Genomic DNA, 72,089 nt, shown 5'->3' on the forward strand with positions numbered 1-72,089 from the left:
ACTGATGGACTAACTACTACTAAACCATGTAGAATATAAAAGTGAGATTGATTATCTCGACAAATAAACTTTGGTTCAAGAAAACGAAAGCAGTGTATGTTTTAGTGTCTAAGGTTTTCAATCCATTACATATGTATTGTAGATGATCTCTGTGGAAGGCTAAGAAGATCATCAAGAACCTCAGCCACCCGAGCCACGGCCTGTTCACCCTGCTACCATCAGGCGGAGACAGTACAGGTGCATCAAAGCTGGGACAGAGAAAATGAAACCGCTTCTATCTTCCGGCCATAAGACTGTTAAACAGTCATCACTGATTTGATTTAGAGAATATTGTTGACTAGCAAATTGGCTTGTCCCAATGTGTAGAGATGTCATGACATGTATTGTGTAGATAAATACAAATATATATTCTTTTGAATTCCAATAATTAAACAAAAGCATTATATTTACTGTAAAGTTACCCCCAAAACTACGATGATTCAGTAGATCAATAAAGTTGCAGTACTCTAGCAGGTCTCACAGCTGCTTATGCTGACATAACATGTTAGTGAATAGGTTTAGCTTTGTGATGCTCCTTTCAACTTCCTGTCTTGTTCAGCTTCAGAAAAACAGTAAATATTTCACTTGAAACACTTTTTTTGTAATTCATTAGACAAAAGAGAAGAGTTCATTCAGAATAAATTCATATACAAACTTGATTTTTCATTGGCAGATCAATTTATTAGGCTTGAATGTGATTTTCCAAACACATTTATTATTAATGACTAAAATAACACATCTAGTTTTGATAAGACAATATATAAAGTCGTTTCATAGCTGTTTATCATTAAAGAAATAGTCATTTAGTAGAAAAAAATTATCCCAAACAAGTGGTGAAAACTGATCACACCATCTCTATCTGATACATGTTGTGTCTACCAACTCATTCCCACAGAGAACTGACCATCACACCATCTCTATCTGATACATGTTGTGTCTACCAACTCATTCCCACAGAGAACTGACCATCACACCATCTCTATCTGATACATGTTGTATCTACTAACTCATTCCCACAGAAAACTGCAGAGGGAAGCAGTACCACCCAGTCCACTGTCAGATTACATTGTTTTAATGTAGTCTGACAGGCAACAACATGGAAAACAAAACTCCATAACATTAGGATTTTTTCAAACTGATATCGATACCAAACTCAGGAGGTTGGTGGCACTTTAATTGGGGAGGCCAGGCTGATGGTAATGGTTGGAATGGTATCAAATACATCAAACACATGGTTTCCAGGTGTTTGATGCTGTTCCATTCGCTCCGTTCCAGCCATTATTATGAACCGTCCTCGTCTCAGCAGCCTCCACTGAGATCATATCTATTTCAATGAATAACAATGCAACTGTCTACACTTCACTTCCATGGCTTTGTGAAGTCCAGAAAACTGATGCTGGATGCTGGTTGGGCCAAGTGTGATTGTTCTGGGTGTCTAACATACCTCAACAGTTTGAACACAATAGGAATCAATTGAATGCCCGTGGTCAAGTGGTTGTTGCTACATTGAGAAGGTTTTGAGCGAAGGCTGTTCTACTATACATAAAAGTGTAGGTTAACAGCAAGGATAAACCGATATCACAATATGCCTTGCTCATATCTATATTAAACTAAATCAATATCATATCTAATTATCTATATTGGTTCTCACTACAAATAGTTTCAATGTGAGAAGCCAGAGGGTATTCAACCCTAAGGGCTTATCCAAGGTCATCTCAATATCTTTTCAGTAGAAGCTAACAAAAATGGGTTGAATCAACGTTGTTTCAACATAATTTGTCAACGTATTGTGACTTGTAGAATACTGTACATTGAATTTGCAAAAACAGTTGTTTTGAGATTACAACTACAGGATTAACCAATTTTCAACATAGTTAAACCTTGTATAAATAGGTTGAATATATGTTGAATTTGTACCTTTGAAACAACATTAGATCTTCAACCTTCTGTCCACTATCTCCAGCAACCCTCGTCATAGACTGTTCTCTCTGCTACCTCACTGCAAGCAGTACCAGAGTTCTGAGTCCAAGAGGCTTCTTAACAGCTTCTACCCCCAAGCCATAAGACTCCTGAATACCTAATCAAATGGCGACCCAGACTATTTGCATTGCACCCCCCCCCCCTCCTCCCTATTTTACACTGCTGCTACTCTCTGTTGTTATCATCTATGCAGTCATTTTAACTCCACCTTGTCCATATTACCTCAACTAACCGGTTCCCCTGCACATGTTATTTTACTGCTGCTCTTTAATTACTTGTTACTTTTATTTCTTATTCTGATCCGTATTTCTTGCTGATGTCACCTCACCTGAGGCGAAGCAATACACATGATTGGCTGTTCAGATACAGCTCAACAGACCGTAATATTGATTGATTTAATTAGTGATTTTTCAGACTTTGGTGATTACATCTGCCTTAGTTCCAAATAAATACAATATAAATGTAGTTTTCACTGTGCATTCCCTTCATCCTAGACCTGCTTAGCAGGTCACTGTCACTGACTATTATAAATGTTCTATCTTGAGATGAATTATTAAGGCACAATGTTCCCTCTAATCTGTGCGACTGCTCGGGCACTCTGCTCCCCTCAGGCAGCCCTGCAGAAGAAATGTCAGCCAGCGCAGAGAAGCACAAGATTGAACTTCACTCAACTTTCCAGAGTTTTCCCCCCTTTAGTTGACACTATCAACGTTTCACTCTACTGTGGGAATTGTGCTCGAATCAACGCAATATTAGCCATTTCAATGTAACATACCCAATCAAAACAAACTATGCAAAGACTTTTAGTATGATAAACTGTGTAATAAATGTTCTTGAAGACAGAACGCATTGGAGTAGGGTTCTATTGCATTGACAGACAAGATTCAGGTCATTACTCTACACAGACCGTTGCGCCATCACCAATCAGAGCTGCTGTAGCCCTAAATGCAAATAGCCCATTGTCATATATGGATCTGCCATTCACTTTGAACTGGACTGTGTTTACAGTATGAGTGGTCACAAGTAGATGTGCTTGTTTTGAGATCAAAGCGAGAGCTGCATGTAGCCAGCTGTGCACCTTTGTTCATAATCTTTAGTAGTTAGTGAGTTATTATCCCAGTTATAGATCATTTCTAGTCAACAATGGGGGACTGGTTGCTTCTTACAAGAGCACAAAATGTCTGCATTTCTAGCCATCTTTGAAAAGCCAGTAAGGTAAAAAGCTTCTTTTTTTTTTTAAACCTCTTAAAGGGGCACTGTTGTATTTGGAGAAGGTCTTGAATAAGCCAAGTAGCCAATAGGCAGAGGGTAGCATAATTAATCCCATTCTTTATGATAATGATATGGGAATAATAACGTATTTTGTTTTCTAAAGTGATTTCTTGCACCAAACAACACATGTTTAGTCACCTCCTTGTCTGAAGGACAAGTGGATAAACCAGGAAGATCGCCAGGAAGAGGGTCGGACTGAACACCTACAGGACAGTAGATTTCCAGGAAGAGGGTGGGACTGAACACCTACAGGACAGTAGATCTCCAGGAAGAGGGTCGGACTGAACACCTACAGGACAGTAGATCTCCAGGACGAGGGTCGGACTGAACACCTACAGGACAGTAGATCTCCAGGAAGAGGGTCGGAGTGAAAACCTACAGGACAGTAGATCGCCAGGAAGAGGGTCGGACTGAACACCTACAGGACAGTAGATTTCCAGGAAGAGGGTGGGACTGAACACCTACAGGACAGTAGATCTCCAGGAAGAGGGTTGGACAGGGTGTGGAACATCGTCCTTTAGAATTAGGCTGCTCTAAATTATTTTAACCAGCAGTTGCCACTAGCGTACACTGTGTTGATCAAAGACTTGAATAATGAATCTATTTGACACAATTGGCAGGAACACCTCAATGATTCAGGAAGCTTTGATTCTCCATCACTAGAGACAAACCAAAATCTGACATCGGTGTTAAATTAAAAGTACTAAGAACTAAACTAAAGTTTAATTGTGTGCAGACACTGAATGCACATAAATTGTTTTCCTGCATGGGGAGGTGGTGAGGTCACTAAGTATGCAGTCTTCTTTTATGGTCTTTATTTGTAGTGCGCAAACCAACATTAACTGTGCATCGCTGCCACCTTCTGGGCTGGAGTGTGATAGAGACATGTGGTTCAATCCTTGAGATCGCCTATCTGTAGTCATACCAAAACACTCCAGGCACTCAGCCCATAAGAACCATTCATACTGTCAGATCTAATATGAAGAACTGAATACAACCATAAGAACCATTCATACTGTCAGATCTAATATGAAGAACTGAATACAACCATAAGAACCATTCATACTGTCAGATCTAATATGAAGAACTGAATACAACCATAAGAACCATTCATACTGTCAGATCTAATATGAAGAACTAACTATAAAAGAAGAGTTTGACCAGTACAAATTCATTTACAAATTCATTTACTTTTTATTGGCATGTCAATTAAGTTGGCTTTCAATAGAGTAACCTAAACATATCCATCATCAATGATGAAAATAACTCATCTAGTTTTTAAATACAATTGAATAAAACACATGTAGTTGTTTCATAAACTGTATATAATTAAACAAATAGTCCTTTAATAGCTAAAACAATCCCCCCAAAATTATGGTGAAAAATGATCATCACATCATCTCTATCTGATACATGTTGTCTACTAACTCATTCCCACAGAAAACTGATCATCACAATCTGATACATGTTGTGTCTACTAACTCATTCCCACAGAAAACTGATCATCACACCATCTCTATCTGACATGTTGTATCTCTTTCCTCACAGAAAAATGCAGAGGAAAGCAGTACCACCCAGTCAACCAACCTCACAGAGGATATTCAACCCTAAGGGCAAATCCAAAGTCCTCTCAATATATGTAAAGTAGAAGCTAACATTCTAGAACGCTCCCTTTTCTCGGCACAGTTCTCTCACAATGAGAAACAATAGGATTACAATAGTGTGCTATGCTTTCTTGAGAATTAAGTGATGCAATGACTTTAATCTTAGTTGGTCTGAGAGAACTGATTTTGCTTCTCCACTTTATGTATACATTGATGTGTTTTTAAGGTATACAATCTGGCAAAACTCTTACCACAGTCAGAGCAGTAGTAAGGCTTCTCTCCTGTGTGTGCTCTTTTATGAACTTTTACATCAGTTGATGTTGTGAAGCACTTACCACAGTCAGAGCAGGAGTAAGGCTTCTCTCCTTTATGTATAAGTTGGTGTGTTTTTAAGTTGCCCAGTTGTGAGAAACTCTTCCCACAGTCAGAGCAGCAGTAAGGCTTCTCTCCTGTATGTATTCGCTGGTGGCATTTTAATATTTCCAATCGGATGAAACTCTTCCCACATTCAGAGCAGCAGTAAGGCTTCTCTCCTGTATGTATTCGCTGGTGAGATCTGAAGTGGTTCTGTTGAGAGAAACTCTTCCCACAGTCAGAGCAGCAGTAAGGCTTCTCTCCTGTATGTAGACGTTTGTGTTTTTGTAAGTGGATATGTTGAGAGAACCTCTTCTCACAGCCAGAGCAGGAGTAAGGTTTCTCTCCAGTGTGCACTCTCTGATGAATTATCAGCGTCCCTGACGTTGTGAAGCTCTTCCCGCAGTCAGTACAGGAATACGGATTCTCTCCTGTATGTATACGTTCATGTATTTTAAAGGTATCCAATCGGGAGAAAGTCTTCCCACAGTCAGTACAGGAATACGGATTATTTCCTGTATGGATACGTTCATGTGTTTTTAAGGTATCCAATCGGGAGAAAGTTTTCCCACAGTCAGAGCAGGAGTATGGCTTCACTCCTGTATGCACATGTTGGTGTATTTGTAAGTGGAACTGTTGAGAGAACCTCTTCCCACACTCAGAGCAGGAGTATGGCTTCACTCCTGTATGCACATGTTGGTGTGTTTGTAAGTGGATCTGTTGAGAGAACCTCTTCCCACATAAAGAGCAAGAGTAAGGCTTCTCTCCAGTGTGCACTCTCTGATGAACTGTCAGAGATTGTGATGTTGTGAATCTCTTTCCACAGTTAGTGCAGGAGTAAGGCTTCTCTCCTGTGTGTGTTCTCTGATGAACCTTTACCTCAGTTGATGTTTTGAAGCATTTGCCACAGTCAGAGCAGGAGAATGGCTTCTCTCTGTGTATTAGTTGGTGACTTTTTAACCTATCCAATTGGGAGAAACTCTTCCCACAGTCAGAGCAGGAGTAAGGCTTCTGTCCAATGTGCACTTTCTGATGAATAGTCAGAGATTGTGATGTTGTGAATCTCTTCCCACAGTCAGTACAAGAATTCAGATTCTCTCCTGTGTGTATTTTTAGGTGTATTTTCAGCTTTGATAGAAATGGGAAAGTCTCCTCACAATGTGGGCAGTGGTGAGACCTCTTAGCTCTGTGATCTTCCTGCTGTTGCTCTCTGGATGTAGAGAATGTCTCAACATGGTCTCCTGTGTGAACAACATCAGAAGAACCAGTCAGTGAGACATACATATGACTTCATATACAGTGTGTTCAGAAAGTATTCACACCCCTTGACCTTTTCTACGTTTTGTTGTGTTTCAGCCTGAATTTTAAAAGGATTACATTTGAGGATTTATGTCATTGGCCTACACACAATACCACACACATGGATACATGACTAGATATTGGATATCGTTGTACCAACATGAATTCTACTACGACTATATAGCATCTGAATATGAATACCACATCTGTAGATTCTAAACCACCAGTTGGAGGAGGAGTACCCCATAACGCCAGTGGAGTACCCCATAACGCCAGTGGAGTACCCCATAACGCCAGTGGAGTACCCCATAACGCCAGTGGAGTACCCCATAACGCCAGTGGAGTACCCCATAACGCCAGTGGAGTACCCCATAACGCCAGTGGAATACCCCATAACGTCAGTGGAATACTCCATAACACCAGTGGAGTACCCCATAACGCCAGTGGAGTACCCCATAACGCCAGTGGAATTAAGTTTTTCAGAATAATAGTGTTTAAAATTCATTTTGAATGACTACTGTGGTAGCAGGATTACAAGATTGTTACATTTAAGCACCAAATGGTCGTTTTATTAAATAAATCCTAATGGCGCAGAGTGATGATGTCAGAGAGGGATGTGGTGAGAATGGGATGGTCTGAGTAAGGTTCTTAGGACTCTCTCTCTCTCCCTTTCTGTGTTAACTGAGAGGAGTCATTTTGAAGCTTGGGCTGGCAACTAATAAAGAGATGGTTTCCAGTCTAGCTTCCTGCAGTTAGTCTGGGCGTAGGGTCAAGGAAATGGGTTTTTGCTAGATAGCTTGGGCTGACAATGACTTGGTGATGATAATTACCTAAAGCTGTCATTCCATAGACAATATGTGGTGTGTGTAACCCGAGATAGAGCCTGGAAGAGTTCAGAACAATGCCTCATTGTCTCATCTTCCTGGCATCTGGGAAACTAAGCCGGGTTGGGGGTAGAACACCATCCTGTGTAAATAACCAAGGTTGCTTATGGGAGTTGGAACCAGCCTGACTTAGCATTTTTAAGTCCTATAAAAGGTCTCGGTTTTATCATTATCGGTTAGGCTGCTCAGCTCAACAGTCAAGACTGTTGGGCTGACTGGTGTCATTATGGCAATAATGAATAAATATAAAAAAATAAGATTTTTTAAAAGAAATGACCAAGTCTAATACTTGAATAGAATATTCCACCACACTACCTCATCTCTGTAACCCACACATACAATTGTCTGTAAGGTTCCTCAGTCAAGCAGTATATTTCAAACATAGATTCAACCACAAAGACCAGGGAGTTTTTCTAATGCCTCACAAAGAAGGGCACCTATTGGTAGAAGGGTAAATGTTTTAATAAAAGACATTGAATATCCCCTTGAGCATTTCACTTTCGATGATGTATCAATACACCCAGTTACTCCAAAGATACAGGCGTCCTTCCCAACTCAGTTCCCGGAGAAGAGGCCAATCCAACACAACACATCACGGAGTACCACTCTTCACTCTTCACATGGTGGTAGCTGCATCATGTTATGGGTATGCTTGTCATCGGCAAGGACTTGGATGTTAATTTGGGGATATAAAATTAAACTAAATAGAGCTAAGCACTGGAAAACTCCTAGAGGAAAACCTGGTTCAGTCTGCTTTCCAACAGACACTGGAAGACCAATTCACCTTTCAGCAGGACGATAACCAATAACCTAAAACATAAGGCCAAATATACACTGGAGTTGCTTACCAAGACAACATTGAATGTTCCAGAGTGGCCTAGTCACAGTTTTGACTTAAATCGGCTTGAAAATCTATGGCAAGACTTGAAAATGTCTGTCTAGCAATGATCAACCAACTTAAGAGAGCTTTAAATTTTTAAAACAATAAATGTGCAAATATTGTATCATCCAGGTGTGCTAAGCTCTTAGAGATTTACCCAGAAAGACTCAAAGCTGTAATCACTGCCAATGGTGCTTCTATAAAGTATTGACCCAGGGGTGTGAATACTTACGTAAATTAGATATTTCTCTATTTACATTTAAAAAAACATGTTTTGTCTGTCATTTCCCTAGGGTATTGTGTGTGCAGATGGCTCAGAAAAAATATAAATTTAATCCATTTTGAATTTGGGATGTAACATAACAAAATGTGGAATAAGTCAAGGGGTATGAATACTTTCTGAAGGCACTGTAAGTAAGTATACTGTACAATACAAAGGGGGAATACAACTACTCTAAAATAATGAGCCATATCATCCTCCACTCACTATCACAAGGGTTAGTAACTACAGACTCATTTCATATCATCCTCCACTCACTATCACAAGGGTTAGTAACTACACAGACTCATTTCATATCATCCTCCACTCACTATCACAAGGGTTAGTAACTACAGACTCATTTCATATCATCCTCCTCTCACTATCACAAGGGTTAGTAACTACAGACTCATTTCATATCATCCTCCACTCACTATCACAAGGGTTAGTAACTACAGACTCATTTCATATGATCCTCCACTCACTATCACAAGGGTTAGTAACTACAGACTCATTTCATATCATCCTCCACTCACTATCACAAGGGTTAGTAACTACAGACTCATTTCATATCATCCTCCACTCACTATCACAAGGGTTAGTAACTACACAGACTCATTTCATATCATCCTCCACTCACTATCACAAGGGTTAGTAACTACAGACTCATTTCATATCATCCTCCACTCACTATCACAAGGGTTAGTAACTACACAGACTCATTTCATATCATCCTCCACTCACTATCACAAGGGTTAGTAACTACAGACTCATTTCATATCATCCTCCACTCACTATCACAAGGGTTAGTAACTACACAGACTCATTTCATATCATCCTCCACTCACTATCACAAGGGTTAGTAACTACACAGACTCATTTCATATCATCCTCCACTCACTATCACAAGGGTTAGTAACTACAGACTCATTTCATATCATCCTCCACTCACTATCACAAGGGTTAGTAACTACACAGACTCATTTCATATCATCCTCCACTCACTATCACAAGGGTTAGTAACTACACAGACTCATTTCATATCATCCTCCACTCACTATCACAAGGGTTAGTAACTACAGACTCATTTCATATCATCCTCCACTCACTATCACAAGGGTTAGTAACTACACAGACTCATTTCATATCATCCTCCACTCACTATCACAAGGGTTAGTAACTACAGACTCATTTCATATCATCCTCCACTCACTATCACAAGGGTTAGTAACTACACAGACTCATTTCATATCATCCTCCACTCACTATCACAAGGGTTAGTAACTACACAGACTCATTTCATATCATCCTCCACTCACTATCACAAGGGTTAGTAACTACAGACTCATTTCATATCATCCTCCACTCACTATCACAAGGGTTAGTAACTACACAGACTCATTTCATATCATCCTCCACTCACTATCACAAGGGTTAGTAACTACAGACTCATTTCATATCATCCTCCACTCACTATCACAAGGGTTAGTAACTACACAGACTCATTTCATATCATCCTCCACTCACTATCACAAGGGTTAGTAACTACACAGACTCATTTCATATCATCCTCCACTCACTATCACAAGGGTTAGTAACTACAGACTCATTTCATATCATCCTCCACTCACTATCACAAGGGTTAGTAACTACACAGACTCATTTCATATCATCCTCCACTCACTATCACAAGGGTTAGTAACTACAGACTCATTTCATATCATCCTCCACTCACTATCACAAGGGTTAGTAACTACAGACTCATTTCATATCATCCTCCACTCACTATCACAAGGGTTAGTAACTACAGACTCATTTCATATCATCCTCCACTCACTATCACAAGGGTTAGTAACTACAGACTCATTTCATATCATCCTCCACTCACTATCACAAGGGTTAGTAACTACACAGACTCATTTCATATCATCCTCCACTCACTATCACAAGGGTTAGTAACTACAGACTCATTTCATATCATCCTCCACTTACTATCACAAGGGTTAGTAACTACAGACTCATTTCATATCATCCTCCACTCACTATCACAAGGGTTAGTAACTACACAGACTCATTTCATATCATCCTCCACTTACTATCACAAGGGTTAGTAACTACAGACTCATTTCATATCATCCTCCACTCACTATCACAAGGGTTAGTAACTACAGACTCATTTCATATCATCCTCCACTCACTATCACAATAGTTAGTAACTACAGACTCATTTCATATCATCCTCCACTCACTATCACAATAGTTAGTAACTACATAGACTCATTTCATAGAACTTTAAAACACGGTGAATAAAACCAATCCTGGTGTCAAACCATGCAAGTGTCAATAGCATGAAATAACATCTACCTTCTCACTGAAACAGTTCATCATGAAACAGTTCTACTGCAACTTTTCATGCACAGTGGGAAGTTGGAATGAACAACACACTTAGATAGATAGAACCTGCTCTTACCATGAGAAACAGATTTCCCAATCTTCTCCTCCTCTTCTTCATCTTTAATGTTGGCATTCAGCTCCAGTGTTTGACTGCAGTCTTCCAGCTTCACTGATGTCATCTCTGGATCCTGCAGTGCAAAATGGGCTCCTCTGTCACAATCAGGACCCAGTGACTGTAGGTTTGGACTCAGTGTGGAAGGAGAGAGGCAGGCTGGGTTTGTCCTCACTGTTGATGTTTCTGGCCTTAGACTTGATCTGAGTCGGCCTGTAGTTATAAAGAGAAACGGACAAAAGTTATTGTCTTGACAGTTAAGGCACTTCCTTTAAAAAATATATATATATTCTATTTTTTCTTGTTCCAAGTATGTCATTACAATAGATCAGGTAGCTAAACATTGATAACAAAACATTCATTCACATTAAACAAGTGCAAACTTTAAATGACACAATGTAAAGTGCACTTAAAGTGGAACTGACAGCGTTTTCACTACTTTGCAGATATAAAACAAACAGACAATCACTATATCAGTCAAAAATATACAAAAAAAATCACAGTTTATGCTACAAAACCCACTTCATAAGACGTTTTAAAAACAGATTCCATTTGACTCAACATTCCATGATGTACAGTAAGACATTGTTGGCAGAATAGATGGATGCAGTTCAATGTGTCATGATTTTCCCTTCTGGGTGACAATCAGAGAGAGCCCCCCCCCACACCAGAGAGGAAGGGGGGAATGGGGTGAAGTTGGCCAGTTTGATGACGGTCGTAAATACCTTACAGAAACTATCTCTTCCTTGTCATGCAATAATGAGGGAGAGAACCTCTGTGGAACAACGGGAGTCCTCCCTCAAACTCCCAACATCAACAGACTGGATAATGAAACAATGTTTCTGTAATCCAATCATTTGGAATGGTCCTGTGGGTCCTTAAAGAACAATCCTGTTCAATTCATTACGCATTTGTGATGTCACTAAGGACAGTAGAACAACATAACTGTATCTCTGAAAGTGTACATTTCCCAGTTATCAGATTCACATCTAAATGTTGGGGAGACTTATATGATTAAATATGAAACTATTTGTGAGGAGATGAAATGTGATGTTAGCCTTCTAAATGAGAATAGTTTTTCATATGAAAGTTCTACCCAGTCAGTGACCACACCCGCGAGAGCACAGACATTATTTTGGCGTCATGGAACACCCCCTTTTGTGAGTGCATAAAACCACTCGTTAACTAAATGTACATTAGACCAAGCACGCAGACGTAAGCCGGACGTCGGGTAATGGTTAAAACTATTAGACCAGTACATTGCCGGGTTGCTACTGGCATTTAAAATGGTCGGGAGCTGAACCCTGAATAATCAACCATTGAGACCAGCGTGACCGACTGCGTGAGCTGAACCCTGAATAATCAACCTTTGAGACCAGCGTGACCGACAGCGTGAGCTGAACCCTGAATAATCAACCTTTGAGACCAGCGTGACCGACAGCGTGAGCTGAACCCTGAATAATCAACCATTGAGACCAGCGTGACCGACAGCGTGACCGACAGCGTGAGCTGAACCCTGAATAATCAACCTTTGAGACCAGCGTGACCGACAGCGTGAGCTGAACCCTGAATAATCAACCATTGAGACCAGCGTGACCGACAGCGTGACCGACAGGGTGACCGACAGCGTGACCGACAGCGTGAGCTGAACCGTACGAAATGGTTAGAAACTCTGAAACGTTCAACAAAGAAGAAGACTAGACTACACATTCACAGTCTGCAGCTGTATATGTAAAGTAGTCTAGTAAACTCAACCCGAAGACGAGAGGAGAAGAACATATTCCTCTCATCAAGACGAGAGGAAAAGAACATATTCCTCTCATCAAGACGAGAGGAGAAGAACATATTCCTCTCATCAAGACGAGAGGAGAAGAACATATTCCTCTCATCAAGACGAGAGGAGAAGAACATATTCCTCTCATCAAGACGAGAGGAGAAGAACATATTCCTCTCATCAAGACGAGAGGAGAAGAACATATTCCTCTCATCAAGACGAGAGGAGAAGAACATATTCCTCTCATCATTGTGGTACTCCTGTAGTATCAATTCTAACGAACACTCCAGAACAAAAGCCTAATACAACTACAAAAGACATTGTGACCTCTGGGTTCCAAACCAGAGTCTTCTGTTGAACTACTCTCCACAGAAGGACCGGCGATTTCAACAGAGAGACAACAAAGACATACAAGCGTAAATACGTACGTAGCAATTATTTTCGAATGAGCGGCCGTTCATATGCAAAGTATTATATTTTCCATGAGCGTAGTTATCAACTGTATGTAGAGGGTCCATTCTGTCTTTCCCGCTCTTTATCTGTCCCCACCTCTTTCCATTGTCTACAAAGCCGTCATATCGGGTTAGTCCACTAGGGACCTTTCATTGCATTATGTTAGTATTCTATAATCATCCTGTGTGTGTGTGTTTATTTATTTATGTGTGATTATTTCATTAGTTAGTAAATAAATAATAATTAATTGAAACATTCATTATGAGACTGATGAGGTAATAATTAATAATTGATTAATATGATGACGGGTAGGATATCGAGATATTCTGATCTACATTTGAGTTAATTTGGGAAACGGTAACTCGCTAAATAAACTTTTCCCGTGGTGCCCCAGGTTACTACTTAATCAATTGTTATATGGTTAATTTAACTGCGTAATAATTGACCGTGGTATGTAATTATTACATTAATAGCCATCATCGCATTAATGGTAGCAACAACACGACAAATGCATGATTAATATAATTCACCAACACATTCTAAAAGTTTTATTTCATTGAATATTACAACATACAATCTACCTGCAGTGAACAGTAGGTAACAATATGGTGATGTCATGACCATGCCTTCCTATTGATGGGGCATCAAATCAACAATATGGTGATGTCATTACCTTGCCTTCCTATTGATGGGGCATCAAATCAACAATACACAGGTTATGTTACCGACGTTATGAGTTTAGAAAAGAGGTTATAGCAGAGGGCCATTTCTGAGCCTTCGGCAAATTAGATTACTGTTCTACTGTAATGGTTCCGGTCAATGCACGTGATTGGATGTGTGGTCAGGGAAATGAATGTGATTGGCTTAGAGGAAAGTGAATGTGATTGGCTTAGATCTCAGGTGAGAACACGGGTAATTGTGTTAGTATTGGATGAAGCATTAGGATGACAGGAACCTCTCCAAAAGGGACAAAGTGTGCCATGGAGGTACTGCTCGGCCTCCTGGGTATCAGTGACTGTACCTGGATCTTTCTAGGTTAGTCATTTATTTAACAGGTCTGGTGTCATGTATTTGGTTGGATCACCATGTCTTCCTCTACAACTCACTGTATACTGGATCCATTGTAGGTTACAGCGGAACTGTAATACTGGATCCATTGTAGGTTAAAGAGGAACTGTATACTGGATCCATTGTAGGTTACACAGGAACTGTAATACTGGATCCATTGTAGGTTACACAGGAACTGTATACTGGATCCATTGTAGGTTACACAGAAACTATATACTGGATCCATTGTAGGTTACAAAGGAACTGTATACTGGATCCATTGTAGGTTACAAAGGAACTGTAATACTGGATCCATTGTAAGTTACACAGGAACTGTATACTGGATCCATTGTAGGTTACACAGGAACTGTATACTGGATCCATTGTAGGTTACACAGGAACTGTATACTGGATCCAAAGCTACCTTTCACTGGTGACTGTCAGCAGCATTACTTTGAAAGACATACTACTGGGCTTATTGTCTGTGTCTCTCTCTCTGTGTCTCTCTCTCCTCTCTCAAATTGGACCTCTGGGAGATAACACTGACAGGAGATTTATGATGTCTTCTGGGTGATAAAACCTAAAGAGCATTCCAGAGCATGAGTTAATGTTTCTGTTCTATACCATACCAGGGAGAGATGGTTCCAGTAGGGCCAGACACTGGTCTCTACCATACCAGGGAGAGATGGTTCCAGTAGGGCCAGACACTGGTCTCTACCATACCAGGGAGAGATGGTTCCAGTAGGGCCAGACACTGGTCTTTACCATACCAGGGAGAGATGGCTCCAGTAGGGCCAGACACTGGTCTCTACCATACCAGGGAGAGATGGTTCCAGTAGGGCCAGACACTGGTCTTTACCATACCAGGGAGAGATGGCTCCAGTAGGGCCAGACACTGGTCTCTACCATACCAGGGAGAGATGGTTCCAGTAGGGCCAGACACTGGTCTCTACCATACCAGGGAGAGATGGTTCCAGTAGGCTAACTAGTTAGGGGGTTGCGCGCTAATAGCGTTTCAAACGTCCCGCGCTCTGAGACTTGGAGTAGTTGTTCCCCTTGCTCTGCATGGGTAATGCTGCTTTGAGGGTGGCTGTTGTCGATGTGTTCCTGGTTCGAGCCCAGGTAGGAGCGAGGAGAGGGACGGAAGCTATACTGTTACACTGGCAATACTAAATTGCCTATTAAGAACATCCAATAGTCAACGATATATGAAATACAAATCGTACAGAGAGAAATAGTCCTATAATTCCTATATTAACTACAACCTAAAACCTCTTACCTGGGAATATTGAAGACTCATGTTAAAAGGAACCACCAGCTTTCATATGTTCTCATGTTATGAGCAAGGAATTTAAACATTAGCTTTGGGGCGGCAGGGTAGCCTAGTGGTTAGAGCGTTGGACTAGGTTGTAAGTTCAAATCCCCGAGCTGACAAGGTACAAATCTGTCATTCTTCCCCTGAACAGGCAGTTAACCCACTGTTCCTAGTCCGTCATTGAAAATAAGAATTTGTTCTTAACTGACTTGCCTAGTTAAATAAAGCTAAAAATAAACATGGCACATATTTCACTTTTACTTTCTTCTCCAACACTTTGTTTTTGCATTATTTACACCAAATTGAACATGTTTCAATATTTATTTGAGGCTAAATTGATTTTATTGATGTATTACATTAAGTTAAAATAAGTGTTCATTCAGTATTGTTGTAATTGTCATTATTACAAATAAATAAATAAAAATATTGTCAGATTAATCGGTATCAGCCCTTTTTTGGTCCTTCAATAATCGGTATCGGTATCTGTGTTGAAAAATCATAATCGGTGACCTCTAGGCTTGATCACCAACAAGTAAAAATAGCCTCTTCTCGGGTTGCAACACTCACTACCGAGTTACAAACTGCCTCTGGAAGCAAAGTCAGCACAAGAACTGTTACTCGGGAGCTTCACGAAATGGGTTTCCATGGCCGAGGAGCCGCACACAAGCCTAAGATCACCATGCACAATACCAAGCGTCGGCTGAGTAATGTAAAACTCGCCTCTATTGGACTCTGGAGCAGTGGAAACACATTCTCTGGAGTGATAAATCATGCTTCACCATCTGGCAGTCTGACGGACAAATCTGGGTGTGGCGGATGCCAGGAGAACGCTACTTGCCCCAATGCGTAGTGCCAACTGTAAAGCTTGGTGTAGGAGGAATAATGGTATGGGGCTGTTTTTCATAGTTCAGCCTAAGCCTCGTAGCTCCAGTCAAGGGAAATCTTAACACTACAGCATAGTGACATTCTAGACGATTCTGTGCTTCCAAATTTTTGGCAACAGTTTGGGGAAGGCCCTTTCCTGTTTCAGTATCACAATGCCCCCGTGCAGGGGTCCATAAAGAAATGGTTTGTCAAATTCGATGTGGAAGAACTTGACTGGCCTGCAGAGCCCTGACCTCAACCCCATGTAACACCTTAGGGATGGATTGGAACACAGACTGCGAGCAAGGCCTAATCGCCCAACATCAGTGCCCAACCTCCCTAATGCTCATGGCTGAACGGAAGCAAGTCCCCTCAGCAATGTTCCAACATCTAGTGGAAAGCCTCTGTTGTGGAAAATGACATAATTAGTCATGTTATCCCATGTTTACCTGCTTAAAGAATAGTCTCTTGTTATATGCTAGTGTTATTTCTAACCTGATACAAACGTGTCTTTGTGGGACTCAGCCATAAACTATAACTAAGGTCCGTTTGGGTGAAACCGCAGCATGTGACATCCCGTGGGTTTACTATCTACAGGAAGTCACATGTATGGAAACTTGCAGAAAGAAGCACATTATAGTGTTTACTGTTGGGAATACAGTTAGACGGTGGAGACCTCGGGCTATCAACCTCGTGCTATCTTAAATCTGCACAGACAACTAATGACCTTATACATACTATCTGCTCACTGCCACGTATACAGAAAGGATGTACTTCTCCATAAAAAGCAGAGACCCGACTATGTTTGTTAAGCTTTCAACTCTGAACCTTTCTTGGTGATGGTTGATTGCTTCATTTTTGCAAATCTTATAATAAAGCTGTTACAAAGAATCTAGTCTCGCTCTTCCTATAGTATTGCTACGACACCTTCCCAATACAGTGGAGGCTGTGATAGCAGCAAAGGGGGGGGACCAACTCCATATTACTGCCTATGATTTTGGAATGAGAGGTTCGACGAACAGGTGTCCACATACTTTTGGTCATGTAGTGTAGTTATGGGATAGCTAGGCTAATATTCTCCTTTGCTTGCTAGCTAGTAAACTAAAGCTAACACACAATCACATCAAACAGCTGAAATGACAGCAAACTATGTGAATTTTCATTTGTTTTAGCTACTACCTTTGCTTCTATTGCCAATTCTATGGATATATCATTAGAATGATCCTGATAAATGAATTGTCTTCGTCACATTCATATGCATGGCACAGTGGAGATGCAACATGTTGCAGAGGTCAGATAGGCTAGTAGCATGGAGAAATATTACCCAGAGGTGCTTTTTTCCAAGGGAGGTTTATAAATTGACTGGCTGGGCTGTGGGACAGTGGATGTGGTAAAACTAATGGAACTGCTAACAGGCATTATGCATGAATATTGGTGATAACTCCTTGCTATCAACCAATCAGCATCCAGGATCCAAACAACCCATTTTATAATGTGACAAAGAGATTGGTCAATTATATAACACCCGTTATAACATCTGGTATGTAGACACTTATGTAGCATGTAATAGAATAGAACATAAATTGTCATGCAGACCGTGTAATACCAGTTGTTATTAACAGTAGACATTAGCGCATATGACAACAGAATAAACAGTCATCTATAAACACCCATTATGAACTAGTTTCATAAGTTTGTATGCCGTTACTCATTACTGTTGTTATATAGGTGTTATAAAAGGCTTTATTAACACATGACTAAGGACACCTACAGTAAAGTGTTACCCCAACTTCTCCTGATCATTTCATAGAACTTCAGAACACTGGCAGTTTGTCTATTTCAATTCTTTAGTCTGCACCAGGTCACAGTTGTAAATGAGAACTTGTTCTCAACTAGCCTACCTGGTTAAATAAAGGTGAAATAAAAAAAAAGAGTAAAAAGTCTACTCTGAACACTCCAGATAGCCAAGTGAATAAAACACAGTTCTACAGCAACTTTCAACGCAGTTTGAAGTTGAAATGAACAACAGTCTGGAGCTCTTCAGGGATGTGTGAGTCAGAATTATAGAATCAACCTGAAGATAGAATCTGCTCTTACCATCATAAACAGATTTCCCAATCTTCTCCTCCTCTTCTTCATCTTTAATGTTGACATTCAGCTCCAGTGTTTGACTGCAGTCTTCCAGCTTCACTGATGCCATCTCTGGACCCTGCAGTGCAAAATGAGCTCCACTGTCACAATCAGGACCCAGTGACTGTAGGTTTGGACTCAGTGTGGAAGGAGAGAGGCAGGCTGGGTTTGTCCTCACTGTTGATGTTACCTACCTCAGACTTGACCTAAGTCAAAAAAAATGTTTTTAATAATTTTCACAGAACAGTAGTTCACCTGCCTCACAATTAATGCTTGGGTTGTTTGCTTAAGAATCTTTCCTGGTAAATATTTAGCTATCCTTCTGATAAAGCATGCAGTTTATGCAGCACTATTTACTATGTTCCTGAATAACCATGTCTTCACTGTATTATTTCACCTCACAAAAAAATCTAATGTATTTCCCATTTTCACACTATAGAAACAATTACAGACAAAGATAGAAACACCTGAATGTCTGAATATTGTTACACATGTAATAATAATAATAAGTGAACCCGCGCTGCCTGCACTGAATTCAGGTGACGTAGACAGAAGGGGAGCCGCCATTTTACCATCTCGTGAATTTTACACAAAACAAATAACGAACTCAAAAATCGCAAATAATTAGATTTTTTAAATGAAATTAGCAAACCCAAAGTCTCTAACTATTTGACTTATAAAATAGTTATGCTCACTCGGCTTGACACAAAAGTAACACGTAAAACCTTTACCAAACGTGATAATACAATAAAGGATGTGTTGCCCAGCACGTTATGACATGTTCTTTCGATATTACAAAGTGTAAACGTGCTAATACATACATACCTGTAGTAATACATGTGAAACGGACACAAAATATATCGTTTTCACCACACAGTTCTGGCGCCTTCCCGGAATGTCCTGTTCCACCACTGCAACGGAGCAAATGCGACAGATATTTCATTGGATGTATAAATATGGTAGTGAGAGGAAAGCCCACTGGCAGAGAGTGGGAGAAGATGGGGTTTGGCCGAAATTCGGCAAATTTTCACAAGGATTAAACATTTTATCTCAATTATAGTTTTCTGTTCCTCAAACTAAAATCTGTTATGAACAGAGTGGACAACGTTTGCTTAGGAATCCAAAGGCAAATTGAGTAGGCTTCACCGAGTAGGCGTTGCCTAAAGGAAATAATCAGAGGTTTGCTAGAACACGCCAACAGGATATCAAAATCAAATCAAATTTATTTATATAGCCCTTCTTACATCAGCTGATATCTCAAAGTGCTGTACAGAAACCCAGCCTAAAACCCCAAACAGCAAGCAATGCAAGTGTAGAAGCACATTGGCTAGGAAAAACTCCCTAGAAAGGCCAAAACCTAGGAAGAAACCTAGAGAGGAACCAGGCTATGAGGGGTGGCCAGTCCTCTTCTGGCTGTGCCGGGTGTAGATTATAACAGAACATGGCCAAGATGTTCAAATGTTCATAAATGACCAGCATGGTCAAATAATAATAATCCCAGTAGTTGTCAAGGGTGCAACAGGTCAGCACCTCAGGAGTAAATGTCAGTGCGACTTGTATGCTGGCCCTGGCTACATATTCGTCGCCAGACCCACTGTCTCCAGGTCATCTACCAGTCCATGCTAGGTAAAGCTCGGCCTTATCTCAGTTCACTGGTCACGATGGCAACACCCATCCGTAGCACGCGCTCCAGCAGGTGTATCTCACTGATCATCCCTAAAGCCAACACCTCATTTGGCCGCCTTTCGTTCCAGTTCTCTGCTGCCTGTGACTGGAACGAATCGCAAAAAATCGCTGAAGTTGGAGACTTTTATCTCCCTCACAAAGTTCAAACATCTGCTATCTGAGCATCTAACCGATCGCTGCAGCTGTACATAGTCTATCGGTAAATAGCCCACCCATTTTTACCTACCTCATCCCCATACTGTTTTTATTTATTTACTTTTCTGCTCTTTTGCACACCAGTATCTCTACCTGTACATGACCATCTGATCATTTATCACTCCAGTGTTAATTCTGCTAAATTGTAATTATCCGCCTACCTCCTCATGCCTTTTGCACACAATGTATATAGACTTTATATATATATTTAAAAAAAAATTCTGCTGTGTTATTGACTTGTTAATTGTTTACTCCATGTGTAACTCTGTAACTTGTTCTCAACTAGCCTACCTGGTTAAATAAAGGTGAAATAAAAAATTAAATAAAAAATAAAATGGGTTGTTTACATCCTGGATGTAAATGTAATTATCTAGGAAGTCGGGGAACCAAGGAAAATCTTCAGATCACAAAGTTATAATTTTCCTAATATAACACTTCAGATATTTTAATATCTGATCAATTAGTCTTCTAATTAATGAATTATTCTTTACCTCACATTAGCCTCGTTACAAATGTCATAAATTGTTGGTTATCTGCACAAACCCAGCCTTTACTATGAATCATCCATACATCAATTCTCTTAATCATTTATTTACTAACTAACTAAACAATCACAGAAATGCATAAACAAACAACAGTAGCTATGGTTACAAGGAAATGATAGGGGAGCTTCCCTAGTGGGCTAAGCCGATATGAAGGCTTGGTGGACAAAAGGAAGTGGGTGTGGACTGAAGAGGGCGGGAAAGACAAAAGGAGTTAAGACACAGTTGATATTTATATTAATTGAAATGCTAATCCTTTGCACATTCGGGAATAATTGCAATCAATATATATTTACACCCAGTGTGTCGTCGTGATCTCTGTTGGAATCGTCCGTCTGTCTGTTGGAGAGTCAGTTCATCATTATCTCTCTCGCTGCCTCCCTGAAGATCAAGTCTTTTGTGGTTAAAATGAATACTTCAGAAGACTATTCAGAAATGTTTTCATAGAATAGCTGTTTCGGCGGTTGTCGGTCTTCGCATCCCAGTTTGACATAATTTGTAGCTGCAGACTAGTAAATAGTATCTAAGATTTTCTCTTATTCTGTCGGGATCGATAGTCTCAGAGTTTAACCATTTCCACCCATGTAGCCAATGCTCCACGTGGTATGGTTAGGAATTCAATAACCATTACAACCTTAGCTTATAGTGAGGTTTTTGAGTCATTTCTGAGTCACTGGCTTACTAGGGCTCTTTCATACCGTCCCTAGGAGGGGTGCGTCACTTGAGTGGGTTGAGTCACTGATGTGATCTTCCTGTCTGTGTTGGCGCCCCCCCTTGGGTCGTGCCGTGGCGGAGAACTTTGTGGGCTATACTCGGCCTTGTCTCAGGATGGTAAGTTGGTGGTTGAAGATATCCCTCTAGTGGTGTGGGGGCTGTGCTTTGGCAAATTGGGTGGGGTTATATCCTTCCTGTTTGGCCTTGTCCGGGGGTGTCCTCGGATGGAGCCACAGTGTCTCCTGACCCCTCCTGTCTCAGCCTCCAGTATTTATGCTGCAGTAGTTTATGTGTCGGGGGGCTAGGGTCAGTTTGTTATATCTGGAGTACTTCTCATGTCCTATCCGTGTCCTGTGTGAATTTAAGTATGCTCTCTCTAATTCTCTCTTTCTTTCTCTCTCTCGGAGGACCTGAGCCCTAGGACCATGCCTCAGGACTACCTGACATGATGACTCCTTGCTGTCCCCAGTCCACCTGGCCGTGCTGCTGCTCCAGTTTCAACTGTTCTGCCTGTGATTATTATTATTTGACCATGCTGGTCATATATGAACATTTGAACATCTTGGCCATGTTCTGTTACAATCTCCACCCGGCACAGCCAGAAAAGGACTGGCCACCCCACATAGCCTGGTTCCTCTCTAGGTTTCTTCCTAGGTTTTGGCCTTTCTAGGGAGTTTTTCCTAGCTTCCGTGCTTCTACACCTGCATTGCTTGCCGTTTGTGGTTTTAGGCTGGGTTTCTGTACAGCACTTTGAGATATCAGCTGATGTACGAAGGGCTATATAAATCAATTTGATTAGATTTGTGGTCTGAAGAGGATTTCCTCAGGAGAGGGTTTTATTCCTAACAGTTGAAAAGGGCTGTTCCATGACGCCAGATCGTGTCTGTGTTCATGGGGGCGGGACAATGACTTGGTTAAACTTTAAAGGGTATACAATTCTCTTTCATTAAAGGCTTAACATCATTTCACAAATCGTTTCATCTTTACTCATTCATTTTATACAAGAATTAGATGCAAACCCCATAATTGAGAAATGCACATATTCAGAGATACAGTCATGTGTGTTTCCTGTCCTCTCTGAGGTCATCAAATGAAACACATTAGTCATACCCGTCCCCTAAGTGTCCACGGACCATTTCCACCTTCTCACAAGTGGACATATTGTACCAAATCCTCATTTTGGGAATTTAGGAGTTCGCCATGTGAAATCCTTTGTTCTCTCTAGGTGTCCCTTTCTGCATGCACAGGGGGAGAGACTCCTCCAGGAATTTACGATATGAGATAAAAGAACCTGGGTGTTGGAGAGAGAGAGAGGAGGGGGAAGCCACTAGCTATGCCCAGAAAGGGCCACGTCATGACAATCTATAGGGTCCTTCCCACTGTGTAATTGATGCCAAGTGATAAAATCCCAAGTTATCAATTAAAAGGTCATGGAAAAACCACTTGTCCTGAAAATGACAGTTTATTAAATATGATACAGCGGTAATGTCATCAATCAAATCAAACTTTATTTATTTGGCACATTTCTTACAACGAATGCATTTCAAGGTGTTCCAAGTCATTCATTGAAAGGAATGTGTCACTTAACATCCTTCCTGTTGGCAGGTCTCTATAGGTGACCAGGGGATTCTCTCTACCACATGAGAATGCCTCCGCGGAGCTCATCAGTGGAGCCATGCAGCCTATTTTGTCGATTCACAATATCGTCTTTATGGATGCCAGCCGTGCCCAACCAGGTGCAGTCAGTGGAGGACCTGTACCCGGCCGAAGACTACAACCCTCTGTCCCGAGAGCCCACAGAGGAGGATCATCAGAGGGTAAGGAACAGTCTCTGGGGCAGGTTCAGTGGAAGGAAATGTCTTCTTGAACCTGAGCCAGAACAACCGCTACCCTCCACGTCATCCCCGTCTGTACCGGACATTGTTAGAACAAGGGCACCTGGGGCATGCAGGCGTCCTGGCTAGCATGGTGCTGTCGGTGGAGCAGCAGGAGGCTAAACGACAGGCAACAGTTGGACAGCGCACCAACAGTCACACCACGAGGAGGGAGGATGACGGACAGCAATTATGGAGCTGTGGTTAGGACCAAAGGCGTTACTCCGTCCCTGCTAAAAACAGTCCTCAGATCAGTCGTTGGATTGGATGTTGTCTGATAACGAAGAGGCATGCAAATGGCTACAGGGATGGATGTGCAGGAGTCAGAGTTTTGGGTCACAGGGTCTGGGTGCCTCACGGATGGCCTGGTGGGCATCACAGCAATGTCTTTATGGTGCAAGGGACCTTACTATTGAATAGGACGGATTTCAACTTCACTGAAAAATGTGAATGTTTTATCATTTAGTTTCCCTGGCTGATATGTTTGTACTTAGAAATACTACAACAGTACATTAATAGATTACCTTCACTGCTATAAAATTGGTTTCCACGGTCTGTTTTGTCAACGAACTCAATGTATTCCAAACACTGGTGGTATTTGATGATCCTAATAAATGATGTAGCCTGGTAAACGATGCTCTCCTCTGGTATGTTCTATTGAACTGTCTGGGCCTCGTTGTTTCCCTGCTTACTACTCAAAGATATTTCACTGATTAAGTCATAGATGAAACTAACTTCAATGCACTGGTCTCAAATGTATTAGCATAACTAGGCTACACAGAACAAAGGCTGACCCATTGTAGAATGAGAGGCTTTATTGTATTAAAACGTGTCCCAGTCCAACATGCCTAGCTCCGCCCACTGGGGCGTGGCTTACGGAACGCTCTGAAATAAACACTCTTATCGCCTTATTCCAACAGATGGAGTTCTCACCACACCTGTGGTTCCAAAACGTAGAGTCATGTTTCTGTCAAGCCGCTTTGTTGACAACTCTAACCATCTCGCCAAGTGCCTTTGAACGGGGTAATGTAGTAGGTACCAGGCACATCCAGCCAACTTTACACAATTGGGAAGCATAGGAGTCAACATGGGTCAGCATCCCTGTGGAACGCTTTTGACACCTTTGTAGAGTAAATGCCCCGACGAATTTAGGCTGTTCTGAGGGAATAAAGGTGCAACTGAATATTAGGAAGGTGTTGTTAATATTAAATACCTGTTATGCTGATGACACAACATAAACACTACCATGGATACCTGCTATGCTCATGAGGAAATGTTATAATCATTACCATTGCCACAGGAAGTAGAGGTGCTGGGATCCAGTCACAATCAGGAACCAGTGACTGTAGTAGTGATGGGTCGTTTGCGAACGAGTCGGCTCTGAGAGCCGGCTCTTCTAGGTGAACGTTGGGAGCCGGCTCGCATATCAGAAGAGCCAAATTTATTTATAAAATATAAAACAATTAAGATATGAATAATCAAAAGATTAAAAAATTAATAGAATTAACTAATTCAAAGAACGAACAAAAATAAATACAATAATATAAGCCTAAATGCTCAAGCACACACACATTCGTTCTGAAAGATCTCCAGATCCTCTGAGCTGGTGGAAGATCAAGGCCTCTGTCTACCCACAGCTTATTAAAGTCATGACAGGGAGACTCTGGCATAGTGGCCACATCCGTTCCCTCTGAGAGAGTCTTCTCGAAAACGGGACAAATAATTACCTAGAGAAGAAACCGCATCAGCCCCTTGAAAGTGAGGCAGCTTGCATTTCTGAATGCAAATCTCTCATAAAAGCTAAATATGGTCAGCATTGCTGTGTGCTGTTAGTTATAACATGGCAATAAAGAAGAGAGAATAGAGAGAGAATAGAGGGAGAATAGAGAGAGAATAGAGAGAGAATAGAGGGAGAATAGAGGGAGAATAGAGGGAGAATAGAGAGAGAATAGAGGGAGAATAGAGAGAGAATAGAGAGAGAATAGAGGGAGAAGAGAGAGAATAGAGGGAGAATAGAGGGAGAATAGAGGGAGAATAGAGGGAGAATAGAGGGACCAGTTTAATGTTTTAAGTGGGATGCTGCAGTTTTGCACATTGTAATTTTTCTTTGATATGGTGCAATATTATATTATGCTTTTCAGATTGTATTCGTTTTGAATGGTTAGATTTATATGCACTTTGTTAAAATACATTAAAAAGTTATACTTTCAATGCAAATGTTTAATAGCATTCTATTTAATTACAAACCAATGCATTTTTAAATACATTGTGGTTAAGGTAGAGTATGATTTCATTAAATCATTTAATTAGAATTGTTTTAACACCAATCATAGTCAAACTATCGCAAACTGTTTGACTTGAAAAATAACAAAACATACTTTTTTTTAAAGAGCCGTTTGGGAGCTGTCATGGTAATTGCCTGTATTACTAAGTGAAAGGAGAGTTTACAAACCACACACCAGTCAGAGTTATACATAAACATCATCTTTTAATTAAATGAGCTTCACCATAGACCTGTGACTCTCAGATCAATTCAGTGTCTATAAATGAATTCTGAGAGTCAACATTATGGCAACTGGGATCATTTATAGCAAAGATCCACCCCTCCCAACACACAATGATGAACCACAGGTCTTAGGAAAACTGCACACAGGAAGACGTTTACTTGAGAGAGGAGTATGCCATAGCCAGACAGCATTAGCTATAAATTATTGTTCAGGTTCTACTTCTCGTTCTTGGTACTTCCCATTACCTCATCCAATGGCATATATCAATTGTCAATTCTAGATACTCTTATCTCAAATACACCCCCTCCACCTGGACAAGTTCACAGAGGAGAGTGAGCCTCTAGGTCATATACTAGGTCAAGAAAAGGGCAACATCAGAGGGGACATACAACGGTTCCAGACACTGCCATACTCTTCCCCCAAATGGGAAAAGTAGGGAGTGACTAGCACACAGACATTGTGGAGCCAAGAGATAATTGGTTCCCCCTCAATCATCCCTTCATGTGTTTTAAAAGATACACATATGAAGACAAGCCTGACCCTCTCTGGGGCCCAAGTCATTTCCCCACATAAGTATATTTATGAAAGTAGATAAAACATCTTATTTATCAATGTTACCTAACTAATTCTGATTCTGCTACGACAGAGCCAATGGAATGCCCATCACTAGACTGTAGGTTTGGACTCAGTGTGGATGGAAAGAGGCAGGCTGGGTTTGTCCTCACTGTTAATCTGTCAACTCTGGATAGAATCCCAGTCCTAAACAGAAGTCTGAGATCAACCTCCTGGTTCTCCTCTGTGCAGGACACACCCCCTCCTCCCATTGTTACTGTGTGTATGAAAACATTTTTGAACAATGGCTTCCTAAAATGCTGTGGTGCTTACTAACACAATAGGAAAGGTTGTGGTAGACGTGGGCCATCACAGGTGAGTTCCCAGCTCTTCCACTCTGAACAATGAGGCAGGGAAAGGGTAACACAAGCTTCCTCTCTGGTTCCATTCCCCAATAGTAAGTGGATTATACTGGAATTGTGGTAGTAATATTGTCCCTGGACTTTGGCACCATAGAAAACACATTACAATTATACATTGACAAAATAAATGTTATTTTATTTAACTTTTATGTAAATAAGAAAACATGTCCTTTATACTGCAAAACATTATTTGTATGTATTGTAGAACATACTGGGGACTAGCTAATTGGCATGTAGAGGTGTAGTGACATGTATTCAGTAGATACATAGACATTTAAATTAGTTTGAATAATATCAATTAAACAAAAAACATTGCATTGTCTGTATAGATAACCCAAAGTTTGACCAGCACAAATTCAAGTAGAATATTTATTTTTCATTCGCACATCAATTAAGTTCAATGAGAACATCCAAATACATTCATCAATGACGAAAATAATACATCTATTTAAGACAATTTAATTAACATATTTATCGTTTCAAAGTATGTATATCACGCAACAAAAGTTGCTTAGTAGTAAAACAAAACAACAAAAAACCAAACTAAATGGTGAAAACTCACATCATCTCTGATACATGTTGTCTACTAACTCATTCCCACAGAAAACTGATCATCTCTATCTGATACATGTTGTCTACTAACTCATTCCCACAGAAAACTGATCATCTCTATCTGATACATGTTGTCTACTAACTCATTCCCACAGAAAACTGATCATCTCTATCTGATACATGTTGTCTACTAACTCATTCCCACAGAGAACTGATCATCTCTATCTGATACATGTTGTCGACTAACTCATTCCCACAGAAAACTGATCATCTCTATCTGATACATGTTGTCTACGAACTCATTCCCACGGAGAACTGATCACACCATCTCTATCTGACACATGTTATATCTACTACCTTATTCCCACAGAAAACTGATCATCACACTATCTATCTGATACATGTTGTCTACTAACTCATTCCCACAGAAAACTGATCATCACACCATCTCTGATACATGTTGTCTACTAACTCATTCCCACAGAGAACTGATCATCTCTATCTGACACATGTTGTATCTACTAACTTATTCCCACAGAGTACCACACAGTCAACAATCAGACTACATTGTTACAATGTGAGAAGCCTCAGAGGGCATTCAACCCTAAGGGCAAATCCAAGGAACTCTCAATATCTTTAGAGTAAAAGCTCAATTAAATAAAACTGACATGGTGCTCACTGATCAGTAAAACAACAAGAAGCTAACATTCTATAACGCTCCCTTTCCTCTGCACTGTTCTCTTACAGTGAGAAACAATAGGATCCCAATAGTGTTTTATTCTTTCTTAAATGTTATCAAATTCACTGTTACCACTTCATTTATGAGATGAGAATGAAGTGATGTAATGACTTTACTCTTAGCTGGTCTGAGAGAACTGATGAGGCTTCTCTCCTTTATGTATACGTTGGTGACATTTCAAGGTATCCAATCGGGTAAACCTCTTCCCACAATCAGAGCAGAAGTAAGGCTTCTCTCCTGTATGTATACGCTGGTGACATTTTAAAGGTATCTAAAATCGGGGGAAACTCTTCCCACAATTAGAGCAGAAGTGAGACTTTGTCTATTTGTATTCGCTGGGGACATTTTAACTCTTCCAATTGGGAGAAACTCATTCCATTGTCAGAGCAGAAGTAAGGCTTCTCTTCTGTATGTGTTCTTTGATGAACTGTTAGCTCAGTTGATGTTTTGAAGCACTTACCACAGTCAGAGCAGGAGAATGGCTTCGCTATGTGTATTAGTTGGTGACTTTTTAACTTATCCAATCGGGAAAAACTTTTCCCACAGTCAGAGCAGGAGAAAGGCTTCTCTCCAGTGTGCACTCTCTGATGAATTGTCAGAGCTTGTGATGTTGTGAATCTCTTCCCACAGTCAGAGCAGAAGTAAGGTTTCACTCCTGTGTGTGTCCTCTGATGAACTTTTACCTCAGTTGATGTTTTGAAACATTTACCACAGTCAGAGCAGGAGAATGGCTTCTCTCTGTGCATTTGTTGGTGACTTTTTAACTTATCCAATCGGGAAAAACTTTTCCCACAGTCAGAGCAGGAGTAAGGCTTCTCTCCAGTGTGCACTCTCTGATGAATTGTCAGAGCTTGTGCTGTTGTGAATCTCTTCCCACAGTCAGAACAGAAGTAAGGCTTCACTCCTGTGTGTGTTCTCTGGTGAACTTTTACCTCAGTTGATGTTTTGAAGAATTTACCACAGTCAGAGCAGAAGTAAGGCTTCTCTCCTGTGTGTGTTCTCTGATGAACTGTTACATCAGACGTTGTGGTGAAGCATCTTCCACAGTCAGAGCAAGAGTATGGCTTCTCTCCTGTATGCACACGTTCATGTACTTTTAAGGTATCCATTCGGGAGAAACTCTTTCCACAGGCATAGCAGAAGTAAGGCTTCTCTCCTGTGTGTGTTCTCTGGTGAACTTTTACCTCAGTTGATGTTTTGAAGCATTTACCACAGTCAGAGCAGAAGTAAGGCTTCTCTCCTGTGTGTGTTCTCTGATGAACTGTTAGATCAGATGTTGTGGTGAAGCATTTTCCACAGTCAGAGCAAGAGTATGGCTTCTCTCCTGTATGCACACGTTCATGTACTTTTAAGGTATCCAATCGGGAGAAACTCTTTCCACAGGCAGAGCAGAAGTAAGGCTTCTCTCCTGTGTGTGTTCTCTGATGAACCTTTACCTCAGTTGATGTTTTGAAGCATTTGCCACAGTCAGAGCAGGAGAATGGCTTCTCTCTGTGTATTAGTTGGTGACTTTTTAACCTATCCAATTGGGAGAAACTCTTCCCACAGTCAGAGCAGGAGTAAGGCTTCTGTCCAATGTGCACTTTCTGATGAATAGTCAGAGATTGTGATGTTGTGAATCTCTTCCCACAGTCAGTACAAGAATTCAGATTCTCTCCTGTGTGTATTTTTAGGTGTATTTTTAGCTTTGATAGAAATGGGAAAATCTCCTCACAATGTGGGAGGTGGCGAGACTTCTTAGCTCTGTGATCTTCCTGCTGTTGCTCTCTGGATGTAGAGAATGTCTCAACATGGTCTCCTGTGTGAACAACATCAGAAGAACCAGTCAGTGAGATATACATATGACTTCATATACAGTGTGTTCAGAAAGAATTCACATCCCTTGATTTTTTTCTACATTTTGTTGTGTTTCAACCTGATTTTAAAATGGATTAAATTGAGTCATTGGCCTACACACAATACCACACACATATAAGGGCATGGATACATGACTAGATATTGGATATTGTTGTACCAACATGAATTCTACTATGACTATTTACCATCTGAATATGAAAACCACATCTGTAGATTCTAAACCACCAGTTGGAGGACAGATGGAACTAAACCACCAGTTGGAGGACAGATGGAACTAAACCACCAGTTGGAGGACAGATGGAACTAAACCACCAGTTGGAGGACAGATGGAACTAAACCACCAGTTGGAGGACAGATGGAACTAAACCACCAGTTGGTGGACCGATGGAACTAAACCACCAGTTGGAGGACAGATGGAACTAAACCACCAGTTGGAGGACAGATGGAACTAAACCACCAGTTGGAGGACAGATGGAACTAAACCACCAGTTGGAGGACAGATGGAACTAAACCACCAGTTGGAGGACAGATGGAACTAAACCACCAGTTGGAGGACAGATGGAACTAAACCACCAGTTGGTGGACCGATGGAACTAAACCACCAGTTGGAGGACAGATGGAACTAAACCACCAGTTGGAGGACAGATGGAACTAAACCACCAGTTGGAGGACAGATGGAACTAAACCACCAGTTGGAGGACAGATGGAACTAAACCACCAGTTGGTGGACCGATCAGGACAGAAAGTGGTAGGCCCGAAAAGTGGGTAGTCTTTACCCCATAACGCCAGTGGAGTACCCCATAATGCTAGTGGAGTACCCCATAACGCCAGTGGAGTACCCCATAATGCCAGTGGAGTACCCCATAACGCCAGTGGAGTACCCCATAACGCCAGTGGAGTACCCCCATAACGCCAGTGGAGTACCCCCATAACGCCAGTGGAGTACCCCCATAACGCCAGTGGAGTACCCCCATAACGCCAGTGGAGTACCCCCATAACGCCAGTGGAGTACACCCCATAACGTCAGTGGAGTACCCCCATAACGTCAGTGGAGTACCCCCATAACGTCAGTGGAGTACCCCCATAACGTCAGTGGAGTACCCCCATAACGTCAGTGGAGTACCCCCATAACGTCAGTGGAGTACCCCCATAACGTCAGTGGAGTACCCCCATAACGTCAGTGGAGTACCGTACCCCCATAACGTCAGTGGAGTACCCCCATAACGTCAGTGGAGTACCCCCATAACGTCAGTGGAGTACCCCCATAACGTCAGTGGAGTACCCCATAACGTCAGTGGAGTACCCCATAACGTCAGTGGAGTACCCCATAACGTCAGTGGAGTACCCCCATAACGTCAGTGGAGTACCCCCATAACGTCAGTGGAGTACCACATAATGTAAAACAAAAACAAGAAAAATAACAGACATTGAATATCCCTTTGAACACGGTGAAGATATTTATTACACTTAGGATGGTGTATCAATACACCCAGTCACTACAAAGATACAGGCGTCCTTCCTAACTCAGTTGCCGGAGAGGAGGGAAACCGCTCAGGGTTTTCACCATGAGGCCAATGGTGACTTTAAAACAGACTGAGGATGGATCAACAACATTGTAGTTACTCCACAATATTAACATCAATAACAGAGTGAAAAGAAGGAAAGCTGTACAGAATAAACTATTCCAAAACATGCATCCTGTTTCCATTAAGGCACTAAGGTAAAACTGCAAAAAATGTGGCAAAAATAATTAACTTAAAATCCTGAATACAAAGTGTTATGTTTGGGGCAAATCCAACACAACACATCACGGAGTACCACTCCTCACATGGAGGTGGCTGCATCATGTTATGGGTATGCTTGTCATCGACAAGGACTTGGACGTTTTTCTGTTTGTTGATAAAAAATAAATGGAATAGAACTAAGCACTGGCAAAATCCTAGAGGAAAACCTGGTTCAGTCTGCTTTCCAACAGACACTGGGAAACAAATTCACCTTTCAGAAGGACAATAACCTAAAACACAAGGCCAAATACACACTGGAGTTGCTTACCAAGATATTGAATGTTCCAGAGTGGCCTAGTTACAGTTTTGACTTAAATCATCTTGAAAATCTATGGCAAGACATGAAAATGGCTGTCCAGCAATGATCAACAACCAACTTGACAGAGCTCGAATACTTTTTTCCAGAATAAATGTGCAAATATTGTACAATCCAGGTGTGGAAAGCTCTTAGAGATTTACACAGAAAAACTCACAGCTGTAATCACTGCCAAGGTGCTTCTTCAAAGTATTTACTCAGGGGTGTGAATACTGTGGTGGTTCATTTCTTTACGATCAAATGAGGAGAGACAAACTTATCACACAAGTCAGAGTTATACTCTTATCACACAAGTCAGAGTTATACTCTTATCACACAAGTCAGAGTTATACTCTTATCACACAAGTCAGAGTTATACTCTTATCACACAAGTCAGAGTTATACTCTTATCACACAAGTCAGAGTTATACTCTTATCACACAAGTCAGAGTTATACTCTTATCACACAAGTCAGAGTTATACTCTTATCACACAAGTCAGAGTTATACTTAAACCAAATCTTTAAATCACTTATTAATAAAGGAGCAGGCTAATACAACACATATATGAAGTGAATTGATTGATTGATCTACGATACTGATGGCTGGTCGACAAATTCACGCTCACATGATTCATTGAGAGCCCAGAGACAAAAGTACAAAGTCCATCCTCTTTCCGTCTACATGACACACGACAGATGTATACAATGGGTCACAAGGTTAAGATTTGTATGGAATATACCTATAATATATAGCAGACAGCAACTGCTGTGTCAACAGTTTTCATTGCGTAGAGACCAGTGTCTGGCCCTACTGGAGCCATCTCTCCCTGGTATGGTAGAGACCAGTGTCTGGCCCTACTGGAGCCATCTCTCCCTGGTATGGTAGAGACCAGTGTCTGGCCCTACTGGAGCCATCTCTCCCTAGTATGGTAGAGACCAGTGTCTGGCCCTACTGGAGCCATCTCTCCCTGGTATGGTAGAGACCAGTGTCTGGCCCTACTGGAGCCATCTCTCCCTGGTATGGTAGAGACCAGTGTCTGGCCCTACTGGAGCCATCTCTCCCTAGTATGGTAGAGACCAGTGTCTGGCCCTACTGGAGCCATCTCTCCCTGGTATGGTAGAGACCAGTGTCTGGCCCTACTGGAGCCATCTCTCCCTGGTATGGTAGAGACCAGTGTCTGGCCCTACTGGAGCCATCTCTCCCTGGTATGGTAGAGACCAGTGTCTGGCCCTACTGGAGCCATCTCTCCCTGGTATGGTAGAGACCAGTGTCTGGCCCTACTGGAGCCATCTCTCCCTGGTATGGTAGAGACCAGTGTCTGGCCCTACTGGAGCCATCTCTCCCTGGTATGGTAGAGACCAGTGTCTGGCCCTACTGGAGCCATCTCTCCCTGGTATGGTAGAGACCAGTGTCTGGCCCTACTGGAGCCATCTCTCCCTAGTATGGTAGAGACCAGTGTCTGGCCCTACTGGAGCCATCTCTCCCTAGTATGGTAGAGACCAGTGTCTGGCCCTACTGGAGCCATCTCTCCCTGGTATGGTAGAGACCAGTGTCTGGCCCTACTGGAGCCATCTCTCCCTGGTATGGTAGAGACCAGTGTCTGGCCCTACTGGAGCCATCTCTCCCTGGTATGGTAGAGACCAGTGTCTGGCCCTACTGGAGCCATCTCTCCCTGGTATGGTAGAGACCAGTGTCTGGCCCTACTGGAGCCATCTCTCCCTGGTATGGTAGAGACCAGTGTCTGGCCCTACTGGAGCCATCTCTCCCTGGTCCCGTATAGAACAGAAGCATTAACATGCTCTGGAATGCTCTTTAGGTTTAATCACCCAGAAGACATGGTAAATCTCCTGTCAGTGTTATCTCCCAGAGGCCCTTCCTCAGTAGAACACACACACAATAGTTAAGAATACTCTGTTCTGTCGAATAAAACAAACATTTGATGCAATAAAAGTATTATAACAACATCTTGCAATCTTCCGCCATAATACTTATGTAAATTAGATATTTCTGCATTTTTATTATTTTTTTACATTTTTAACATTTCAAAAAACATGTTTTGCCTTATGGGGTATTGTGTGTAGATGGATCAATTATTATTTATTACATTTAGGCTGGAACATAAAATGTGGAATAAGTCAAGGGGTCTGAATTCTTTCTGAAGGCTCTATACTGTCCAATACAAAAGGGGAATACAACCATTCTAAAAGTGGACAACAGCTGAGAGTGAAAATTATGAGTCATATCATCCTCCACTCACTATCACAAGGGTTAGTAACTACACAGACTCATTTCATATCATCCTCCACTCACTATCACAATAGTTAGTAACTACACAGACTCATTTCATATCATCCTCCACTCACTATCACAAGGGTTAGTAACTACACAGACTCATTTCATATCATCCTCCACTCACTATCACAAGGGTTAGTAACTACACAGACTCATTTCATATCATCCTCCACTCACTATCACAATAGTTAGTAACTACACAGACTCATTTCATATCATCCTCCACTCACTATCACAATAGTTAGTAACTACAGACTCATTTCATATCATCCTCCACTCAGTATCACAAGGGTTAGAAACTACAGACTCACTTCATAGAACTTTAAAACACTGGCAGTTTGTCTACTTCACTTCTTCAGTCTACTCTGAACACTCCAGACAGCCCGGTGAATAAATCAAATACTGACAATACTGGTGTCAAACCACTTTTCATACACAGCGGGAAGTTGGAATGAAAAACAAGTTTCGTACAGTCTGGTGTTCATCAGGGATGTGATGTTAGAAGGACAGAATTCACAATAGCAATAGACTGGGTCATAACGAATGGAGGTATAACCTATGAAGGGAACTTATAGATAGAACCTGCTCTTACCATGATTAACAGATGTCCCAATCTTCTCCTCCTCTTCTTCATCTTTAATGTTGACATTCAGCTCCAGTGTTTGACTGCAGTCTTCCAGCTTCACTGATGCCATCTCTGGATCCTGCAGTACAAACTGGGCTCCACTGTCACAATCAGGACCCAGTGACTGGAGGTTTGGACTCGGTGTGGAAGGAGAGAGGCAGGCTGGGTTTGTCCTCACTGTTGATGTTTCTGGCCTCAGACTTGACCGGAGTCGGCCTGTAGTAATAAAGACAAACGGACAAAAGTTGTCTTTTAGTTCTGGCACTTCCTTTATTCTAATTTTTTTTAAATTTATTTTTATTAAAAAAATTGTTCAATGATCTAATTTCAATAGACCGGGTAGCTAAACATTGACAACAAAACATAAATTTACTTTAGACGAGGGCACACTTTAGATTACACGTTAAAAAAACTTGCGCTTAAAAGAAATTAAAAGTGCAACTGACAGCGTTTGAACTACATTTCAGACATGAACGTGACAGACAGACAATCATAATATCAGTAAAAAATATCAAATTCCCAGTTTATGCTACAAAACCAACTTCATAAGAGGTTTGTCTCAGCATTTCATGGACGTACACTAAGGCATTGTTGGTAGAATAGATGGATGCAGTTCAATGCATGATTCATATAATTTACCAACACATTTATTATTAAGAGAGGCCCACAGACCCCCACCCATAGAGGCCCACAGACCCCCACCCAGAGAGGCCCACAGACCCCCACCCAGAGAGGCCCACAGACCCCCACCCGGAGAGGCCCACAGACTCCCACCCGGAGAGGCCCACAGACTCCCACCCAGAGAGGCCCACAGACCCCCACCCAGAGAGGCCCACAGACCCCCACCCAGAGAGGCCCACAGACCCCCACCCAGAGAGGCCCACAGACCCCCACCCAGAGAGGTCCACAGACTCCCACCCAGAGAGGCCCACAGACTCCCACCCAGAGAGGCCCACAGACCCCCACCCAGAGAGGCCCACAGACCCCCACCCAGAGAGGTCCACAGACTCCCACCCAGAGAGGCCCACAGACTCCCACCCAGAGAGGCCCACAGACCCCCACCCAGAGAGGTCCACAGACTCCCACCCAGAGAGGCCCACAGACTCCCACCCAGAGAGGCCCACAGACTCCCACCCAGAGAGGTCCACAGACTCCCACCCAGAGAGGCCCACAGACCCCCACCCAGAGAGGCCCACAGACCCCCACCCAGAGAGGCCCACAGACCCCCACCCAGAGAGGCCCACAGACCCCCACCCAGAGAGGCCCACAGACCCCCACCCAGAGAGGCCCACAGACCCCCACCCAGAGAGGCCCACAGACCCCCACCCAGAGAGGCCCACAGACTCCCACCCAGAGAGGCCCACAGACTCCCACCCAGAGAGGCCCACAGACCCCCACCCAGAGAGGCCCACAGACCCCCACCCAGAGAGGCCCACAGACTCCCACCCAGAGAGGCCCACAGACTCCCACCCAGAGAGGCCCACAGACTCCCACCCAGAGAGGTCCACAGACTCCCACCCAGAGAGGCCCACAGACCCCCACCCAGAGAGGCCCACAGACCCCCACCCAGAGAGGCCCACAGACCCCCACCCAGAGAGGCCCACAGACCCCCACCCAGAGAGGCCCACAGACCCCCACCCAGAGAGGCCCACAGACCCCCACCCAGAGAGGCCCACAGACCCCCACCCAGAGAGGGGTGGGAGAGAGGCCCACAGACCCCCACCCAGAGAGGCCCATAGACTCCCATACAGAGAGACCAACAGGAGCAACCAGGGTCAAGCACTCCGCCCAAAGGCAGGTCGACAGATCTCCCGAACCAGTGACTTATTGGCCGCCAGCCCAAGCTCCCAACTGCCAGGCCACCAACCATCCACGATCCCCCTACAGATCCCTGAGAGCTGCCCCTCAACCATCCACGATCCCCCTACAGATCCCTGAGAGCTGCCCCTCAACCTTCCCAGAACAGCCACGCTTTTGGGCTTGTACACCAGCTTCAAAGCTGAAAATACAGTATTTTTGGCTATCAGAAAAATATATATTTCACAGCGCTTCAGATGGTGCAATGATTCTCTACACAATGACTGCTTGTTTTGTCACAAACTGAGATTAGGAAAACGATTATAATTTTAGCAACCAGGAAATGGCAGAGCATATTGCACCTTTAAGTACACTGGTGGGGAAAGTTATTAAGTAAAAGTTCATGTTATACATCAAACTCCTAATATTAAGCAAACCAGAAGGCACCGTTCTGTCAGGGAAAATGTTTGGAAGACGAAAGTACATATTTTGGTCCCGCTTTATTTCCAGTGCATCTTATGAAGGCGTCATAAAGCATTCATATAGGCTTCATAAGCACTACATAAACGGGTCACAAATCATCCAGAACTGTATTTCATGCTCTATAAAAAGGATGAATAAATGTGAACAAAATAACCGTGTGACAAAACCATCAATTGAAGCCACATTATGGATCTTTATAGAGCATGATGTTACGGCAAACAATGGTTTCCACTTCAAGAATGAGGTACGGTAAATTACTGTAATTAACACAGTAAATTACTGTAATTAACATATGCATTAACAGGCACTCATTGTTACTGTAGCCTGCACATCTTCCTTTTTCCACAGCTTTCACAAATCCTGTTGTCAGTTTGAAATATTATTTTATTTGCTTCCATTTAGTTTCAAAATTGTTTTTGGCACGTTATTATAATAATATAATGTAGTTTTTTTAAATATCTAGAAGTGGTTCTGCTTGTTCAACTCAGTAGTTTGTCATCCTAAATAAATATATATATATCTGTCTACGCTCTAATTTGCCCATATTTCTTGGAGATCCTGAATGTTTTTTTTTATACAGGCAGGGTAGCCTAGTGGTTAGAGTGTAGAGGCGGCAGGGTCGCCTAGTGGTTAGAGTGTAGAGGCGGCAGGGTAGCCTAATGGTTAGAGTGTAGAGGCGGCAGGGTCGCCTAATGGTTAGAGTGTAGAGGCGGCAGGGTAGCCTAGTGGTTAGAGTGTAGAGGCGGCAGGGTAGCCTAGTGGTTAGAGTGTAGAGGCGGCAGGGTAGCCTAGTGGTTAGAGTGTAGAGGCGGCAGGGTCGCCTAGTGGTTAGAGTGTAGAGGCGGCAGGGTAGCCTAGTGGTTAGAGTGTAGAGGCGGCAGGGTAGCCTAATGGTTAGAGTGTAGAGGCGGCAGGGTCGCCTAGTGGTTAGAGTGTAGAGGCGGCAGGGTAGCCTAGTGGTTAGAGTGTAGAGGCGGCAGGGTAGCCTAATGGTTAGAGTGTAGAGGCGGCAGGGTAGCCTAATGGTTAGAGTGTAGAGGCGGCAGGGTAGCCTAATGGTTAGAGTGTAGAGGCGGCAGGGTCGCCTAATGGTTAGAGTGTAGAGGCGGCAGTTTTTTTTTTTTTGTGATACTATCAACTCTGCAGTATTAAGCACATCCATAACTGCTTTATAACATCTTAAATTAATATCAGTCAACTTAAGGGTGAAGGAGTCTGTGCACTATAATGGGTTAAGGAGTCTGTGCACTATAATGGGTGAAGGAGTCTGTGCACTATAATGGGTGAAGGAGTCTGTGCACTATAATGGGTGAAGGAGTCTGTGCACTATAATGGGTGAAGGAGTCTGTGCACTATAATGGGTGAAGGAGTCTGTGCACTATAATGGGTGAAGGAGTCTGTGCACTATAATGGGTTAAGGAGTCTGTGCACTATAATGGGTGAAGGAGTCTGTGCACTATAATGGGTGAAGGAGTCTGTGCACTATAATGGGTGAAGGAGTCTGTGCACTATAATGGGTGAAGGAGTCTGTGCACTATAATGGGTTAAGGAGTCTGTGCACTATAATGGGTTAAGGAGTCTGTGCACTATAATGGGTTAAGGAGTCTGTGCACTATAATGGGTTAAGGAGTCTGTGCACTATAATGGGTTAAGGAGTCTGTGCACTATAATGGGTTAAGGAGTCTGTGCACTATAATGGGTTAAGGAGTCTGTGCACTATAATGGGTGAAGGAGTCTGTGCACTATAATGGGTGAAGGAGTCTGTGCACTATAATGGGTTAAGGAGTCTGTGCACTATAATGGGTAAGGAGTCTGTGCACTATAATGGGTTAAGGAGTCTGTGCACTATAATGGGTTAAGGAGTCTGTGCACTATAATGGGTTAAGGAGTCTGTGCACTATAATGGGTTAAGGAGTCTGTGCACACTATAATGGGTTAAGGAGTCTGTGCACTATAATGGGTTAAGGAGTCTGTGCACTATAATGGGTTAATAGGTAGAGTCTGTGCCACACTATAATGGGTTAAGGAGTCTGTGCACTATAATGGGTTAAGGAGTCTGTGCACTATAATGGGTTAAGGAGTCTGTGCACACTATAATGGGTTAAGGAGTCTGTGCACTATAATGGGTTAAGGAGTCTGTGCACTATAATGGGTTAAGGAGTTTGTGCACTATAATGGGTTAAGGAGTCTGTGCACACTATAATGGGTTAAGGAGTCTGTGCACTATAATGGGTTAAGGAGTCTGTGCACTATAATGGGTTAAGGAGTCTGTGCACACTATAATGGGTTAAGGAGTCTGTGCACTATAATGGGTTAAGGAGTCTGTGCACTATAATGGGTTAAGGAGTCTGTGCACACTATAATGGGTTAAGGAGTCTGCACTATAATGGGTTAAGGAGTCTGTGCACTATAATGGGTTAAGGAGTCTGTGCACACTATAATGGGTTAAGGAGTCTGTGCACTATAATGGGTTAAGGAGTCTGTGCACACTATAATGGGTTAAGGAGTCTGTGCACTATAATGGGTTAAGGAGTCTATGCACTATAATGGGTTAAGGAGTCTGTGCACTATAATGGGTTAAGGAGTCTGTGCACTATAATGGGTTAAGGAGTCTGTGCACTATAATGGGTTAAGGAGTCTGTGCACTATAATGGGTTAAGGAGTCTGTGCACTATAATGGGTTAAGGAGTCTGTGCACTATAATGGGTTAAGGAGTCTGTGCACTATAATGGGTTAAGGAGTCTGTGCACTATAATGGGTTAAGGAGTCTGTGCACACTATAATGGGTGAAGGAGCCTGTGCACTATAATGGGTTAAGGAGCCTGTGCACTATAATGGGTTAAGGAGTCTGTGCACTATAATGGGTTAAGGAGTCTGTGCACTATAATGGGTTAAGGAGTCTGTGCACTATAATGGGTGAAGGAGTCTGTGCACTATAATGGGTTAAGGAGTCTGTGCAATATAATGGGTTAAGGAGTCTGTGCACTATAATGGGTTAAGGAGTCTGTGCACTATAATGGGTTAAGGAGTCTGTGCACTATAATGGGTTAAGGAGTCTGTGCACACTATAATGGGTTAAGGAGTCTGTGCACTATAATGGGTTAAGGAGTCTGTGCACTATAATGGGTTAAGGAGTCTGTGCACACTATAATGGGTTAAGGAGTCTGTGCACTATAATGGGTTAAGGAGTCTGTGCACTATAATGGGTTAAGGAGTCTGTGCACTATAATGGGTTAAGGAGTCTGTGCACACTATAATGGGTTAAGGAGTCTGTGCACTATAATGGGTTAAGGAGTCTGTGCACTATAATGGGTTAAGGAGTCTGTGCACACTATAATGGGTTAAGGAGTCTGTGCACTATAATGGGTTAAGGAGTCTGTGCACTATAATGGGTTAAGGAGTCTGTGCACACTATAATGGGTTAAGGAGTCTGTGCACTATAATGGGTTAAGGCGTCTGTGCACTATAATGGGTTAAGGAGTCTGTGCACACTATAATGGGTTAAGGAGTCTGTGCACTATAATGGGTTAAGGAGTCTGTGCACACTATAATGGGTTAAGGAGTCTGTGCACTATAATGGGTTAAGGAGTCTGTGCACTATAATGGGTTAAGGAGTCTGTGCACACTATAATGGGTTAAGGAGTCTGTGCACTATAATGGGTTAAGGAGTCTGTGCACCATAATGGGTTAAGGAGTCTGTGCACACTATAATGGGTTAAGGAGTCTGTGCACACTATAATGGGTTAAGGAGTCTGTGCACACTATAATGGGTTAAGGAGTCTGTGCACTATAATGGGTTAAGGAGTCTGTGCACTATAATGGGTTAAGGAGTCTGTGCACTATAATGGGTTAAGGAGTCTGTGCACTATAATGGGTTAAGGAGTCTGTGCACTATAATGGGTTAGGAGTCTGTGCACTATAATGGGTTAAGGAGTCTGTGCAGTATAATGGGTTAAGGAGTCTGTGCACTATAATGGGTTAAGGAGTCTGTGCACTATAATGGGTTAAGGAGTCTGTGCACTATAATGGGTTAAGGAGTCTGTGCACTATAATGGGTTAAGGAGTCTGTGGCACACTATAATGGGTGAAGGAGCCTGTGCACTATAATGGGTTAAGGAGCCTGTGCACTATAATGGGTTAAGGAGTCTGTGCACTATAATGGGTTAAGGAGTCTGTGCACTATAATGGGTTAAGGAGTCTGTGCACTATAATGGGTTAAGGAGTCTGTGCACTATAATGGGTTAAGGAGTCTGTGCACTATAATGGGTTAAGGAGTCTGTGCACTATAATGGGTTAAGGAGTCTGTGCACTATAATGGGTGAAGGAGTCTGTGCACTATAATGGGTTAAGGAGTCTGTGCACTATAATGGGTTAAGGAGTCTGTGCACTATAATGGGTTAAGGAGTCTGTGCACTATAATGGGTTAAGGAGTCTGTGCACTATAATGGGTTAAGGAGTCTGTGCACTATAATGGGTTAAGGAGTCTGTGCACACTATAATGGGTTAAGGAGTCTGTGCAGTATAATGGGTTAAGGAGTCTGTGCACTATAATGGGTTAAGGAGTCTGTGCACACTATAATGGGTTAAGGAGTCTGTGCACACTATAATGGGTTAAGGAGTCTGTGCACTATAATGGGTTAAGGAGTCTGTGCACACTATAATGGGTTAAGGAGTCTGTGCACACTATAATGGGTTAAGGAGTCTGTGCACTATAATGGGTTAAGGAGTCTGTGCACTATAATGGGTTAAGGAGTCTGTGCACACTATAATGGGTTAAGGAGTCTGTGCAGGTATAATGGGTTAAGGAGTCTGTGCACACTATAATGGGTTAAGGAGTCTGTGCACTATAATGGGTTAAGGAGTCTGTGCACTATAATGGGTTAAGGAGTCTGTGCACTATAATGGGTTAAGGAGTCTGTGCACTATAATGGGTTAAGGAGTCTGTGCACTATAATGGGTTAAGGAGTCTGTGCACTATAATGGGTATTAAGGAGTCTGTGCACACTATAATGGGTTAAGGAGTCTGTGCACTATAATGGGTTAAGGAGTCTGTGCACCTATAATGGGTTAAGGAGTCTGTGCACTATAAATGGGTTAAGGAGTCTGTGCACTATAATGGGTTAAGGAGTCTGTGCACACTATAATGGGGTTAAGGAGTCTGTGCACTATAATGGGTTAAGGCGTCTGTGCACTATAATGGGTTAAGGAGTCTGTGCACACTATAATGGGTTAAGGAGTCTGTGCACTATAATGGGTTTAAGGAGTCTGTGCACACTATAATGGGTTAAGGAGTCTGTGCACACTATAATGGGTTAAGGAGTCTGTGCACTATAATGGGTTAAGGAGTCTGTGCACTATAATGGGGGATAATGGGTTAAGGAGTCTGTGCACTATAATGGGTTAAGGAGTCTGTGCACTATAATGGGTTAAGGAGTCTGTGCACTATAATGGGTTAAGGAGTCTGTGCACTATAATGGGTTAAGGAGTCTGTGCACTATAATGGGTTAAGGAGTCTGTGCACTATAATGGGTTAAGGAGTCTGTGCACTATAATGGGTTAAGGAGTCTGTGCACTATAATGGGTTAAGGAGTCTGTGCACTATAATGGGTTAAGGAGTCTGTGCACACTATAATGGGTAAGGAGTCTGTGCAACTATAATGGGTGAAGGAGTCCTGTGCACTATAATGGGTTAAGGAGTCTGTGCACTATAATGGGTTAAGGAGTCTGTGCACTATAATGGGTTAAGGAGTCTGTGCACACTATAATGGGTTAAGGAGTCTGTGCACACTATAATGGGTGAAGGAGCCTGTGCACTATAATGGGTTAAGGAGCCTGTGCACTATAATGGGTTAAGGAGTCTGTGCACTATAATGGGTTAAGGAGTCTGTGCACAATAATGGGTTAAGGAGTCTGTGCACTATAATGGGTTAAGGAGTCTGTGCACTATAATGGGTTAAGGAGTCTGTGCACTATAATGGGTTAAGGAGTCTGTGCACTATAATGGGTTAAGGAGTCTGTGCACTATAATGGGTTAAGGAGTCTGTGCACTATAATGGGTTAAGGAGTCTGTGCACTATAATGGGTTAAGGAGTCTGTGCACTATAATGGGTTAAGGAGTCTGTGCACTATAATGGGTTAAGGAGTCTGTGCACTATAATGGGTTAAGGAGTCTGTGCACTATAATGGGTTAAGGAGTCTGTGCACTATAATGGGTTAAGGAGTCTGTGCACTATAATGGGTTAAGGAGTCTGTGCACTATAATGGGTTAAGGAGTCTGTGCACTATAATGGGTTAAGGAGCCTGTGCACTATAATGGGTTAAGGAGCCTGTGCACTATAATGGGTTAAGGAGCCTGTGCACTATAATGGGTTAAGGAGCCTGTGCACTATAATGGGTTAAGGAGTCTGTGCACTATAATGGGTTAAGGAGTCTGTGCACTATAATGGGTTAAGGAGTCTGTGCACTATAATGGGTTAAGGAGTCTGTGCACTATAATGGGTTAAGGAGTCTGTGCACACTATAATGGGTTAAGGAGTCTGTGCACACTATAATGGGTTAAGGAGTCTGTGCACACTATAATGGGTTAAGGAGTCTGTGCACTATAATGGGTTAAGGAGTCTGTGCACTATAATGGGTTAAGGAGTCTGTGCACTATAATGGGTTAAGGAGTCTGTGCACTATAATGGGTGAAGGAGTCTGTGCACACTATAATGGGTTAAGGAGTCTGTGCACTATAATGGGTTAAGGAGTCTGTGCACTATAATGGGTTAAGGAGTCTGTGCACTATAATGGGTTAAGGAGTCTGTGCACTATAATGGGTTAAGGAGTCTGTGCACTATAATGGGTTAAGGAGTCTGTGCACTATAATGGGTTAAGGAGTCTGTGCACACTATAATGGCTTATGACATGGTTATGACGCCCATCATTCCATTCAATGTTATAGTTAAGTAATAAGGGATGAGAACCCAGGGATTATCGTGTGATAACTCTCTTAGGGTTTATGGTAGAAAATTACAAGATTGTGTTGTAATACTGTTTGTTTATGCATCAAATAAGGTTTCTCTGTACTCTCTCATCTGTGTCTGAGTGGACTGAGTTGGGCCTCTGGCGCTGGCAATAGATAGGTACCAGGGAGGAGATGTCTCTGGTATGGATAGCTGAGTTGGTGTTTGTGTACTATGAGGTACCAGGGAGGAGATGTCTCTGGTATGGATAGCTGAGTTGGTGTTTGTGTACTATGAGGTACCAGGGAGGAGATGTCTCTGGTATGGATAGCTGAGTTGGTGTTTGTGTACTATGAGGTACCAGGAAGGAGATGTCTCTGGTATGGATAGCTGATGAGAAGAAGCCCCGTCTTGGGGGCCAAACCCTGGTTTCTATACAATGACAACAGTCTTCACAGCAGATTCTATCTGATGTGAATTATTCATTTATTTTATATAAAATGATAACTTTTTGACCCATTCGACATATCTGTTGTTTGTCATGTATTCAGGAGGATGTGTCGTTGACAAGCTCCATTATTGCAATAATTAATAACACACTTTGATTGTTTTGAAATCTTTTTAAAAAGTCTCTCTCCTTTGGCTAGAAATACTCCACAACAGGCTGTTCTTAGGCCCAAGGCAAATAATGACATGTTTTCATTAAAACCATTATAAAAATAAAAAAATCTGTACACACATTATATTCATCCTCTCACCAGACCAAATGGGTGTGATAGTAAATTCACCCTGGCAACCTACTCCGCTTTCAGAGCACTCTAGTTTGACAGCGGCCGAGCGCAGAATAACGGAGGAATTTACAAACGCCCTAAAGTCGGGTTGTTATGACAGGCAGCGGTGATTTTATTCTGGTGGTGCAAAAAAAAAACAACATTATTTAGTTTTTTAGATGCGAAGAAACCACAACATTATTTTGGTTTTTAGATGCGAAGAAACCACAACATTATTTTGGTTTTTAGATGCGAAGAAACCACAACATTATTTTGGTTTTTAGATGCGAAGAAACCACAACATTATTTTGGTTTTTAGATGCGAAGAAACCACAACATTATTTTGGTTTTTAGATGCGAAGAAACCACAACATTATTTTGGTTTTTAGATGCGAAGAAACCACAACATTATTTTGGTTTTTAGATGCGAAGAAACCACAACATTATTTTGGTTTTTAGATGAGAAGAAACCACAACATTATTTTGGTTTTTAGATGCGAAGAAACCACAACATTATTTTGTTTTTTAGATGCGAAGAAACCACAACATTATTTTGGTTTTTAGATGCGAAGAAACCACAACATTATTTTAGTTTTTAGATGCGAAGAAACCACAACATTATTTTGGTTTTTAGATGCGAAGAAACCACAACATTATTTTGGTTTTTAGATGCGAAGAAACCACAACATTATTTTGGTTTTTAGATGCGAAGAAACCACAACATTATTTTGGTTTTTAGATGAGAAGAAACCACAACATTATTTTGGTTTTTAGATGCGAAGAAACCACAACATTATTTTGGTTTTTAGATGCGAAGAAACCACAACATTATTTTGGTTTTTAGATGCGAAGAAACCACAACATTATTTTGGTTTTTAGATGCGAAGAAACTACAACATTATTTTGGTTTTTAGATGCGAAGAAACCACAACATTATTTTGGTTTTTAGATGCGAAGAAACCACAACATTATTTTGGTTTTTAGATGCGAAGAAACCACAACATTATTTTGGTTTTTAGATGCGAAGAAACCACAACATTATTTTGGTTTTTAGATGCGAAGAAACCACAACATTATTTTGGTTTTTAGATGCGAAGAAACCACAACATTATTTTGGTTTTTAGATGCGAAGAAACCACAACATTATTTTGGTTTTTAGATGCGAAGAAACCACAACATTATTTTGGTTTTTAGATGCGAAGAAACCACAACATTATTTTGGTTTTTAGATGCGAAGAAACCACAACATTATTTTGGTTTTTAGATGCGAAGAAACCACAACATTATTTTGGTTTTTAGATGCGAAGAAACCACAACATTATTTTGGTTTTTAGATGCGAAGAAACCACAACATTATTTTGGTTTTTAGATGCGAAGAAACCACAACATTATTTTGGTTTTTAGATGAGAAGAAACCACAACATTATTTTGGTTTTTAGATGCGAAGAAACCACAACACTATTTTGGTTTTTAGATGCGAAGAAACCACAACATTATTTTGGTTTTTAGATGCGAAGAAACCACAACATTATTTTGGTTTTTAGATGCATGCCAGCGAAGAAACTTCAACACTAAAACAATACATAAAACAGCACTATAAAAAGGTTGCCACAAACTGTTAGGGTCTTACATAAAGCTGTCCCAACAGGGGAGCTTGTGGCTGACTGCCGTAAATAAATAAGGTTTCTGACTTGTGGATTTGTGTATCTGGATACGAACCGCTTTTCTCCTTTCAATAATAATGAATGTCAACCTGAGTTTGAAACATTCACAAACATTATTGTATTTTATGTTCTGTACTTTCACAATGTTTGTTCTTCTATAATTAACACTTAGCTCTTCAGTATGAGCAGGGTTCAAGCAAACGAGCTGCGATGAGTTAGGCCTATTCTTTCATCTATGGACAGCGACAGAAATTCAGATGGATATTAGTTCAGATAAATTCAGCATAGATGTTGCCTTCACTTTACTCTTCGTTAAGTCACCACAGAGAGAGACCCCAGACTCAGCGGTTAGCCTACCATAGAGAGAGAGAGACCCAGACTCAGCGGTTAGCCTACCATAGAGAGAGAGAGACCCAGACTCAGCGGTTAGCCTACCATAGAGAGAGAGAGACCCAGACTCAGCGGTTAGCCTACCATAGAGAGAGAGAGACCCAGACTCAGCGGTTAGCCTACCATAGAGAGAGAGAGACCCAGAGGTTAGCCTACCATAGAGAGAGAGAGACCCAGACTCAGCGGTTAGCCTACCATAGAGAGAGAGACCCAGACTCAGCGGTTAGCCTACCATAGAGAGAGAGACCCAGACTCAGCGGTTAGCCTACCATAGAGAGAGAGACCCAGACTCAGCGGTTAGCCTACCATAGAGAGAGAGAGACCCAGACTCAGCGGTTAGCCTACCATAGAGAGAGAGAGACCCAGACTCAGCGGTTAGCCTACCATAGAGAGAGAGAGACCCAGACTCAGCGGTTAGCCTACCATAGAGAGAGAGAGACCCAGACTCAGCGGTTAGCCTACCATAGAGAGAGAGACCCCAGACTCAGCGGTTAGCCTACCATAGAGAGAGACCCCAGACTCAGCGGTTAGCCTACCATAGAGAGAGAGACCCCAGACTCAGCGGTTAGCCTACCATAGAGAGAGAGACCCCAGACTCAGCGGTTAGCCTACCATAGAGAGAGAGACCCCAGACTCAGCGGTTAGCCTACCATAGAGAGAGAGAGACCCAGACTCAGCGGTTAGCCTACCATAGAGAGAGAGAGACCCAGACTCAGCGGTTAGCCTACCATAGAGAGAGAGAGACCCAGAGGTTAGCCTACCATAGAGAGAGAGAGACCCAGACTCAGCGGTTAGCCTACCATAGAGAGAGAGACCCAGAGGTTAGCCTACCATAGAGAGAGAGAGACCCAGATTCAGCGGTTAGCCTACCATAGAGAGAGAGAGACCCAGACTCAGCGGTTAGCCTACCATAGAGAGAGAGAGACCCAGACTCAGCGGTTAGCCTACCATAGAGAGAGAGAGACCCAGACTCAGCAGTTAGCCTACCATAGAGAGAGAGACCCAGACTCAGCGGTTAGCCTACCATTTGAAGTATTTTATTTGTCCTATGTGGTCTAAAAAAGGAAGGACGATACAATCACGAGGATCCACTTGTATAGACAATATACAGACGCACTGAAAGCACATTGAGCAAACAAAACTACCCTTGCAATATGAACTGGAATAACATGGGTCTATTACTGAACTGTCTGTTGAACAAGGACAACGACATAATTCAGAACATGGGCCATTCTTACAGTATTGTCCCTGTACACCAAGTCAAAACAGGAGGATAAATTAACAGGGGTACATAAGCAATGAAAGTTCTTACAATGGTGGCAGGTATGCAGGCTGTTACAATATTAAATTAAATTTTTCTAAAACAGGCTATAGGCTACATGTGCACCACCAAGTCAGAACAGTAGGCTAAGTTCTTAGGGGGGGGGGGGGAAGGGTACCAAATTCTTAGGGTGAGGCACATGGGCTACTAACATACACTTAGTATTACTTTGACATTCTCTGGATGATGTCATGCTGGATTGACAGCATGGCCAAAGCATTTAACCTTTCTGGCCCATGGAGTTGCGTATGACGGTTTTTATCCTTTTAAAAAGGTAGAAAAGTTACTCCCTGACTCGGCAGTTGTCATCGGAGTGGTGATGATGATTTTGAGAAGAGAGACCGTCTCAGACAAGGCCTGCTGCAGGTTATTCTGGTAGAGTGATTTCAATAATGATAGTGATTTCCCTGTCTCAGCCTCCAGTATTTATGCTGCAGTAGTTTGTGTCGGGGGGCTGGGGTCAGTTTGTTATATCTGGAGTACTTCTCCTGTCCTATTCGGTGTCCTGTGTGAATCTAAGTGTGCGTTCTCTAATTCTCTCCTTCTCTCTTTCTTTCTCTCTCTCGGAGGACCTGAGCCCTAGGACCATGCCCCAGGACTACCTGACATGATGACTCCTTGCTGTCCCCAGTCCACCTGGCCATGCTGCTGCTCCAGTTTCAACTTCCACCTGACTGTGCTGCTGCTCCAGTTTCAACTGTTCTGCCTTATTATTATTCGACCATGCTGGTCATTTATGAACATTTGAACATCTTGGCCATGTTCTGTTATAATCTCCACCCGGCACAGCCAGAAGAGGACTGGCCACCCCACATAGCCTGGTTCCTCTCTAGGTTTCTTCCTAGGTATTGGCCTTTCTAGGGAGTTTTTCCTAGCCACCGTGCTTCTACACCTGCATTGCTTTCTGTTTGGGGTTTTAGGCTGGGTTTCTGTACAGCACTTTGAGATATCAGCTGATGTACGAAGGGCTATATAAATAAATTTGATTTGATTTGAATAAAGAATGTGCCGTCTTTCCAGTGTGCAGCTCAGGATGCCGGTAGACAGTGAACAGCTCCCTTTTCATCTTCTCCTGGTTACCCACAAGCCACAGCTGGGTAAAACACTGGAGTTCTGCAGTCCAGAAAGGAATCCATCAGCAGCGGTTGGACACCACGTACATTACCACTCATCAGCGCTGACCAATCGTAGGTTTGTGCAACCAGTTTCTCCTTGACATTCAGCTAGTACTTGTTTGATGGTGTTGGAGAGGCCAACACCAGTTTTGTCCTTCACCTCTACAAACACCTCTCACACACACTGTTGTCTGGTGTTGGAATCGGCTAAACTTTGAACATTGAGATATTAAATAAATGATAGAGACAAAGCCTTGAATAGAAAGAGTTTGTAAAAAGCCAGGCTTTGGAATGTGTTTGATGGAGGAGAGGAGAGCGATGTGTTGACAGATGGATATCTGTGGGTCAGGAGGTGAGAGTCGAGGTCAGTTCCCCTTAAGGGAGTAATCAGGGTTGCTACAGTGGGGAGAACAAGTATTTGATACACTGACAATTTTTCAGGTTTTCCAGACATGTAGATGTCTGTATTTTTTATCATAAGTACACTTCAACTGTGAGAGACTGAATCTAAAACAAAAATCCAGAAAATCACATTGTATGATTTTTAAGTAATTCATTTGCATTTTATTGCATGACATAAGTATTTGATACATCAGAAAAGCAGAACTTAATATTTGGTACAGAAACCTTTGTTTGCAATTACAGAGATCATACGTTTCCTGTTGTTCTTGACCAGGTTTGCACACACTGCAGCAGTGTGTAAGTAGGAAAACCTGCAAAAATCGGCAGTGTATCAAATACTTGTTCTCCCCACTGCATCTGGTTACCTTCTTTCCTGTGGAGCCATAAACTGTAAGGAAGAGGAACGTCTTAAGTAGGATGTATATAAACTGATGTCTGAAATGTCTTAAGTAGGATGTATATAAACTGATGTATATAAACTGTGATGTCTGAAATGTTTTGTCTGATTTCAGCTGCACAAAACCTTTGGAAAGATTAAACTTGGTTAAAGCTTCTCTAGTGTTTGTGAGTTATTTACTCACAACAACAAAAAATAAGAACCTAACAGTTGGCGTTGTCGACAGGATTCACCACGATTTCTTTATCAAACCAAAGAGTCCAGAACAGTGGAACAGGAGCCGGCACAGCAAATAAGGTAGGCACGTTCCTACACCTGTTACCACTCATTCTGACATCTTGGGGAGATGAGAATCGTAGGCTGAACAATTATAGAATACGGCCTTTTGAAGCCTGAGTTTATTCAAAAGGCCCATTGTGTAACGACCGGTCGTAGCTTTATAGTAAATGGTAAGGCCCGGAAGGTAAACTCATACAGGCTGCTGTGTTTAGGGAATAATAACTATTGATATGGCGACAAACGGACCCGTTTCTCCCTGTAATATAGAGAAAGCGGTATTAAATAAAGCCATGGAGGCGCTAAAAGAAGTGCACGTTAATTCTACCAATTATGTTATGCTTTTTGACTTGTGTCTTGGAGATGGTATGAAGGAAAGGTTAATGTCATAATTCATCATATTGTCAATTTTTGTCTAATTTACTGAAACAGAAATGTAATGAATTTAACTGTGTTTTCGTTGTTGTTGAGATTATCCTGGAAGCTGAAGTCAGATCGTGTTTAAATTTAAGATAGAAATAATTTGACAATAGACAGTCAACCTCAAAACCCTCCCTAACCGGCTGAAGAAAAAGAGAAGAAGGCGGTGCTCTGAGAGACAATGACTTTTACCACTCCTATCTGAGTCCGAACCAAAACCAGGGCCGGGGTGCGAAGAGCGCGTGTGGAGTGAGCGTGGAGAGAGAGAGAACAAGCTCAGGTGAGAGACTCGTGGTGCTGAGAGCGCGTGTGGAGTGAGCGTGGAGAGAGAGAGGACAAGCTCAGTTGAGAGACTCGTGGTGCTGAGAGCGCGTGTGGAGTGAGCGTGGAGAGAGAGAGGACAAGCTCAGGTGAGAGACTCGTGTACGTGGAAAAAACAGAAGTATCTAACTGGATATTAAAATCGGGACATTATCAAGGGCCATGAAATGCGACAGGCAAAAGTTACATGTGCCGTTGGGAAAATGAACTGTAAACGATACGCTAGAATGATAAGTGCCGGGTGAAGGGGGGGGGGTATACGCCCTGCTAACTATTTAAACTGAAAACGCATTGAGATACTGATTTTTCTTTACCAGGCCTGTAATGGGAAGAGTTATGACCGGCAATAAAAGGTTGTTTATAAATGTATGTTCTAACAGGGGTGATGGGTGCGGAGTTGATCAACTGGAATTTGTGCCTTCGTCTCAAAGAATGCACTGAGTTCAGTCATTCTACATTCTAAAGTGATAAAACGTTGTCGTTGTGATGGGACACTGAACGCACTGAGGTCAGTCATTCTACATTCTACATTCTAAAGTGATAAAACGTTTTCGTTGTGATGGGACACTGAACGCACTGAGGTCAGTCATTCTACATTCTACATTCTAAAGTGATAAAACGTTTTCGTTGTGATGGGACACTGAACGCACTGAGGTCAGTCATTCTACATTCTACATTCTAAAGTGATAAAACGTTTTCGTTGTGATGGAACACTGAACGCACTGAGGTCAGTCATTCTACATTCTAAAGTGATAAAACGTTTTCGTTGTGATGGAACACTGAACGCACTGAGGTCAGTCATTCTAAAGTGATAAAACGTTGTCGTTGTGATGGAACACTGAACGCACTGAGGTCAGTCATTCTACATTCTACAGTGATAAAACGTTGTCGTTGTGATGGAACACTGAACGCACTGAGGTCAGTCATTCTACATTCTAAAGTGATAAAACGTTGTCGTTGTGATTGGGACACTGCGAGGGAGAATGGCTAAAGCACGATGAGAGGCTGAGGCGCTGCTAACAGTTATGTGGCTGCCGAGAGAGTTTTTAAGAAACGTATCTCTCTCTGGGTGTCATCGTGACGGGAGGTGGTTTGTTAGGGAGACTCACTGGATGACAGCTTGGGACGAACATGAAAGTTTGGTTTTTGTATTACCCTGTATTAAGAGTTCATGTTACATCAATGCTAAGTTATTAAACATGTACTTAGTTTCTCTTTTCTTTTCAAGTCAATATGTTTTTAGGTTTGGTGGAACATGAGGGTGTTCAACTAAATTGATTTGAGAACGTGTTAGTAGGTTTGTAAAACGTAGAAAATGATTTGGGAGTATAATGTGTTATGGGTTAGATGTAATGATAGAGGAGTATCAATCCCAGAGACTGAATATTGTTGCAGGAGATAGCTGCTCTCTTTCTTCTATGAGCTAACGGTACACAATATGGGGATTTAATTGAACGTTACACATACACAGATAATGGTGAAAGTAGAAGAGATAGTGTTATTTCAGACACTATTGGCAACTTTCAGTAATGAGTTTATCACAGAAGGCATAACACTTGAAAGAATAGCAACCGATCCCTGTATACAGGAGGCCACATCGCCAGAAGGACTAGCTACAGATCCCTGTATACAGGAGGCCACATCGCCAGAAGGACTAGCTACAGATCCCTGTATACAGGAGGCCACATCGCCAGAAGGACTAGCTACAGATCCCTGTATACAGGAGGCCACATCGCCAGAAGGACTAGCTACAGATCCCTGTATACAGGAGGCCACATCGCCAGAAGGACTAGCTACAGATCCCTGTATACAGGAGGCCACATCGCCAGAAGGGAAGTTGGCTGTGATAATAGCATCACATCGCCTGCAGAGTGTGATTAAGAAACATGTGACTCAGAGTTTTGTACGGTTGGGATGCTCTTCCAAAGCCACTAATCTCTCCCCCATTTCTGACAGATAGTAAACACTTGACATCCCTCCCAGTAGACTGGGAGCGAACCACGGTAAATGGAAAGTGTCAGAAGGTGGCTGCTTATCAACCAACCGGTGGAGCCCAAAGTCTACACTGTAACAAAGGTGTTTACAAACGGGTGGGGGGGGGGATAGTGTGTGTTTAGAGTCCAATGTGAGGGTAGAGTCCAGTGTGTGTGTGTGGGGGGGGGGGGGGGGATAGATAGGCCTTGGGGTAGATCTGACTTGGGGTAGATCTGACTTGGGGTAGATCTGACTTGGGGTGAGAGATGTGTACCTAACTTAAGCACAGGGGTGTAATATCCACAGGTACCAACTGTAGCAGAATACAGGAGATCAGTGGAGATGTTGGTGGCTAGAGACTAAGGGATAAATTGGGAAACAGGTAGGGGGTATCTGAAAGTTCAGTCCTAGACTTATCAGTAAAACACGAAGACAATAGGAGAGCAGGAGACAAATTCGGGGCAATAGCTAGTCTCACAGCAGTCCCTGTAGGGCCAGTAACAGAAGGAACAGTAGTAGAAGTGTAGAATGCTATATTAATAGCATGAACTTGGACTACGGCACAAATGGGGGGTATTGTGAGACGATAGTCACGGGCCATGTTGGAAGCAGCAAAGGTTACTTTTGTAGCATTGTTGGTATATCAGTAATGACGACAAGTCACATGGATTGGTAAGTGGTAACTGGGGGACCAATGGGAGAACAGGGGATGCTGTTATTCAAATATCACTAATGATGTTGTCAGGAAATAACCTGTGTGTTGCAGTGTGCATATGTCCTCAGGTGGAACCAAGATATAACCAAGGGCACGGGCTGAATTCTGGAGATTGAGTGTACATCAAGAGACACCAGGCGGGGGTGTTGGAACAGCATTGATTTGAGACACACTACTTCGAACAGTACCTACAGTGGTTAAGATCGTCATGTCGCTCCTTGGGGGGGGGGGGGGGGGGGGGTGCATAGTTTTCACGTGAGGTGAGGTCCAACTGCATAATGGGTGAGTGAAGACACCATGACACAGGAAGTGAAGACACCATGACACAGGAAGTGAAGACACCATGACACAGGAAGCGGAGCGAGAGAGAGACTAGATTCCATTGTAAGACATACAGAATGGTTGGGTCTGGGAACTACTATAAACATCATAGTTGGTTTGGGGTTTAACTGCTTTATGGGTTAATGCATCATATGATAGAGGATATTATTTACATATTGATTTCATCCTTTATTTAACCGGGTAGGCTAGTTGAGAACAAGTTCTCATTTGCAACTGCGACCTGGCGAAGATAAAGCAAAGCAGTTCGACACATACAACAGAGTTACACATGGAATCATACAAACATACAATCAATAATACAGTAGAAAAGGTCTATATACAGCATGTGCAGATGAGGTAGGATAAGAGAGGTAAGGCAATAAATAGGCCATGGTGGCAAAGTCATTACAATATAGCAATTAAACACTGGAATGGTAGGATGTGCAGAGGGTGAATGTGCAAGTTGACATACTGGGTGCAAAGGAGCAAGATAAATAAATAAATAAATACAGTATGGGGATGAGATAGCTCATCTGTAAATAGCCCATCCAATCTATGTACAGGTGCAGTGAACTGTGAGCTGCTCTGACAGCTGGTGCTTAAAGCTAGTGAGGGAGGTAAGAGTATCCAGCTGCAGAAATTTTTGCAGTTCGTTCCAGTCATTGGCAGCAGAGAAATTAAAGGAGAGGCGGCCAAAGGAGGAATTGGATTTGGGGATGACCAGTGAGATTTGGCGAGGAGTATGAAGCGAAGGCCAGCCAACGAGAGCATACAGGTCGCAGTGGTGGGTAGTATATGGGGCGTTGGTGACAAAACAGATGGTACAGTGATAGACTGCATCCAATTTGTTGAGTAGAGTGTTGGAGGCTACTTTGTAAATTACATCGCCGAAGTCGAGGATTGGTAGGATGGTCAGTTTAACGCGGGTATGTTTGGCAGCATGAGTGAAGGAGGCTTTGTTGTGAAATAGGAACCCGATTCTAGATTTAATTTTGGATTGGAGATGTTTCATGTGAGTCTGGAAGGAGAGTTTACAGTCTAACCAGACACCTAGGAATTTGTAGTTGTCCACATATTCTAAGTCAGAACCGTCCAGAGTAGTGATGTTGGACGGGCGGGCAGGTGCGGGCAGCGATCGGTTAAAGAGCATGTCCAAGAAATTGGCCGATGGATCAGCTAACAGCCCAATATGCTCTAGATAGCTAGCAGGCCGCGGTTAGCAGAAGGGCCTTCAGGGGACGTCGCGCCTGAGTGGCCTGTTGGGATCATCGGGCAGATTACGTCGGTATTCCAGTCGTGAAGGATCGACGGGGCCCCGTACCGGCAGTAGAAGGGGTCCGGATATTGTAGCCGAGGAGTGGGCTTCAGGAGCCCTAGCCGGGAGATGGGTCTAGCATGGGCTAGCTCCAGGCTAGTTGGTGCTAGCTCCGGGACAGAAATGTTAGCCAGGAGTAGTCAACCGGGGTTGCGGTTAGCTAACTGCGATGATCCAGATGAAAAGGTTCAGAGTTTGCTGGTAGGAATCCGGAGCTTTGGAGAGAAAAATAGGTCCGGTATGTTTCTGGTTTGAAACGCGTTGTAAGAACTGGCGAGAGCTTTCCGAGCTAAAGGTTAGCTGATGTATTTATCTTCTTCCCTTCTTTAGCCGACACTATGATAATTCCAGACAGCCCATTGAATAAAACACATGCTGACAATACTGGTGTCAAACCATCCAGATCTCATTAGCATGAAATAACATCTACCTTCTCATTGAAACAGTTCTATAGCAACTTTCAACACACAGTGTGAAGTTGAAACAAACAACAGCCTGGAGTTCTTCAGGATGTGTGAGTCAGATAGAACTTAACCCAGCAATAGACTGGGTCATAACTTACGGAGGTCTAACTTATGAAGAAAGAATCTGCTCTTACCATCATAAACAGATTTCCCAATCTTCTCCTCCTCTTCTTCATCTTTAATGTTGACATTCAGCTCCAGTGTTTGACTGCAGTCTTCCAGCTTCACTGATGCCATCTCTGGATCCTGCAGTGCAAAATGGGCTCCACTGTCACAATCAGGACCCAGTGACTGGAGGTTTGGACTCGGTGTGGAAGGAGAGAGGCAGGTTGTCCTCACTGTTGATGTTACCGGCCTCAGACTTGATCTGAGTCGTCCTGTAGTAATAAAGAGAAACGGACACAAAAGTTATTGTCTTGACAGTTCTGCCACTTTCTTAATTCTCTAAAAATAAATTATATTTGTTCAATTATCTCATTTCAATAGATCAGGTAGCTAAGCATTGACAACTCAACATTCATTCCCATTAGACAAAAAGTACACACTTTAAATGACACAATGTAAGTGAACTTAACCTATAGTAGATTTCCCACATTTACATAAATGCATAAATTACAACAAAACAACAGTTAGTACAAGGTTGCAGTTACTTTAGATTTTATTGGGATTATTATACTTCTCATTTGGACTAATGTGATCATATTTTCACATATAACACACTGAGAGACAAAGAGACATAACACACAGACATATTGACCAGATAAATACTCTTAACAGTCTGAAAAGTTGGCTTGATTCTTCCAAAGTCCTGCACAACCTTCCAATGTATTATAATTAAATTATTCTAAAGTCATGTTTGAATGTATATATTAAAACGTTTCTGGTTCGCTCAGATAAATTATTCAATTTTGTTATCACTCTGAATCTAAATGTTATTTTTGCCTATTTTTCGTTTATGTCTGGATAACACAGATTGTTGACAATCTATTCCTGGTATTGACTGAATGTCTGTCTCTAACCAACTGAGTACTGTTGTGACTAGAGTTTGTCCGTTTTAAATGGTGTGCATTGTGAAATAAAATGAGCATGGTGCATGACTACAACAGAAGAAACATATCTCCACCTTTAAAACAATCCTTGTTGCTTTGTTGTGTCCAATCTGCAGTCTTCTAACTTGACTTGCTGATGCACGTGCCCATATTTAGCTATCCTTCTGATAATGTATGCAATTTAGGCAGCACTATGGACTATGTTCCTGAATAGCCATGTCCTCACTGTATTATTTCACCTCACAAAAAATCTATTGTATTTCCCATTTTCACACCATAGAAACAATTACAGACAAAGATAGAAACACCTGAATGTCTGAATATTGTTACACATGTAATAATAATAATAATAATAATGTGAACCCGCGCTGCCTGCACTGAATTCAGGTGACGTAGACAGAAGGGGAGCCGCCATTTTACCATCTCGTGAATTTTACACAAAACAAATAACGAACTCAAAAATCGCAAATAAATAGATTTAAAAAATGAAATTAGCTTTAGTAAATGATGTTTATTCCCTCTGCCAAACCCAAAGTCTCTAGCTATGTGACATAAAATAGTTATCCTCACTCGGCTTGACACAAATATTACACATAAAACCTTTACCAAACGTGATAATACCTTAAATTATGTGTTACCCAGCACGTTATGACATGTTCTTTCGATATTACAAAGTTTAAACGTGCTATTACATACCTGTAGTAATACATGTGAAACGGACACAAAATATATGGTCTTCACCACACAGTGCTGGCGCCTTAACGGAACTTCCTGTTCCACCACTGCAACAGAGGCAGTGTTGCCAACTCCTCAGTAAGGAAAGTAGCTATTGGCTGTCTTTTTTTCCTATTTTTTTTATTAACAACAAATCAATACAGGAAGTACATGAGGGAACGAACACAAGTATATATGAATAATATACAATGGATAATTGTGCTAGAGGGAACAATATCACATTACACAAGGACCTTAAGGGACATACATACACTTATAATTCTAACAGCTTTTTTGTTAGTAGAGTATTATTGTCTTAAAATACAGTTCAATTTCTTTTAATTTCCTAGGGACGGCATGGAAGAGCACTAGTAAGCCAGTGACTCAGCCCCTGTAATAGGGTTAGAGGCAGAGAATCCCAGTGGAGAGAGGGGAACCGGCCAGGCAGAGACAGCAAGGGCGGTTCTTTGCTCCAGTGCCTTTCCGTTCACCTTCACACTCCTGGGCCAGACTACACTCAATCATAGGACCCAGATGAGTCTTCAATAAAGACTTAAAGGTTGAGACAGAGTCTGCATCTCTCACATGGGTAGGCAGACCATTCCATAAAAATTGAGCTTTATGGGAGAAAGTCCTGCCTCCAACTGTTTGCTTAGAAATTCTAGGGACAATTAGGAGGCCTGCGTCTTGTGACCATAGCGTACGTGTAGGTATGTACGGCAGGACCAAAATCAGAAAGATAGGTAGGAGCAAGCCCATGTAATGCTTTGTAGGTTAGCAGTAAAACCTTGAAATCAGCCCTTGCCTTAACAGGAAGCCGGTGTAGGGAGGCTAGCACTGGAGTAATATGATCAAATTTTAGGGTTCTAGTCAGGATTCTAGCAGCCGAATTTAGCACTAACTGTGTGGACAGAAAATTTCAGATTTTTGCAATGTTACGTAGATGGAAAAAAGCTGTTTATTATGTTCAACATAGGAGGGCCAAACACAGGAAGCAGCTCTTTCAGTAGTTTAGTTGGAATAGGGTCCAGTATGTATCTTGAAGGGTTAGAGGCCATGATTATTTTCATCATTGTGTAAAGAGATATAGTACTAAAACACTTGAGTGTCTCTCTTGATCCTAGGTCCTGGCAGAGTTGTGCAGACTCCGGACAACCTAGCTTTGGAGGAATACGCAGATTTAAAGAGGAGTCCGTAATTTGCTTTCTAAATGATCATGATCTTTTCCTCAAAGAAGTTCATGAATGTATTACTGCTGAAGTGAAAGCCATCCTCTCTTGGGGAATGCTGCTTTTTAGTTAGCTTTGCGACAGTATCAAAAATAAATTTTGGATTGTTCTTATTTTCCTCAATTAAGTTGGAAAAATAAGATGATCGAGCAGCAGTAAGGGCTCTTCGATACGGCACGGTACTGCCTTTCCAAGCTAGTCGGAAGACTTCCAGTTTGGTGTGGCGCCATTTCCATTCCAATTTTCTGGAAGCTTGCTTCAGAGCTCGGGTATTTTCTGTATACCAGGGAGCTAGTTTATGACAAATGTTTTTAGTTTTTATGGGTGCAACTGCATCTAGGGTATTGCGCAAGGTTAAATTGAGTTCCTCAGTTAGGTGATTAACTGATTTTTGTCCTCTGACAACCTTGGGTAGGCAGAGGGAGTCTGGAAGGGCATCAAGGAATCTTTGGGTTGTCTGAGAATTTATAGCACGACTTTTGATGCTCCTTGGTTGGGGTCTGAGCAGATTATTTATTGCGATTGCAAATGTAATAAAATGGTGGTCCGATAGTCCAGGATTATGAGGAAAAACATTAAGATCCACAACATTTATTCCATGGGACAAAACTAGGTCCAGAGTATGACTGTGGCAGTGAGTAGGTCCGGAGACATGTTGGACAAAACCCACTGAGTCGATGATGGCTCCGAAAGCCTTTTGTAGTGGGTCTGTGGACTTTTCCATGTGAATATTAAAGTCACCAAAAATTAGAATATTATCTGCTATGACTACAAGGTCCGATAGGAATTCAGGGAACTCAATGAGGAACGCTGTATATGGCCCAGGAGGCCTGTAAACAGTAGCTATAAAAAGTGATTGAGTAGGCTGCATAGATTTCATGACTAGAAGCTCAAAAGACAAAAACGTATTTTTTTATTTTTTGTAAATTGAAACTTGCTATCGTAAATGTTAGCAACACCTCCGCCTTTGTGGGATGCGCAGGGGTTATGTCACTAGTGTAACCAGGAGGTGAGGCCTCATTTAACACAGTAAATTCATCAGGCTTAAGCCATGTTTCAGTCAGGCCAATCACATCAAGATTATGATCAGTGATTAGTTAATTGACTATAACTGCCTTGGAAGTGAGGGATCTAACATTAAGTAGCCCTATTTTGAGATGTGATTCATCACGATCTATTTCAATAATGGCAGGAATGGAGGAGGTCTTTATTCTAGTGAGATTGCTAAGGCGAACACCGCCATGTTTAGTTTTGCCCAACCTAGGTTGAGGCACAGACACGGTCTCAATGGGGATAGCTGAGCTGACTACACTGACTGCTAGTGGCAGACTCCACTAAACTGGCAGCCTGCTACCTGGTCTGCACCCTATTTCATTGTGAAGCTAGGGAGTTAGAGCCCTGTCTATGTTCATAGATAAGATGAGAGCACCCTTCCAGCTAGGATGGAGTCCGTCACTCCTCAACAGGCCAGGCTTGGTCCTGTTTGTGGGTGAGTCCCAGAAAGAGGGCAAATTATCTATAAATTCTATCCTTTGGGAGGGGCAGAAAACATTTTCAACCAGCGATTGAGTTGTGAGACTGCTGTAGAGCTCATCACTCCCCCTAACTGGGAGGGGGCCAGAGACAATTACTCAATGCCGACATATCTTTCTAGCTGATTTACACGCTGAAGCTATGTTGCACTTGGTGACCTCTGACTGTTTCATCCTAACATCGTTAGTGCCGACGTGGATAACAATATTCCTATACTCTCTACACTCGCCAGTTTTAGCCAGCACCATCTTCAAATTAGCCTTAACATCGGTAGCCCTGCCCTCTGGTAAACAGTGTATGATCGCTGGATGATTTGTTTTAAGTATAATACTTAGAAAATGGAGTCGCCAATGACTAGGGTTTTCAATTTGTCAGAGCTAATGGTGGGAGGCTTCGGCGTCTCAGACCCCGTAACCGGAGGAGTAGAGACCAGAGAAGGCTCGGCCTCAGACTCCCACTCGCTGCTTAATGGGGAAAACCGGTTGAAAGTTTGTCGGCTGAATGAGCGACACCGGTAGAGCATTCCTACAGCATCTCCCTCCAGAAGCCATGAGAAAGTTGTCTGGCTGCGGGGACAGTGCGAGGCGACTTATACTATCTGTACTTACTAGTGGCACAGACGCCGTTTCATCCTTTCCTACACTGACATGAATCGCTTACTCGGGGAGGGAGCAGATGTTTCTAAATATTGTTCAAATTTGTCAATTAACGTTCGATTTACAGAATGTAAACAGCAAGGCGTTGGTGAGAAATGGAGGAATACATTTAAAACGACTTTTCCCACATAGCATTACAACTACAAAGCTGAAGCTGGCTAGCTAGTTTATTTTCATTGAAATAGCATGACTAGTTAGCTATCTAGAAATAGTCTTCTGTCTAACCTGTAACTAATGGTTGTCACGTTGTGGAACAGAACAATAGTTTGTTGTACTTGTCATTTGGTTGAGACTAAGATTAGTTTAGAAAATAATTGTTTACTTTGTATTTGTGTAATTGGTTGGCGTTGCTAGTTAGCAAGCGGAGATTTATTTGATCAAGTTGGCTAACTTAGCTAATGTTTTAGGAGAACAGGCTAGCTCCCTGCAGGATCTAAACAATAGAGAAGGAATAAGATCTGTCTGTTGCAGTGCCTAGACGAGGTGATATCAAACTGCTACAGAGATAAAAAGTTATATTTCAAGGTTGAAGCAATGCAATAGGTATTTTATTGGCTTGCTAAATGAGCTGCTTTTCCTGATAATGTCTATCTGATAAAGCTACACTCTTAGAAAAGGTGCTATCTAGAACATGAAGTTATTCAGCTGTCCCCATAGGATAACATTTTGAAGAACCCTCTTGGGTTCCAGGTAGAACCCTCTGTGGAAAGGGGGTTCTACACGGATCACAAAGGGTTCTATCTGGAACCAAATAGTTATACTATGGGGACAGCTGAAGAAGCCTTTTGGAACCCATTTTTCTAAGAGTGTATTTAGTTGTTCTAATGCAATGTCCATATTACAGCCACAACATTATCATTTAGTCAAGCATCTGAAGACTAGCGAGGAGGAGAAAAGCCTGCTTTGGATGAGGAAGGACGAACAATAACAACTAGCTATATCAGATGAACATGTTCAGGAAAAGCAGGGAGAGCGCAAGCTAGTAGTAGTAACATTATTTGAAACCTCACATGCACATGTATCTGTGTTATATTTAAGCAATAAGGCACCTCAGGGGTTTGTGGTATATCGACAATATACCACGGCTGGGGGCTGTTCTTCTGCATGATGCAACGGAGTGCCTGGATACAGCCCATAGCCTGGTATATTGGCCATATAGCAATAAGGCCCCTCTGGGTTTTGTGGTATTAAAAACAAAAATTACCAACGTAATAAACAATTAATATTGACTCATACACCATGGCTTGCTATCGGTCTCATGTTGTACCGATCATCAACATGAACAAGACGGAATTCTGTTGGAAAACAGACAGCTTCCTTCTACCACCTTCACCAAGTCATACAATGTTTGCTTCATGAACAATTGTTGCATCAAATTTAATACAGAATTATTTGGGTTTATTCCGTGTTTTTTTTAACGCTGAATGTAATTTAGCAGGTCTATAGTATAATGTATTGTTTTGAAATGTTTATTAAATCTATTCAGTCAACTTATTTTATGTTTGCTAAAAGTGTTTTTTACTGTTACTTTTGACATACTGAAAGTCTCATTAGTTTTGAGCTGGACTATGATCGGGGAAATGTCTGCCTTTTTTAAATGTTGATGAATGAAATTAGCACCGTTTCTAATAGTTTGTTGCTACTGTCTGGTGAGGAAGTGGGCAATATGGAATGAACGAGAAATCCGAACTTGGACAACGTCAGGGAATAGGTATACACTGAACAAAAATATAAATTCAACATGTAAAGTATTGGTCTCATGTTTCATGAGCTGAAATAAAGATCCCAGATATTTTCCATACGCACAAGAAGCTTATTTATCTCAAATGTTGTGCACACTGGTCCTTCCTCCGCTGCATCGGTAACAGTTTATAAAACATTTGAATTCAGCCTTTGTGGTTTGGAAAGTAGTGACTACTATTGCTTTAATTTATTCATCAAACAAATGGAGTTTTGGAAAAGTAGGTGATTAGCTTAATACTTCAGACAAGGACAAATTATGGCTAATTCAAAATAAGACACCTTTGTGCAATACATAAATGCTTAAATATAAAAAACAAAATCATAAATTGTGACGTTAGCTACCAACTAAGTTTTCGGCAATTATCCAAAAACAACTACAAAAACGCCATTCCTTACCCAACAGGCTGAACAGGAGTAATGAACGCATGTAAAAATGCCCATAAGTGTTCAAATCGCCTGTAAACAGACACTGGACATGTTTTTTTTTTAATCACGTGTACAAAAAAAATGAAATTTGACACTTGAAACAAGCAAGTGAAAAATGAAGTGTTAAGACGTGTTCCGGTAAAACGATTTGAAACTCTTGGCCTTCAATATCTGACAGCTCGAGTTATCACGCCTGTGGTTCGAAAACGTGGCATCATAGTTCTGTCAAGCCGCTTTGCTGACAACGAACCATCTCGCGACCCAGGTATTCAGCAGCTGCCGCTGCGGTTGAGAGCAAACAAAAGATTGAAGTGCCTTTGCACGTGGAATGGTAGCAGGTGCCAGGCACATCCAGCCAACTTGACACACCTAGGAAGCATAGGAGTCAACATGGGCCAGCATCCCTGTGGAACTCTATCGACACCTTGTAAAGTCCATGTCCCTATGATTTGAGGCTGCTCCGAGGGCAAAAAAAAGGTGCACCTGAATATTAGGAAGGTGTTATTAATTTGAAATACCTGTTATGCTGACAACACACAACATAAACACTACCATGGATACCTGCTATGCTCACGAGGAAACGTTATAATCATTACCATTGCCACAGGAAGTAGAGGTGCTGGGATCCAGTCACAATAAGGACCCAGTGACTGTAGGTTTGGATGAGACAGGCAGGCTGGGTTTGTCCTCACTGTCAACTCTGGGTAGGATCCTAGTCCGAAATAGAAGTCTGAGCTCAACCTCTTGGTCCTCCCCTGTGCAGGCCACACCCCCTCTTCCTATTGTTACTGTGTGTATGAACACAATTTGAACAATGGCTTCCTAAAATGCTGTGGTGCTGAATAACACAATAGGAAATGTTGTGGTAGATGTGGACCATCACAGGAGAGTTCCCAGCTCTTCCACTCTGAATAATGGGGCAGGGAAAGGGTAATGCAGCTTCCTCTCTGGTTCCATTCCCCAATAGTAAGTGGATCATACTTGAATTGTGGTAGTAATATTGTCCCTGGACTCTGGCACCATAGAAAACACATTACAAAATAACATTTATTTAAATATGAAAACATGTCCTTTATACTGCAAAACATTATTTGTATGCATTATAGAGCATACTGGGGACTAATTGGCATGTAGAGGTGTAGTGACATGTATTCAGTAGATACATAGACATTTAAATGAGTTTGAATAATATCAATTAAAACAAAAACATTGCATTGTCTGTATAAATAACTCAAAGTTTGACCAGCACAAATTCATGTAGAATATGTATTTTTAATTAGCATATCAAGTTCAATGCAGTTAACCAAATACATTTGATAATAAATCTAATAAGACAATTTAATAAACATGTAGTCGTTTCAAAGTATGTTTATCGTTAAACAAAAGTTACTTCGTAGTAAAAAAATAAATCCACCCAAACTAATGGTGAAGACTGATCACACCATCTCTGATACATGTTGTCTACCAGCTCATTCCCACAGAACACTGATCATCACACCATCTCTGATACATGTTGTCTACCAGCTCATTCCCACAGAACACTGATCACCACACCATCTCTGATACATGTTGTCTACCAGCTCATTCCCACAGAACACTGATCATCACACCATCTCTGACACATGTTGTGTCTACCAGCTCATTTCCACAGAACACTGATCATCACACCATCTCTGACACATGTTGTGTCTACCAGCTCATTTCCACAGAACACTGATCATCACACCATCTCTGATACATGTTGTGTCTACCAGCTCATTCCCACAGAACACTGATCATCACACCATCTCTGACACATGTTGTGTCTACCAGCTCATTTCCACAGAACACTGATCATCACACCATCTCTGACCCATGTTGTGTCTACCAGCTCATTCCCACAGAACACTGATCATCACACCATCTCTGACCCATGTTGTGTCTACCAGCTCATTCCCACAGAACACTGATCATCACACCATCTCTGACCCATGTTGTGTCTACCAGCTCATTCCCACAGAACACTGATCATCACACCATCTGACACATGTTGTGTCTACCAGCTCATTCCCACAGAGAACTGATCATCACACCATCTCTGACACATGTTGTGTCTACCAGCTCATTCCCACAGAACACTGATCACCACACCATCTCTGACACATGTTGTGTCTACCAGCTCATTTCCACATAGAACTGATCATCACACCATCTCTGACACATGTTGTGTCTACCAGCTCATTTCCACAGAACACTGATCACACCATCTCTGACCCATGTTGTGTCTACCAGCTCATTCCCACAGAACACTGATCATCACACCATCTCTGACCCATGTCGTGTCTACCAGCTCATTCCCACAGAACACTGATCATCACACCATCTCTGATCCATGTTGTGTCTACCAGCTCATTCCCACAGAACACTGATCATCACACCATCTCTGATCCATGTTGTGTCTACCAGCTCATTCCCACAGAACACTGATCATCACACCATCTCTGACACATGTTGTGTCTACCAGCTCATTTCCACAGAGAACTGATCACCACACCATCTCTGACCCATGTTGTGTCTACCAGCTCATTCCCACAGAACACTGATCATCACACCATCTCTGACCCATGTTGTGTCTACCAGCTCATTCCCACAGAACACTGATCATCACACCATCTCTGACACATGTTGTGTCTACCAGCTCATTTCCACAGAACACTGATCATCACACCATCTCTGACCCATGTTGTGTCTACCAGCTCATTCCCACAGAACACTGATCATCACACCATCTCTGACCCATGTTGTGTCTACCAGCTCATTCCCACAGAACACTGATCATCACACCATCTCTGACACATGTTGTGTCTACCAGCTCATTTCCACAGAGAACTGATCATCACACCATCTCTGACCCATGTTGTGTCTACCAGCTCATTCCCACAGAACACTGATCACCACACCATCTCTGATACATGTTGTGTCTACCAGCTCATTTCCACAGAGAACTGATCATCACACCATCTCTGACCCATGTTGTGTCTACCAGCTCATTCCCACAGAACACTGCAGAGGGAAGCAGCACCACACAGTCAACAATCAGACTTCATTGTTACAACGTAAGAAGCCTCAGAGGGCATTCAACCCTAAAGGCAAATTCAAGGAACTCTCAATATCTTTAGAGTAAAAGCTCAATTAAATAAAACTGACATGGTGCTCACTGATCAGTAAAACAACAAGAAGCTAACATTCTATAACACACCCTTTCCTCTGCACTGTTCTCTTACAGTGAGAAACAATAGGATCCCAATAGTGTTTTATTCTTTCTTAAATGTTATCAAATTCACTGTTACCACTTCATTTATGAGATGAGAATGAAGTGATGTAATGACTTTACTCTTAGCTGGTCTGAGAGAACTGATGAGGCTTCTCTCCTGTAGGTATACAGTGGTGTGTTAAGCTGCTCTGATCAGTAAAACTATTACCACAATCAGAGCAGGAATAAGGCTTCTCTCCGGTATGTATTCGCTGGTGACATTTCAAGGTATCCAATCGGGTGAAACTCTTCCCACAATCAGAGCAGAAGTAAGGCTTCTCTCCTGTATGTATACGCTGGTGACATTTTAAGGTATCCAATCGGGTGAAACTCTTCCCACAGTCGGAGCAGAAGTAAGACTTTTGGTCTGTATGTATTCGCTGGTGACATTTTAACTTCTCCAATTGGGAGAAACTTTTTCCACAGTCAGAGCAGAAGTAAGGCTTCTCTCCTGTGTGTGTTCTCTGATGAACTGTTAGCTCAGATGATGTTGTGAAGCATTTTCCACAGTCAGAGCAGGAGTATGGTTTCTCTCCTGTATGTACACGTTCATGTACTTTTAAGGTATCCAATCGGGAGAAACTCTTTCCACAGTCAGAGCAGTAATAAGGCTTCTCTCCTGTGTGTGTTCTCTGATGAACTGTTAGCTCAGTTGATGTTGTGAAGCCTTTTCCACAGTCAGAGCAAGAGTATGGCCTCTCTCCTGTGTGTATCCGTTGGTGTTTTTTGAAGTTGCTCTGTTGAGAGAAACTCCTCCCACAGGCCGAGCAAGAGTAAGGCTTCTCTCCTGTATGTATACGTTGGTGTTTTTTTAAATTGCTCTGTTGAGAGAAACTCTCCCCACAGTCAGAGCAGTTGTAAGGCTTCTCTCCTGTGTGTACTCTCCGATGAACTGTCAGAGCCCTTGATGTTGTGAAACTCTTCCCACAGTCAGTGCAGGAATACAGATGATCTCCTGTGTGCATTTTTAGGTGTGTTTTTAGCTTTGATAGAATTGGGAAAATCTCCTCACAATGTGGGCAGTGGTGAGACCTCTTAGCTCTGTGATCTTCCTGCTGTTGCTCTCTGGATGTAGAGAATGTCTCAACATGGTCTCCTGTGTGAACAACAGAAGAATCAGTTGGTGTGATATACTGAGCGCCAAAACATTAGGAACACCTGCTCTTTCCATGACAGACTGACCATGTTAAAGCTATGATTTCTTATTGATGTCACTTGTTTAATCCACTTCAATCAGTGTAGATGAAGAACCAAATTAAAAATGATTTTTAAGGCTTGATACAATTGTGACATGGATTGTGTATGTCTGCCATTCAGAGGGTGAATGGGCAAGACAAAATATTGAAGTGCCTTTTAACGGGGTATGGTAGTAGGTGCCAGGCGCACCGGTTTGTGTTAATAAATGCAATGCTTCTGGGTTTTTCCATGTGCAAAAGTTTCCTGTGTGTGTGAAGAATGGGTGGTGGACCAAAGGACATTTAGCCAACTTGACACAACTGGGAAGCATTGGAGTCAACATGCGTCATCATCCCTGTGGAAAGCTTTCCACACCTTGTAGATTCCATGCCCAAACTAATTGACGCTGAGGGCATAAGGGGGGTTGCAACTCAACATTTGGAAGGTGTTCTTAATGTTTTGTACACTCATTGTACATGTCAATCAAATACATTTGATGCACTTTTTACATCAGCAGTTGGCACAAAGTGCTTATACAGAAATCCATCTTAAAAACACCAATAAGCAAGCAATGCATATAAGCACAGTGGCTAAGAAAAACTCCCCAGAACACAGGAACACTAGGAAGAAACCAAGAGAGGAACCAGTCTGAGGGGTGGCCAGTCCTCTTCTGTCTTCTGGCTGTCCTGGGTGACATATCAGTGAGGGAATAAAATATTTGATCCCCCTGCTGATTTTATACGTTTGCCCACTGACAAAGAAATGATCAGTCTGTAATTTTAATGGTATGTTTATTTGAACAGTGAGAGACAGAATAACAACAAAAAGAATCCAGAAAAACACATGTCAAAAATGTTATAAATTGATTTGCATTTTAATGAGGGAAATAAGTATTTGACCCCCTCTCAAATCAGAAAGATTTCTGGCTCCCAGGTGTATTTTATACAGGTAACAGGCTGAGATTAGGAGCACACTCTTAAAGTGAGTTCTCCTAATCTCAGTTTGTTACCTGTATAAACGACACCTGTCCACAGAAGCAATCAATCAGATTCCAAACTCTCCACCTTGGCCAAGACCAACGAGCTCTCCAAGGATGTCAGGGACAAGATTGTAGACCTACACAAGGCTGGAATGGGCTACAAGACCCTCACCAAGCAGCTTGGTGAGAAGGTCAACAGTTGGTGCGATTATTCGCAAATGGAAGAAACACAAAATAACTGTCAACCTCCCTCGGCCTGGGGCTCCATGCAAGATCTCACCTCGTGGAGTTGCAATGATCATGAGAACGGTGAGGAATCAGCCCAGAACTACACAGGAGGATCTTGTCAATGATCTCAAGGCAGCTAGGACCATAGTCACCAAGAAAACAATTGTTAACGCACTACGCCGTGAAGGACTGAAATCCTGCAGCGCCTGCAAGGTCCCCCTGCTCAAGAAAGCACATATACATGCCCGTCTGAAGTTTGCCAAAGAACATCTGAATGATTCAGAGGACAACTGGGTGAAAGTGATGTGGTCAGATGAGACCAAAATGGAGCTCTCAACTGAACTCACCATGTTTGGAGGAGGAGGAATGCTGCCTATGACCCCAAGAACACCATCCCCACCGTCAAACATGGAGGTGGAAACATTTATGCTTTTGGGGGGGGGGGGGGGGGGGGTTCTGCTAAGGGGACAGGACAACTTAACCGCATCAAAAGGACGATGGACGGGGCCTAGCCAGTCTCCAGACCTTAATCCCATAGAAAATCTGTGGAGGGGGCTGAAGGTTCGAGTTGCCAAACGTCAGCCTCGAAACCTTAAATGACTTGGAGAAGATCTGCAAAGAGGAGTGGGACAAAATCCCTCCTGAGATGTGTGCAAACCTGGTGGCCAACTACAAGAAACGTCTGACCTCTGTGATTGCCAACAAGGGCTTTGCCACCAAGTACTAAGTCATGTTTTGTAGAGGGGTCAAATACTTATTTCCCTCATTATAATGCAAATAATTTTCTAACATTTTTGACATGCATTTTTCTGGATTGTTTTGTTGTTATTCTGTCTCTCACTGTTCAAATAAACCTACCATTAAAATTATATGATAGACTGATCATTTCTTTGTCAGTGGGCAAACGTACAAAATCAGCAGGGGATCAAATACTTTTTTCCCCCTCACTGTACAGTGCATTAGAAAAGTATTCAGACCTCTTCTCTTTTTCCACATTGCCTTATTCTAAAATGGATTTTAATTTTTTTTTTGACAAATCCTGAAATCTACACACAATACCCGATAATGACAAAGCTAAAAACAGGCTTTTCGAAATGTTTGCAAATGTATTAAAAATAAAAAACATACCTTAATTACATAAGTATTCAGACCCTATGAGACTCAAAATTGAGCTCTGGTGCATCCTGTTCCCATTTATCATCCTTGAGATGTTTCTACAACTTGATTGGAATCCACCTGTGGTAAATTCAATTGATTGGACATGATTTGGAAAGGAACACATCTGTCTATATAAGGTCCCACAGTTGACAGTGCATGTCAGAGCAAAAACCAAGCCATGAGGTTGAAGGAATTGTCCGTAGAGCTCTGAGACAGGATTGTTTCAAGGCACAGATCTGGTGAAGGGTACCAACAACATTTCTGCAGCATTGAAGGTCCCCAAGAACACAGTGGCCTCCATCATTCTTAAATGGAAGAAGTTTGGAACCACCAAGACTATTCCTAGAGCTGGCCGCCCGGCCAAACTGAGCAATCGGGGGAGAAGGGCCTTGGTCAGGGAGGTGACCAAGAACCCGATGGTCACTGACAGAGCTCCAGAGTTCATCTGTGGAGATGGGAGAACATTCCAGAAGGACAACCATCTCTGCAGCACTCCACCAATCAGGCCTTCATGGTAGAGTGGCCAGACGAAGCCACTCATCAGTAAAAAAGGCACATGACAGCCCACTTGGAGTTTTCCAAAAGGCACCTAAAGACTCTCAGACCATGAGAAACAAGATTCTCTGGTCTGATGAAACCAAAATGTTGGCCTGAATGCCAAGCGTCACATTTGGAGGAAACCTGGCACCATCCCTATGGTGAAGCATGGTGATGGCAGCATCATGCTGTGGGGAGGTTTTTCAGCAGCAGGGACTGAGAGACTAGTCAGGATCGAGGGAAAGATTAACAGAACAAAGTACAGAGAGATCCTTGATGAAAACCTGTTCCAGAATACTCAGTACCACAGACTGGGGAGAAAGTTCACCTTGTCTACTTCACTTCTTTAGTCTCCTCTCTGATCACTCCAGACAGCCCAGTGAATCAAACACATGCTGACAATACTGGTGTCAAACCATGCAAGTGTCAGTAGCATGAAATAACATCTACCTTCTCATTGAAACAGTTCATCATGAAACAGTTCTACTGCAACTTTTCATACACAGTGGGAAGTTGGAATGAACAACAAACTGAGTTAGAACCTGCTCTTACCATGAGAAACAGATTCCCCAATCTTCTCCTCCTCTTCTTCATCTTTAATGTTGACATTCAGCTCCAGTGTTTGACTGCAGTCTTCAAGCTTCACTGATGCCATCTCTGATTCCTGCAGTGCAAACTGGGCTCCACGGTCACAATCAGGACCCAGTGACTGAAGGTTTGGAGTCAGTGTGGAAGGAGAGAGGCAGGCTGGGATTGTCCTCACTGTTGAGGATACCGGAATCAGACTTAATCCTCGTTGGCCTGTAGTAACAAAGAGACACGGACACAAAAGTTAGTCTTGACAGTTCTGGCACTTAAATTATTCTCTTAACTAAACTTTTTTTTTCCTTGTTCAATTAAAATCGGGTTGCTATGCATAGACTACAAAACATTAATTCACATTAGAGGAGTGCACACTTTAAATTACACAACGTAAGTGCAC

At 42.2% G+C, this 72,089-nt stretch overlaps 3 protein-coding genes across 7 annotated transcripts in view; all 3 read right to left on the reverse strand.

Annotated features, from left to right (window-relative positions):
- Positions 1 to 4,698: 4,698 nt before the first annotated feature.
- LOC116372148 (zinc finger protein 271-like) lies at positions 4,699 to 6,795 on the reverse strand. The gene is made up of 2 exons (XM_031821263.1): positions 6,791 to 6,795; positions 4,699 to 6,405 (listed from the first exon to the last, which is right to left on the reverse strand). The coding sequence occupies exons 1-2, from the start codon at positions 6,793 to 6,795 to the stop codon at positions 5,058 to 5,060; spliced, it is 1,353 nt and encodes a 450-aa protein (XP_031677123.1). The 3' UTR covers positions 4,699 to 5,057.
- Positions 6,796 to 27,265: 20,470 nt separating this feature from the next.
- Positions 27,266 to 58,243, reverse strand: LOC109876412 (oocyte zinc finger protein XlCOF6-like). 2 transcript variants are annotated; one of them, XM_031821258.1, is made up of 4 exons: positions 58,133 to 58,243; positions 56,522 to 56,764; positions 35,266 to 35,514; positions 27,266 to 30,241 (listed from the first exon to the last, which is right to left on the reverse strand). In XM_031821258.1, exons 2-4 carry the CDS (start codon positions 56,622 to 56,624, stop codon positions 28,743 to 28,745), a joined length of 1,851 nt encoding a protein of 616 aa, XP_031677118.1. In that variant the 5' UTR covers positions 56,625 to 56,764; positions 58,133 to 58,243; the 3' UTR covers positions 27,266 to 28,742. The 2 variants fall into 2 exon arrangements, with proteins under 2 accessions (XP_031677118.1, XP_020324419.2); XM_020468830.2 differs by lacking the exon at positions 58,133 to 58,243 and having other exon boundaries at positions 56,522 to 56,799.
- A 6,746-nt stretch (positions 58,244 to 64,989) lies between these two features.
- Positions 64,990 to 72,089, reverse strand: part of LOC109876411 (zinc finger protein 239-like) — a 16,483-nt gene continuing 9,383 nt past the window's right edge. For 3 of the 4 annotated variants that reach the window (XM_031821260.1, XM_031821259.1, XM_031821261.1), the window contains exons 2-3: positions 71,660 to 71,908; positions 64,990 to 68,125 (exon numbers count right to left, since the gene is read on the reverse strand). In XM_031821260.1, coding sequence (XP_031677120.1) covers positions 67,113 to 68,125; positions 71,660 to 71,908 — 1,262 coding nt within the window. In that variant the 3' untranslated portion in view covers positions 64,990 to 67,112. The remainder of the gene's footprint in view (positions 68,126 to 71,659; positions 71,909 to 72,089) is intronic. The other variant, XM_031821262.1, reaches the window with a different exon arrangement.

This window comes from Oncorhynchus kisutch, unplaced genomic scaffold (genome assembly GCF_002021735.2).
Source record: "Oncorhynchus kisutch isolate 150728-3 unplaced genomic scaffold, Okis_V2 scaffold3945, whole genome shotgun sequence".
In the NCBI taxonomy this organism is placed as follows: domain Eukaryota; kingdom Metazoa; phylum Chordata; class Actinopteri; order Salmoniformes; family Salmonidae; genus Oncorhynchus; species Oncorhynchus kisutch.

What these genes read in the sequence shown, in the direction of transcription:
- LOC109876412 (XM_031821258.1), bottom strand. Translation starts at nt 56,624, where the DNA reads ATGGCATCAGTGAAGCTGGAAGACTGCAGTCAAACACTGGAGCTGAAT. An exon ending in TGGGAAATCTGTTTATGATG is followed by an intron (nt 35,515 to 56,521) that starts GTAAGAGCAGAT and finishes TTATTACTACAG; the next exon opens with GCCGACTCCGGTCAAGTCTG. An exon ending in TGGGACATCTGTTAATCATG is followed by an intron (nt 30,242 to 35,265) that starts GTAAGAGCAGGT and finishes TTGTTCACACAG; the next exon opens with GAGACCATGTTGAGACATTC.